This window comes from Anomaloglossus baeobatrachus, chromosome 5 (genome assembly GCF_048569485.1).
Source record: "Anomaloglossus baeobatrachus isolate aAnoBae1 chromosome 5, aAnoBae1.hap1, whole genome shotgun sequence".
Lineage (NCBI taxonomy): Eukaryota > Metazoa > Chordata > Amphibia > Anura > Aromobatidae > Anomaloglossus > Anomaloglossus baeobatrachus.
The window spans coordinates 595901856-595973944 of record NC_134357.1 but is presented as its reverse complement, the minus strand read 5'-3'; the positions used below and the strand labels follow the sequence as shown (position 1 = coordinate 595973944).

The 72089-nt window shown below is 50.8% G+C and overlaps 1 protein-coding gene across 1 annotated transcript; it reads left to right on the top strand.

Annotated features, from left to right (window-relative positions):
* Positions 1 to 26818: 26818 nt before the first annotated feature.
* On the top strand, positions 26819 to 71168 carry CACNG1 (calcium voltage-gated channel auxiliary subunit gamma 1). The gene is made up of 4 exons (XM_075348025.1): positions 26819 to 27161; positions 58920 to 58994; positions 68924 to 69061; positions 69911 to 71168. Exons 1-4 carry the CDS (start codon positions 26921 to 26923, stop codon positions 70135 to 70137), a joined length of 681 nt encoding a protein of 226 aa, XP_075204140.1. The 5' UTR covers positions 26819 to 26920; the 3' UTR covers positions 70138 to 71168.
* The last annotated feature ends 921 nt before the right edge of the window (positions 71169 to 72089 follow it).

The window sequence follows — 72089 nt, the reverse complement described above, 5'->3', positions numbered from 1 at the left end:
AACCTCAGACATCTCAGCCGCTGCAGAACCTCAGACATCTCAGCTGCTGCAGAACCTCAGACATCTCAGCTGCTACAGAACCTCAGACATCTCAGCTGCTACAGAACCTCAGACATCTCAGCTGCTGCAGAACCTCAGACATCTCAGCTGCTGCAGAACCTCAGACATCTCAGCTGCTGCAGAACCTCAGACATCTCAGCTGCTGCAGAACCTCAGACATCTCAGCTGCTGCAGAACCTCAGACATCTCAGCTGCTACAGAACCTCAGACATCTCAGCTCCTGCAGAACCTCAGACATCTCAGCTGCTGCAGAACCTCAGACATCTCAGCTGCAACAGAACCTCACACATCTCAGCTCCTGCAGAACCTCAGACATCTCAGCTGCTGCAGAACTTCACACATCTCAGCTGCTGCAGAACCTCACACATCTCAGGTGCTACAGAACCTCAGACATCTCAGCTGCTGCAGAACTTCACACATCTCAGCTGCTACAGAACCTCAGACATCTCAGGTGCTACAGAACCTCAGACATCTCAGGTGCTACAGAACCTCAGACATCTCAGCCGCTGCAGAACCTCAGACATCTCAGCTGCTGCAGAACCTCAGACATCTCAGCTGCTACAGAACCTCAGACATCTCAGCTGCTACAGAACCTCAGACATCTCAGCTGCTGCAGAACCTCAGACATCTCAGCTGCTGCAGAACCTCAGACATCTCAGCTGCTGCAGAACCTCACACATCTCAGCTGCTACAGAACCTCAGACATCTCAGCTGCTGCAGAACCTCAGACATCTCAGCTGCTACAGAACCTCAGACATCTCAGCTGCTACAGAACCTCAGACATCTCAGCTGCTGCAGAACCTCAGACATCTCAGCTGCTGCAGAACCTCACACATCTCAGCTGCTGCAGAACCTCACACATCTCAGCTGCTGCAGAACCTCACACATCTCAGCTGCTGCAGAACCTCAGACATCTCATCTGCTCCAGAACCTCAAACATCCCATCTGCTGCAGAACCTCAGACATCTCAGCTGCTGCAGAACCTCAGACATCTCAGCTGCTGCAGAACCTCAGACATCTCAGCTGCTGCAGAACCTCAGACATCTCAGCTGCTGCAGAACCTCAGACATCTCAGCTGCTGCAGAACCTCAGACATCTCATCTACTGCAGAACCTCAGACATCTCAGCTGCTGCAGAACCTCAGACATCTCAGCTGCTACAGAACCTCAGACATCTCAGCTGCTACAGAACCTCAGACATCTCAGCTGCTGCAGAACCTCAGACATCTCAGCTACTACAGAACCTCAGACATCTCAGCTGCTGCAGAACCTCAGACATCTCAGCTGCTGCAGAACCTCAGACATCTCAGCTGCTGCAGAACCTCAGACATCTCAGCTGCTGCAGAACCTCAGACATCTCAGCTGCTGCAGAACCTCAGACATCTCAGCTCCTGCAGAACCTCAGACATCTCAGCTGCTGCAGAACCTCAGACATCTCAGCTGCTGCAGAACCTCAGACATCTCAGCTGCAACAGAACCTCAGACATCTCAGCTGCTGCAGAACCTCAGACATCTCAGCTCCTGCAGAACCTCAGACATCTCAGCTGCTGCAGAACCTCAGACATCTCAGCTGCTGCAGAATCTCAGACATCTCAGCTGCTGCAGAACCTCAGACATCTCAGCTGCAACAGAACCTCAGACATCTCAGCTGCTGCAGAACCTCAGACATCTCAGCTGCTGCAGAACCTCAGACATCTCAGCTGCTGCAGAACCTCAGACATCTCAGCTGCTGCAGAACCTCAGACATTTCAGCTGCTGCAGAACCTCAGACATCTCAGCTGCTGCAGAACCTCAGACATCTCAGCTGCTGCAGAACCTCAGACATCTCAGCTGCTACAGAACCTCAGACATCTCAGCTCCTGCAGAACCTCAGACATCTCAGCTGCTGCAGAACCTCAGACATCTCAGCTGCAACAGAACCTCAGACATCTCAGCTGCAACAGAACCTCAGACATCTCAGCTGCTGCAGAACTTCACACATCTCAGCTGCTGCAGAACCTCACACATCTCAGGTGCTACAGAACCTCAGACATCTCAGGTGCTGCAGAACTTCACACATCTCAGCTGCTACAGAACCTCAGACATCTCAGCTGCTGCAGAACTTCACACATCTCAGCTGCTACAGAACCTCAGACATCTCAGGTGCTACAGAACCTCAGACATCTCAGGTGCTGCAGAACCTCAGACATCTCAGCTGCTGCAGAACCTCAGACATCTCAGCTGCTGCAGAACCTCAGACATCTCAGGTGCTACAGAACCTCAGACATCTCAGGTGCTACAGAACTTCACACATCTCAGCTGCTGCAGAACCTCAGACATCTCAGCCGCTGCAGAACCTCAGACATCTCAGCTGCTGCAGAACCTCAGACATCTCAGCTGCTACAGAACCTCAGACATCTCAGCTGCTACAGAACCTCAGACATCTCAGCTGCTGCAGAACCTCAGACATCTCAGCTGCTGCAGAACCTCAGACATCTCAGCTGCTGCAGAACCTCACACATCTCAGCTGCTACAGAACCTCAGACATCTCAGCTGCTGCAGAACCTCAGACATCTCAGCTGCTACAGAACCTCAGACATGTCAGCTGCTACAGAACCTCAGACATCTCAGCTGCTGCAGAACCTCAGACATCTCAGCTGCTGCAGAACCTCACACATCTCAGCTGCTGCAGAACCTCACACATCTCAGCTGCTGCAGAACCTCAGACATCTCAGCTGCTGCAGAACCTCAGACATTTCAGCTGCTGCAGAACCTCACACATCTCAGCTGCTGCAGAACCTCAGACATCTCAGCTGCTGCAGAACCTCAGACATCTCAGCTGCTGCAGAACCTCAGACATCTCAGCTGCTGCAGAACCTCAGACATTTCAGCTGCTGCAGAACCTCAGACATCTCAGCTGCTGCAGAACCTCAGACATCTCAGCTGCTGCAGAACCTCAGACATCTCATCTGCTGCAGAACTTCAGACATCTCAGCTGCTGCAGAACCTCACACATCTCAGCTGCAACAGAACCTCAGACATCTCAGCTGCTGCAGAACCTCAGACATCTCATCTGCTGCAGAACTTCAGACATCTCAGCTGCTGCAAAACCTCAGACATCTCAGCTGCAACAGAACCTCAGACATCTCAGCTCCTGCAGGGAACCTTGTAATACTCAGCTCCTGCAGAACCTCACACATCTCAGCTGCTGTAGGGAACCTTGTAATACTCAGCTCCTGCAGAACCTCACACATCTCAGCTGCTGCAGAACCTCAGACATCTCAGCTGCTGCAGGGAACCTTGTAATACTCAGCTGCTGCAGAACCTCAGACATCTCAGCTGCTGCAGAACCTCAGACATCTCAGCTGCTGTAGGGAACCTTGTAATACTCAGCTCCTGCCAGGAGCATACGTGGAAATCATATGGCCCCATAGAAAGAGTCTGTATTGTCCTCCTGTGGACCTGTCACGTAGGTGTATACCACCGATCTATAAACACATGAACAGGATCATGTATTGCAGCATGGATATAGAATCAGTGTCCCCCTACAGTGACCCCCTTCACAAAATTGCCTGCACAGTGACCCCCATAGAATATAATGCCCGCACAGTGACCCCCATAGAATATAATGCCCGCACAGTGAGCCCCTAGAGTATAATGCCCGCACAGTGAGCCCCTAGAGTATAATGTCCACACAGTGACCCCCTACAGTATAATGCCCACACAGTGACCCCCTACAGTTTAATACACACACAGTGACCCCCTACAGTATAATGCTAGCACAGTGACCCCATAGAGTATAATGCCCGCACAGTGACCCCTACAATATAATGCCTGCACATTGACCCCCTACAGTTTAATGCCCACACAGTGACCCCCTAGAGTATAATGCTCGCACAGTGACCCCCTAGAGTATAATGCCCGCACAGTGAGCCCCTAGAGTATAATGCCCGCACTGTGACCCCATAGAGTATAATGCACGCACAGTGAGCCCCTAGAGTATAATGTCCGCACAGTGACCCCCTACAGTTTAATGCCCACACAGTGACCCCCCTAGAGTATAATGCCCGCACAGTGACTCCATAGAGTATAATGCCCGCATAGTGAGCCCCTAGAGTATAGTGTCCGCACAGTGACCCCCTACAGTTTAATGCCCACACAGTGACCCCCTAGAGTATAATACCTGCACATTGACCCCCTACACTATAATGCCTGCACAGTGACCCCCTACAGTATAATACCTGCACAGTGACCCCCTACAGTATAATGCCCTACAGTATAATGCCCACACAGTGATCCCCTATAGTATAATGCCTGCACAGTGACCCCCTAGAGTATAATTGTCATGATGTATGTAGTTTTCTCCATCCCATATTTTTGTATAAGATGCCATGTGATGTATTTTACCTTCTCACTGTATTTGCTGTAATACTATGTCTTGGGATGTAAGTGACCATACCTTCCCCCCAGCCTGTATCATATTGCACTCAGGCTTCAGCAGTAGCTATTGTCATTGATTTGGTGGGGGTTGCATATATATATTGTTCTTCTCAGCATGGGACTTCTCCAATCTACAACTTGGTAAACAGAACAGAGCCAGCAGTCTAAAGTCCATTCATGCATCAAATGGCCAGGGGGAGGTGTGCCCACCTAAGGGGCTGATCCCAGGAGAGAAGAACATGTTAGTTCAGTTAGTTGGAGCTCGGCTGGAGAAGGACTAGGATCCATAGCTGAGGCTGGATCCTGGGGTCTGTGTGTGTGGACTGTTACAGACTGGAGATCCGCGGCCACGTGGGATTGTGTTTTGTTGTTCACCTGTTGGACTCAAGGAACTCATATAAGGACCATTGCCCTAATTCCCCTGGCATCGGAATACCAGGCGGTGCCCCTGGATCTTTTGTTTTTCTGTCGTGGACTCCTTGCAGATTTGAAGGATTTATATTTATGTTTGCTGCTTATTCTTTGTGGTTCCAATAAAGCCCTTTGGATTGTTCCTTGGCCTGGAGTCCCTCACTGCTCTGTTGCATACCCCGTCACAATAATGCCTGCACAGTGACCCCCTACAGCATAATGCCCGCACACTGAACCCCTACAGCATAATACCCGCACACTGACCCCCTAGAGTATAATGCCCACACAGTGACCCCCTACAGTATAATGCCCGTACATTGACCCCCTAGAGTATAACGCCCACACAGTGACCCCCTAGCGTACAATGCCCACACAGTGACCCCCCTACAGTATAATGCCCGCAAAGTGACCCCCTACAGAATAATGCCTGCACAGTGACCCCCTACAGTATAATACCCGCACAGTGACCCCCTAGAGTATAATACCTGAACAGTGACCCCCTAGAGTATAATGACTGCACAGTGACCCCCTAGAGTATAATACCTGAACAGTGACCCCCTAGAGTATAATGCCCACACCGTAACCCCCTACAGTATAATGCCTGCAGAGTGACCCCCCCACAGTATAATGCTCACATAGTAACCGCCTTAAACTCACAAAATGCGTTTTCAAACAGCACATCACACAAAGTATGATGCCCCTAAAACCCAACACATAGTATGAAGGCCCCCACAAACCCTCACTGACTGTATGTTTTCCCCACTATTACCTACACAGTATGATGCCCCTACAACTCCCCTACATAGTATGATGCACCTAAAACTCCCGTACACTATGATGCCCCCACAGTCACCACCTAGTTTGATGCCCCCACAACTCCGCTACACATTATGATTGCACCCACAGCTTCCACATGCAATACAAGCCCCCACAGTCCTCTCCACAGTGTGATGGCCCTCACAGTCCTCCCCACAGTATGATGGCCCACACAGTCTCTCACACAATATGATGGCTCACACAGATCCTCACATAGGCCTGCTGCCCAGGTGTTATCGTGGTGTCGTGGGAGATGTAAGATTTAGGGAGGTTAGTGGACAGTGAGAGCAAGAGAAGGTCAGTTTTGGAAATATAGACTTTCAGAGAGCGGACATGATGTTGGAAACTGCAGACAGTCACAGGTGTTCTGTAGTACAGTGGGGGTGAGGTCAGGGTATGAACTGTATAGTTGTATGTCATCAGCACAAAGATGGTACTGGAAGTCAAATCTACTAATGATCTATCTAATTGGAGCCACATAGAGAGAGCAGAGAAGAAGGCCAAGGACTGACCCCTGAGGGATCCCAATAGTGAGAGAAGAGGGCCAAGGACTGACCCCTGAGGAACCCCAATAGTGAGAGGAAGAGGAAAAGTGGAGCCAATAAATAATACACTGAAAGAGCGGACAGAAAGATAGGAGGAGAACCAGGAGAGAGTGATGTCTTTAGGCCAATTGAATGGAGCATAGCAAGAAGGAGATGGTGGTCAACAGCGTCGAAGGCTGCAGAGAGGTCAAGAAGAATCAGCAGACAGTAGTCACCATTGCATTTTGCTGTCAGAAGGTCAGTGGTCACTTTAATGAGAACAGTTTCTGTTGAGTGAAGGAGGTGGAAGCCAGACTGTAAAGGATCTAGAAGAGAGTGAGAGGAGAGGTAGCGGGTGAGGCGGGAATGGACCAGGCGCTCCAAGAGTTTAGAGATGAAGGGGAGATTGGAGACTGGTCTGTAGTTGTTTGTGCAAGATGGGTCAAGAGAACTTTTGTTTTAATTATGGAGTAATGATGGAGTGTTTGAGGGATGAAGGGAAGATACCAGAAGAGAGAGCGAGACTGAGGATTTCAGTTAGGTGAGTAGTGACGGGAGAGAGCGTCTGGAGTACAGGTGAGGGAAAGGGATCAGTAGTGTAGGACGAGAAGAAGAGAGGAGCCTGGAGACTTCTTCTTCTGTGACTGGGTCAAATTTGGAACGTGAACCGAACGGGATGTATGGAGGGATGGGAATCACGACGCTTGGTGGCTGGGAGCTGATTTCTTGATGGATATTTTCTATTTTCTCTGTAACGTAGGAGGCCAGGTCATCAGCATGAAGGTCTGTGATGGGGGTCTGTGCTTTGGGACTGAGGAAGGAGTGAAAGGTGTTGAAGAGCTTTTTTGGATTGTTAGAAAGTGAGGAGATCAGGGTGGTGAAAGAGGTCTGTTTGGTGAGATGAAGGGCAGAGTTGTAGGTTCTTAACAAAAATTGATGGTGTACAGGTTTTCTTCCATAGATGTTCGGCACTCCTAGAGCATCGCTGGAGAAATTGGGTTTGCAATATGAGCCAGGGTTGCTTTACTCTGCATTTGGAGGTTCTGAGTGTGAGGGGTGCTACTCGGTCCAGGGGGCTTCTGAGAGTGTCATTGTAGTGATTTACAGCCAGATCAGGACAGGATGTTGGGGAGATGGTTAGAGATAGAAGCTGGGGTGCAGATGGTAAGCAGGTTAGAGATAGAAGCTGGGGTGCAGATACTGAGGAGGTTAGAGATAGAAGCTGGGGTGCAGATGGTAAGCAGGTTAGAGATACAAGATGGGGTGCAGATACTGAGGAGGTTAGAGATAGAAGCTGGGGTGCAGATGGGGATGAGGTTAGAGATAGAAGCTGTGGTTCAGATGGTAAGCAGGTTAGAGATACAAGCTGGGGTGCAGATGGGGAGGAGGCTAGAGATAGAAACAGTTATGCAGATGGGGAGGAGGTTAGAGATAGAAGCTGGGGTGCAGATGGGGAGAAGGCTAGAGATAGAAGCTGGGGTGCAGATGGGGAGAAGGCTAGAGATAGAAGCTGGGGTTCAGATGGGGAGAAGGCTAGAGATAGAAGCTGGGGTGCAGATGGGGAGGTGATTAGAGATAGAAGCTTGGGAGGAGCTTGGAGATAGAAGCTAGCATGCAGATGGGGAGGAGGCTAGAGATAGACGTTGGGGTGGAGGTTAGAGATAGACGCTGGGGTGCAAATGGCGAGAAGGCTAGTGATAGAAGCTGGGGTGCAGATGGGGAGGAGGTTAAAGATAGAAGTTGGTGTGCAGATGGGGAGAAGGCTAGAGATAGAAGCTGGGGTGCAGATGGGGAGGAGGTTAGAGATAGAAGCTGGGGTTCAGATGGGGAGAAGGCTAGAGATAGAAGCTGGGGTGCAGATGGGGAGGAGGTTAAAGATAGAAGTTGGTGTGCAGATGGGGAGGAGGTTAGAGATAGAAGCTGTGGTTCAGATGGGGAGAAGGCAAAAGATAGAAGCTGGGATGCAGATGGGGAGGAGGCTAGAGATAGAAGTTGGGGTGCAGATGGGGAGGAGGTTAAAGATAGAAGTTGGTGTGCAGATAGGGAGGAGGTTAGAGATAGAAGCTGGGGTGCAGATGGGCGGAGGCTAGATATAGAAGCTGTTGTGCAGATGGGGAGGAGGTTAGAGATAGAAGCTGGGGTTCAGATGGGGAGAAGGCTAGAGATAGAAGCTGGGGTGCAGATGGGGAGAAGGCTAGAGATAGAAGCTGGGGTTCAGATGGGGAGGAGGCTAGAGATAGAAGCTGGGGTGCAGATGGGGAGGAGGTTAAAGATAGAAGTTGGTGTGCAGATGGGGAGGAGGTTAGAGATAGAAGCTGGGGTTCAGATGGGGAGAAGGCTAGAGATAGAAGTTGGTGTGCAGATGGGGAGGAGGTTAAAGATAGAAGTTGGTGTGCAGATAGGGAGGAGGTCAGAGATAGAAGCTTGGGTGCAGATGGGGAGGAGGCTAGATATAGAAGCTGTTGTGCAGATGGGGAGGAGGCTAGAGATAGAAGCTAGGGTGCAGATGGGGAGAAGGCTAGAGATAGAAGCTGGGGTGCAGATGGGGAGGAGGTTAAAGATAGAAGTTGGTGTGCAGATGGGGAGGAGGTTAGAGATAGAAGCTGGGGTTCAGATGGGGAGAAAGCTAGAGATCGAAGCTGGGATGCAGATGGGGAGAAGGCTAGAGATAGAAGCTGGGGTGCAGATGGGGAGGAGGTTAAAGATAGAAGTTGGTGTGCAGATAGGTAGGAGGTTAGAGATAGAAGCTGGGGTGCAGATGGGGAGAAGGCTAGAGATAGAAGCTGGGGTGCAGATGGGGAGGAGGTTAAAGATAGAAGTTGGTGTGCAGATAGGTAGGAGGTTAGAGATAGAAGCTGGGGTGCAGATGGGGAGGAGGCTAGATATAGAAGCTGTTGTGCAGATGGGGAGGAGTTTAGAGATATAAGCTGGGGTTCAGATGGGGAGAAGGCTAGAGATAGAAGCTGGGATGCAGATGGGGAGAAGGCTAGAGATAGAAGCTGGGGTGCAGATGGGGAGGAGGTTAGAGATAGAAGCTGTTGTGCAGATGGGGAGGAGGTTAGAGATAGAAGCTGTTGTGCAGATGGGGAGGAGGTTAGAGATAGAAGCTGGGGTTCAGATGGGGAGGAGGCTAGATATAGAAGCTGGGGTGCAGATGGGGAGGAGGCTAGAGATAGAAGCTGTTGTGCAGATGGGGAGGAGGCTAGAGATAGAAGCTAGGGTGCAGCTGGGGAGGTGATTAGAGATAGAAGCTTGGGAGGAGCTTGGAGATAGAAGCTAGCGTGCAGATGGGGAGGAGGCTAGAGATAGACGTTGGGGTGCAGATGGGGAGGAGGTTAAAGATAGAAGCTGGGGTGCAGATGGAGGGGGGGAAATCGGGCTGTTTATGAGAATGGTGACGTCTCCCCGGAGGAGAATGATAATCCTGAGAGACTTGAAGTGGGGCAGGCAGACAGAAAAATGGTGAAGGAATCTAATAAAAGAGCCCACCACTTATCATAGACCTCATAACCTAATATAAGAGCCCACCACTCATCATAGACTCCATAACCTAATATAAGAGCCCACCACACATCATGGACACCATATCCTAATATATGAGCCCACCACCCATCATAGACCCTGTCACAAACCACCGGGGGGGTCACTCAGAAATCCCCCGCGCTGGCTACCAGTACGTCACAATCGGGGGGTAACAAGTGGGGGTCACCCCTCCTTTATACCTCCCGACCGACAGACAGAGCACGTGACGCGCTCTCTAGCGCCCCTCTTATAGTCAGGCCAATTATGGAATTGCCCGACAATAAGCAAGGAGGCCGCTATACTACTTATGCCGATTATTGAAGGGTCCCCAGTGAGAGTAGGGTATATATTCCCCCGACCTCCGCGGGCGGAATATATAAAACCTCCCCGAATCTCACTGGCCTCCCCACAATAATCCTTGGCACAACTCGCTGCCACCAACCGCTTCACGGTAACTATTAGCCGAACACACAGACGTGGGATTCAAGATCGAGATAACAGAACAGCCCAAGATTAATTATATAATTTAATCAGCCTAAAGCACACTAGAAACTACAATATATACAATAGGGAATCTACGGAATATACATATGTCAGAGTACAGTTACAAGCAAAGCATGGGTTACAAACAGGCATACACAGTTCCAGCAGTTACCTTGTGCGTCTGGCCACAGGGGGGCGCTGTAGACCAGGTTTCCAGGAACTCCCACAGATGTTTCCTACACGTGACCCCCAGCGAAAGAACCCTGGAAAATGGCCGAAGTAGGGTTATCAACCTGGGCAAATCCAGGTCCCCTCCTACCTTCGTGACCTCAGAGGGAGCACTGCTCCACCCCTGGCTGGAGTTATGGACAAAATCCACAACATGGAATATGGCCATAACTTTGCCTGGGAGCGTCGTAGGCGGACGCCAACGCTCTCATTGTGACAGTTATGAATTTAGCTACAGAATGAGAGGACTCATGACTTGTCTACTAGTTCCCCATTGGCTGATATCACGCCTGGGGTATTTCCCAAGCTCCCGCTCCCATAAAAAGGGTGTGCCAGCATCATCCGCATGCGGAGACACCATTTTTATGGTTGCCATATTTATCGGAAATATGGCTTGCGAGATATGAACCATTTTTTACTGGAGTCGTTCTGTCTGGATACTTCCAAGCTTGCTAATTAGATAGCAGCTCCTACCACAGGGTCACGGCAGGGAGTCCTCCTGTGTCCATTGTTCCCACATCATCTCATCTCCATATCACAGGAGATGGCCATGGAGGTGTAACACCTTCACAGATGCTGGACATTGAGAACAAGAAGGGAGGGGGGCACTGCCAGGGAGTGATGAGCGATTATGACTGGAAGTCATAATTCATCTTCATATCCCGGGATTTGCCTCACACCTCCCCCCTTTTGAGGGCGCTAGGGGGCAGCACACTCCGGTGTTCCCCCGTGCGCCCGTCCGCGACCTCTCCTTGTCGGGACAGCCCGTCTGCATTACCGTGGTCACGGCCCCTTTTGTGGCGAATGGTGAAGTTGTATTGCTGGAGCGCAAGGCTCCATCGCAACAATCGCCCATTCGTCCCAGAGACAGTGTGCAACCAGCTGAGGGGATTGTGGTCCGTCTCCACGATGAAGTGGCGCCCGTATAGATAGGGTTGCAGACGCTGCAGGGCCCACACTATGGCCAGGCACTCCTTCTCCATCGTGGAATAGGCCACTTCCCTTGGTAACAGCTTCCTGCTCAGGTACAAGACTGGGTGCTCTTGGCTCGCAGAGTCCACCTGGCTGAGCACCGCACCGAGGCCGAAGTCACTGGCGTCGGTCTGTACTACAAACGGCCGCGTGAAGTCGGCTGCCTGTAGCACGGGCGGGCTGGACAGGGCGTCCTTTAGGGCCTGGAAGGCTGTCTCGCAGTCCATTGTCCAATCGACTGCAGAGGGCAGCTTCTTCTTGGTGAGGTCCGTCAAGGGCTTTGCCAGGCTACTATAGCGTGGAACAAACCTCCTATAGTACCCAGCGGTCCCCAAGAAGGACATCACCTGCTTCTTGGTCCTGGGGGTGGGCCAGGATGCGATGGCCTCCACTTTCTCAGGCTCGGGCTTCAGTGTTCTCCCGCCTACCCGGTGACCGAGGTACTGGACCTCGCTCATGGCCAGCTGACACTTTCCCGGCTTGATGGTCAAACCTGCCCGGTGGATCCGCCTGAGCACCTGTGCTAGATGCTCTAGGTGGTCCTCCCAGGTGGGACTGAAGACGGCAATGTCATCTAGGTACGCGGCCGCGTACCCTTCAAGTCCCTTGAGCAGGGTGTTGACCATCCGCTGGAAAGTGGCAGGGGCATTCCTCATCCCGAATGGCATCACCGTGGACTCGTATAGTCCAAATGGGGTAATAAAGGCAGAGCGTTCCCTGGCCTTGCGAGTCAGGGGGATCTGCCAATATCCCCGGCTCAGGTCCATGATGGTCAGGTACTGAGCCCCGGCCAACTGATCGAGCAGGTCATCGATGCGTGGCATTGGGTACGCATCGGCGACCGTGACAGCATTGAGCCCCCTGTAGTCCACGCAGAACCGAGTGGTTCGGTCCTTCTTAGGGACGAGGACTACAGGCGAGGCCCAAGCGCTGTTGGATGCCTGGATCACCCCCAGCTTCAGCATCTCGTCAATCTCCTGGCGCATGTGTTGCTGCACCTCCAGGGAGACCCGATATGCTGAACGCCGGATCGGGGGATGATCCCCAGTGTCCACGTGATGGACAGCCAAGTCAGTCCTTCCGGGCTGGTTGGTAAACAACCCCCGGAAGGGGAGGAGGGTGGCCCACAGCTGGGACCGTTGGTCCTCCAAGAGCTGGTGGCCAACCTCCACATCCTCAATGGATCCGCCTGCCCTAACCTGGGCTAGCATATCCAAGAGTGTGAGGCAAATCCCGGGATATGAGGATGAATTATGACTCCAGTCATAATCCCTCATCACTCCCTGGCAGTGCCCCCTCCCTTCTTGTTCTCAGTGTTCCACTTACACCTCCATGGCCATGTCCTGTGATATGGAAATGAGGTGGTGTGGGAACAATGGACACAGGATGACTCCCTGCCGTCACCCTGTAACAAGAGTTGTATCTCATTAGCAAGGCTATGGAAATAGCCAGACAGAACGACTCCAGTAAAAAATGGTTCATATCTCGCAAGCCATATTTCCGATAAATATGGCAACCATAAAAATGGTGTCTCCGCATGCGGACGATGCCGGCACACCCTTTTTATGGGAGCAGGACATTGGGAAATGCCCCAGGCGTGATATCAGCCAATGGGGAACTGGCAGACAGGTCATGAGTCCCCTCGTTCTGTAGCTAAATTCATAACTGTCACAATGAGAGCATTGGCGTCCGCCTACGACGCTCCCAGGCAAAGTTATGGCCCATATTCCATGTTGTGGATTGTCCATAACTCAAGCCAGGGGTGGAGCATTTCTTCTTCTGAGGTCACTAAGGTAGGAGGGGACCTGGATCTGCCCAGGTTGATAACCCTACTTCGGCCATTTTCCAGGGTTCTTTTCGCTGGGGGCACGTGTAGGAAACATCTGTGGGAAGGATCCTAGAAACCTGGCCTACAGCGCCCCCCTGTGGCCAGACGCAACAAGGTAACTGCTGGAACTGTGTATGCCTGTTTGTAACCCATGCTTTGATTGTAACTGTACTCTGACATATGTATATTCTGTAGATTCCCTATTGTATATATTGTAGTTCTAGTGTGCTTTAGGCTGATTAAATTATATAATTAATCTTGGGCTGTTCTGTTATCTCGATCTTGAATCCCACGTCTGTGTGTTCGGCTAATAGTTACCGTAAATCGGTTGGTGGCAGCGAATTGTGCCAAGGATTATTGTGGGGAGGCCAGTGAGATTCGGGGAGATTTTATATATTCCGCCCGCGGAGGTCGGGGGAATATATACCCTACTCTCACCGGGGACCCTTCAATAATCGGCATAAGTAGTATAGCGGCCTCCTTGCTTATTGTCGGGCAATTCCATAATTGTCCTGACTATAAGAGGGGCGCTAGAGAGCGCGTCACGTGCTCTGTCTGTCGGTCGGGAGGTATAAAGGAGGGGTGACCCCCACTTGTTACCCCCCCGATTGTGACGTACTGGTAGCCAGCCCGGGGGATTTCTGAGTGACCCCCCCGGTGGTTTGTGACATATTGGTGGCATAGCGGTGGGATCGAGATAATAGTGTGTGTGAGTGTGAGACCCATACTCCCAGACACTAAAGACTGCCTGCAGCAGCTGTGGCTGCTGGGGTCTTCAGACTAGCTCAACACTAGAGTGTCAGAGTGCAGATACTGTAAGGTGTGTGGAGGCATCAGGTGTCAGTTCTGTGTCAGTGACCAAAAGTCTGCAAGAATGGCTGATGGCACCAGGAGCAGAGCTATGCAACTGGCCAATGCTAAGGCAGGAGCCGAAGAGAGGGAGGACGGTGCTGTGGACAGCAATGAGGAGGTTGCCCACGAGTCCTCCAGGAGCTCGACGCCAGAAAACCGTTCTGCCGAGGACATTGCACAACCTGGCAATTATGGACAAGATGAGGAGCAGCTCACCCAAGGTTCCTCAACGAGCCAGATGCCAGCCCTCCGCTCTGAAAGGGACAGTGAATCGCCTAGCTCTGCAGCGTGCCGCAGATCACCACGTGCCATTCCACCGAGCCTGGGAGGCTCGGATAGCCTTCTTCAAATGGCTATGGCCCTTCTCCAGGCTGGAGACCAGAAGGGCTACAAGGAACTCCTGGCAGAGCGCAGGGCAGAGCGGCAGGCAGCGCGTGACGCTGAGGCTGCGGAGCGGCACGCAGAGCGTGAGGCTGCGGAGCGAGAGCGGCAGGCAGCGCGTGAAGAGCGAGAGCGACAGGCAGACCGTGACTACCAGCTGCAGCTAGCTCAGCTCCGGCCCTCATCAGCCACATGTGACCTTCGAGACACCAAACTTCCAAAGGTCCGTGTTGAGGACTTCCCAGTGCTGGAGAAGGATGGAGACTTGGACTCTTTCTTGACTGCTTTTGAACGGACTTGCTTGCAGCACCATCTGGACAAGGACCAGTGGGCCAAATACCTGACCCCCCGTTTAAGGGGTAAGGCCCTGGATATCCTTGGGGACTTGCCTGCTGAGGCAGATCAGGGCTACGACACCATCAAGCGGGCCCTGATCCAACAGTACAACCTCACTCCAGAGTCCTACCGCAAGAAGTTCCGGAGCCTACAGAAGGGACCAAAGGACTCCTGGGCTGACCACCGGCGGGCACTTGCCCGAGCTGCCGACCACTGGACCCAAGGCCTGCAGCTTTCCACCGGACCGGAGATCCTGGACTTGTTCATCACGGAGCAACTCTTGTGGAACTGCCCTGAGGATCTCCGCCAGTTCATCCGAGACCAGAAGCCAAAGGGGTCCACGGCTACAGCTGCCCTTGCCGATGACTACACCAACAACCGGGCCCCTGAGGCCAGGAGAGCGGCCACCAGCAGCACCTGGAGAGGGGGTAAGATGAATTCGGCGACTGCCCCACCTGCCCCTAGACTGCAGGGGGTGTCCCCCTCAACTCCCCTCTCCAGGCCCGTGGCGGAACCAAGACGGTGCCACCAGTGCAACCTACCTGGACACTTCAAGGCCATGTGCCCTCAGCGTCCCAAGGCCCCGGCTCCGTCCCCGTCCCAAGGGCCGCCCAAGGTGTATTGTGTGGGTGGGGGTGGTGGTAGGTCCCTGGACAGCTTCCAACCTGTCACCGTCGGCCGGTCTGTGACCATAGGACTGCGAGACAGCGCCTCGGAGGTGACTCTGGTGCGGCCTGAGATGGTGTCCCCCCAAGACTTGATCCCTGGAAAAACCCTCGCTGTCTCCGGGATTGGAGGCACTGACCCGGCGCTGCCTGTTGCTGACATTTATGTGGACTGGGGCGCAGGGCGAGGGGTGAGGGAGGTGGGGGTAACTGATCGGATCCCTGCAAACGTGCTACTTGGGACAGATTTGGGGCAGATAACCTCCCAGTTTGGGCCCCAACCAAGGGCTGAACCTTCAGCCAGTACTGACATGCCTCCGGACAATGTTAATGTGTCATCTATGAATGATGTAAGGGAGGAGGGAGTGAACTCTGATATTTCTGCTTGCATAGACACCATAGACACACACTCAGCTGCAGCTGTGACAGGGGAGGGGGTCAGAGAAAGGTGTGACAATGCCTCTACAAGTAATCAGCCTGTGAGCTGGGATCTGTTGCCCTCTGCAGGGATAAGCAGAGAGCAGGGTGCTGCAGGGGGAGGACCAGTGTGTGGGGTGGGGGCTACCACAGCAAATGTGGGGTCCCCAGAGATTTCACAGCGGGGTTCTGTTGCTGCAGGAGGGGAACAGGCAGGTGAGATTGGGGCCGGTCCAGGAGCGGAAGTGCTCCCAGGTAAGATCTCGGTGCATGGTTCCCCCACAACCGGGGTGTCAGGAAGCCAGGTAGGTCTGCCTGAACCGGCGACTTGGTCAGGAACGGAGGAGGAGCAGGCACGACCCACGGTCGCAGCGGCTGTGGCCGCTGTCACCCGCAGTGGGAGTGCTGGAAGCCAAGGGGCCTCCCGGAGGTCCGATAGCTCTTCCCCTTCTGACCAAGTGGCAGCCGAGTCAGGTGGAGGCCAGGACACAGGTCCCGGGGTACTGACCGAAGATGTGACAGTCTCGTCGATTCTGGCCACATCTAGTCAGGGGTTTCAGGCAGCGTTAGAAGCTGATGACAGCCTGAAAGCTCTTAAGGAGCAGGCGGCACAGCCTCCCTCGGACTCGGACCCGGAGCGAGTGGTCTGGGACCAAGGACGGCTGTACCGGGCCACGGTCCAGCAGGGTTCACCGGAGGCGTGGCCCAGGGACCGACAGTTGGTGGTACCCTATCCGTTCCGGACGGAGTTGTTGCGGATCGCACATGAGATTCCGATGGCCGGACACCTAGGGATCGCTAAGACCAAGGCCAGGTTAAACCAGCATTTCTACTGGCCAAAAATGGGGGCCGATGTGGCTGCCTACTGCCGTTCGTGTGAAACCTGTCAGAGAGTGGGGAAGGCGGGGCCACGCCCCAAAGCCCCACTGGTATCTCTGCCAATCATCGATGAGCCTTTCAGGAGGGTGGCTGTGGATCTGGTCGGCCCGCTGGCCATCCCCAGCAGCTCCGGGAAACGCTTCATACTGACGGTAGTGGACTATGCCACCCGGTACCCAGAAGCAGTGGCCTTGTCGTCCATTCGGGCTGACAAGGTGGCCACCGCATTGCTGGAGATTTTCTCCCGAGTGGGTTTTCCCCAGGAAATGCTCACTGACCGGGGGACCCAATTCATGTCCCAGCTGATGGAGGCCCTCTGTAAGCAAGTCCAGGTGCGACATCTGGTGGCCAGCCCGTACCATCCACAGACTAATGGCCTGTGCGAGCGGTTCAATGGCACCTTAAAGCAGATGCTTAAGATGTTGGTCGACTCCCATGGGCGTGACTGGGAGCGGTATCTCCCACACCTGCTATTTGCTTACCGGGAGGTTCCACAGGCCTCAACAGGATTCTCACCGTTTGAGCTCCTGTACGGGCGACGTGTGCGGGGCCCCCTGGCTCTGGTGAAAGAGGCTTGGGAAGGGGATTTGGCCACCCCTGGAGTGTCGGTTATCGAGTATGTCATGCGCTTCCGGGACAAAATGCAGGCCTTGACGCAACTGGTACACGACAATATGGCTCAAGCCCAGGCCGATCAGAAGCGTTGGTACGACCAGAACGCTTGTGAGAGGACCTACCAAGTGGGTCAAAAGGTGTGGGTACTGGTCCCCGTACCACAGGACAAGCTTCAGGCAGCCTGGGAAGGCCCATACCTCGTGTACCAGCAGCTCAACCCTGTAACGTACCTGGTCACCCTGGACCCTGCCCGTGGAAGGCGGAAGCCCTTCCATGTGAACATGATGAAGGCACATCATGAGCGGGAGGCATGTGCGCTCCCCGTGTGCAACCTGCCCGAGGAGGGAGAAGCGGAAACCCTCTTGGATATGCTAGCCCAGGTTAGGGCAGGCGGATCCATTGAGGATGTGGAGGTTGGCCACCAGCTCTTGGAAGACCAACGGTCCCAGCTGTGGGCCACCCTCCTCCCCTTCCGGGGGTTGTTTACCAACCAGCCCGGAAGGACTGACTTGGCTGTCCATCACGTGGACACTGGGGATCATCCCCCGATCCGGCGTTCAGCATATCGGGTCTCCCCGGAGGTGCAGCAACACATGCGCCAGGAGATTGACGAGATGCTGAAGCTGGGGGTGATCCAGGCATCCAACAGCGCTTGGGCCTCGCCTGTAGTCCTCGTCCCTAAGAAGGACCGAACCACTCGGTTCTGCGTGGACTACAGGGGGCTCAATGCTGTCACGGTCGCCGATGCGTACCCAATGCCACGCATCGATGACCTGCTCGATCAGTTGGCCGGGGCTCAGTACCTGACCATCATGGATCTGAGCCGGGGATATTGGCAGATCCCCCTGACTCGCAAGGCCAGGGAACGCTCTGCCTTTATTACCCCATTTGGACTGTACGAGTCCACGGTGATGCCATTCGGGATGAGGAATGCCCCTGCCACTTTCCAGCGGATGGTCAACACCCTGCTCAAGGGACTTGAAGGGTACGCGGCCGCGTACCTGGATGACATTGCCGTCTTCAGTCCCACCTGGGAGGACCACCTAGAGCATCTAGCACAGGTGCTCAGGCGGATCCACCGGGCAGGTTTGACCATCAAGCCGGGAAAGTGTCAGCTGGCCGTGAGCGAGGTCCAGTACCTCGGTCACCGGGTAGGTGGGAGAACACTGAAGCCCGAGCCTGAGAAAGTGGAAGCCATCGCATCCTGGCCCACCCCCAGGACCAAGAAGCAGGTGATGTCCTTCTTGGGGACCGCTGGGTACTATAGGAGGTTTGTTCCATGCTATAGTAGCCTGGCAAAGCCCTTGACGGACCTCACCAAGGAGAAGCTGCCCTCTGCAGTCGATTGGACAATGGACTGCGAGACAGCCTTCCGGGCCCTAAAGGACGCCCTGTCCAGCCCGCCCGTGCTGCAGGCAGCCGACTTCACGCGGCCGTTTGTAGTACAGACCGACGCCAGTGACTTCGGCCTCGGTGCGGTGCTCAGCCAGGTGGACTCTGCGAGCCAAGAGCACCCGGTCTTGTACCTGAGCAGGAAGCTGTTACCAAGGGAAGTTGCCTATTCCACGATGGAGAAGGAGTGCCTGGCCATAGTGTGGGCCCTGCAGCGTCTGCAACCCTATCTATACGGGCGCCACTTCATCGTGGAGACGGACCACAATCCACTCAGCTGGTTGCACACCGTCTCTGGGACGAATGGGCGATTGTTGCGATGGAGCCTTGCGCTCCAGCAATACAACTTCACCATTCGCCACAAAAGGGGCCGTGACCACGGTAACGCAGACGGGCTGTCCCGACAAGGAGAGGTCGCGGACGGGCGCACGGGGGAACACCGGAGTGTGCTGCCCCCTAGCGCCCTCAAAAGGGGGGAGGTGTGAGGCAAATCCCGGGATATGAGGATGAATTATGACTCCAGTCATAATCCCTCATCACTCCCTGGCAGTGCCCCCTCCCTTCTTGTTCTCAGTGTTCCACTTACACCTCCATGGCCATGTCCTGTGATATGGAAATGAGGTGGTGTGGGAACAATGGACACAGGATGACTCCCTGCCGTCACCCTGTAACAAGAGTTGTATCTCATTAGCAAGGCTATGGAAATAGCCAGACAGAACGACTCCAGTAAAAAATGGTTCATATCTCGCAAGCCATATTTCCGATAAATATGGCAACCATAAAAATGGTGTCTCCGCATGCGGACGATGCCGGCACACCCTTTTTATGGGAGCAGGACATTGGGAAATGCCCCAGGCGTGATATCAGCCAATGGGGAACTGGCAGACAGGTCATGAGTCCCCTCGTTCTGTAGCTAAATTCATAACTGTCACAATGAGAGCATTGGCGTCCGCCTACGACGCTCCCAGGCAAAGTTATGGCCCATATTCCATGTTGTGGATTGTCCATAACTCAAGCCAGGGGTGGAGCATTTCTTCTTCTGAGGTCACTAAGGTAGGAGGGGACCTGGATCTGCCCAGGTTGATAACCCTACTTCGGCCATTTTCCAGGGTTCTTTTCGCTGGGGGCACGTGTAGGAAACATCTGTGGGAAGGATCCTAGAAACCTGGCCTACAGCGCCCCCCTGTGGCCAGACGCAACAAGGTAACTGCTGGAACTGTGTATGCCTGTTTGTAACCCATGCTTTGATTGTAACTGTACTCTGACATATGTATATTCTGTAGATTCCCTATTGTATATATTGTAGTTTCTAGTGTGCTTTAGGCTGATTAAATTATATAATTAATCTTGGGCTGTTCTGTTATCTCGATCTTGAATCCCACGTCTGTGTGTTCGGCTAATAGTTACCGTAAATCGGTTGGTGGCAGCGAATTGTGCCAAGGATTATTGTGGGGAGGCCAGTGAGATTCGGGGAGATTTTATATATTCCGCCCGCGGAGGTCGGGGGAATATATACCCTACTCTCACCGGGGACCCTTCAATAATCGGCATAAGTAGTATAGCGGCCTCCTTGCTTATTGTCGGGCAATTCCATAATTGGCCTGACTATAAGAGGGGCGCTAGAGAGCGCGTCACGTGCTCTGTCTGTCGGTCGGGAGGTATAAAGGAGGGGTGACCCCCACTTGTTACCCCCCGATTGTGACGTACTGGTAGCCAGCGCGGGGGATTTCTGAGTGACCCCCCCGGTGGTTTGTGACAAAGAGGGTTTCCGCTTCTCCCTCCTCGGGCAGGTTGCACACGGGGAGCGCACATGCCTCCCGCTCATGATGTGCCTTCATCATGTTCACATGGAAGGGCTTCCGCCTTCCACGGGCAGGGTCCAGGGTGACCAGGTACGTCACAGGGTTGAGCTGCTGGTACACGAGGTATGGGCCTTCCCAGGCTGCCTGAAGCTTGTCCTGTGGTACGGGGACCAGTACCCACACCTTTTGACCCACTTGGTAGGTCCTCTCACAAGCGTTCTGGTCGTACCAACGCTTCTGATCGGCCTGGGCTTGAGCCATATTGTCGTGTACCAGTTGCGTCAAGGCCTGCATTTTGTCCCGGAAGCGCATGACATACTCGATAACCGACACTCCAGGGGTGGCCAAATCCCCTTCCCAAGCCTCTTTCACCAGAGCCAGGGGGCCCCGCACACGTCGCCCGTACAGGAGCTCAAACGGTGAGAATCCTGTTGAGGCCTGTGGAACCTCCCGGTAAGCAAATAACAGGTGTGGGAGATACCGCTCCCAGTCACGCCCATGGGAGTCGACCAACATCTTAAGCATCTGCTTTAAGGTGCCATTGAACCGCTCGCACAGGCCATTAGTCTGTGGATGGTACGGGCTGGCCACCAGATGTCGCACCTGGACTTGCTTACAGAGGGCCTCCATCAGCTGGGACATGAATTGGGTCCCCCGGTCAGTGAGCATTTCCTGGGGAAAACCCACTCGGGAGAAAATCTCCAGCAATGCGGTGGCCACCTTGTCAGCCCGAATGGACGACAAGGCCACTGCTTCTGGGTACCGGGTGGCATAGTCCACTACCGTCAGTATGAAGCGTTTCCCGGAGCTGCTGGGGATGGCCAGCGGGCCGACCAGATCCACAGCCACCCTCCTGAAAGGCTCATCGATGATGGGCAGAGATACCAGTGGGGCTTTGGGGCGTGGCCCCGCCTTCCCCACTCTCTGACAGGTTTCACACGAACGGCAGTAGGCAGCCACATCGGCCCCCATTTTTGGCCAGTAGAAATGCTGGTGTAACCTGGCCTTGGTCTTAGCGATCCCTAGGTGTCCGGCCATCGGAATCTCATGTGCGATCCGCAACAACTCCGTCCGGAACGGACAGGGTACCACCAACTGTCGGTCCCTGGGCCACGCCTCCGGTGAACCCTGCTGGACCGTGGCCCGGTACAGCCGTCCTTGGTCCCAGACCACTCGCTCCGGGTCCGAGTCCGAGGGAGGCTGTGCCGCCTGCTCCTTAAGAGCTTTCAGGCTGTCGTCAGCTTCTAACGCTGCCTGAAACCCCTGACTAGATGTGGCCAGAATCGACGAGACTGTCACATCTTCGGTCAGTACCCCGGGACCTGTGTCCTGGCCTCCACCTGACTCGGCTGCCACTTGGTCAGAAGGGGAAGAGCTATCGGACCTCCGGGAGGCCCCTTGGCTTCCAGCACTCCCACTGCGGGTGACAGCGGCCACAGCCGCTGCGACCGTGGGTCGTGCCTGCTCCTCCTCCGTTCCTGACCAAGTCGCCGGTTCAGGCAGACCGACCTGGCTTCCTGACACCCCGGTTGTGGGGGAACCATGCACCGAGATCTTACCTGGGAGCACTTCCGCTCCTGGACCGGCCCCAATCTCACCTGCCTGTTCCCCTCCTGCAGCAACAGAACCCCGCTGTGAAATCTCTGGGGACCCCACATTTGCTGTGGTAGCCCCCACCCCACACACTGGTCCTCCCCCTGCAGCACCCTGCTCTCTGCTTATCCCTGCAGAGGGCAACAGATCCCAGCTCACAGGCTGATTACTTGTAGAGGCATTGTCACACCTTTCTCTGACCCCCTCCCCTGTCACAGCTGCAGATGTGTGTGTGTCTATGGTGTCTATGCAAGCAGAAATATCAGAGTTCACTCCCTCCTCCCTTACATCATTCATAGATAACACATTAACATTGTCCGGAGGCATGTCAGTACTGGCTGAAGGTTCAGCCCTTGGTTGGGGCCCAAACTGGGAGGTTATCTGCCCCAAATCTGTCCCAAGTAGCACGTTTGCGGGGATCCGATCAGTTACCCCCACCTCCCTCACCCCTCGCCCTGCGCCCCAGTCCACATAAATGTCAGCAACAGGCAGCGCCGGGTCAATGCCTCCAATCCCGGAGACAGCGAGGGTTTTTCCAGGGATCAAGTCTTGGGGGGACACCATCTCAGGCCGCACCAGAGTCACCTCCGAGGCGCTGTCTCGCAGTCCCATGGTCACAGACCGGCCGACGGTGACAGGTTGGAAGCTGTCCAGGGACCTACCACCACCCCCACCCACACAATACACCTTGGGCGGCCCTTGGGACGGGGACGGAGCCGGGGCCTTGGGACGCTGAGGGCACATGGCCTTGAAGTGTCCAGGTAGGTTGCACTGGTGGCACCGTCTTGGTTCTGCCACGGGCCTGGAGAGGGGAGTTGAGGGGGACACCCCCTGCAGTCTAGGGGCAGGTGGGGCAGTCGCAGAGTTCATCTTACCCCCTCTCCAGGTGCTGCTGGTGGCTGCTCTCCTGGCCTCAGGAGCCCGATTGTTGGTGTAGTCATCGGCCAGGGCAGCTGTAGCCGTGGACCCCTTTGGCTTCTGGTCTCGGATGAACTGGCGGAGATCCTCAGGGCAGTTCCACAAGAGTTGCTCCGTGATGAACAAGTCCAGGATCTCCGGTCCGGTGGAAAGCTGCAGGCCTTGGGTCCAGTGGTCGGCAGCTCGGGCAAGTGCCCGCCTGTGGTCAGCCCAGGAGTCCTTTGGTCCCTTCTGTAGGCTCCGGAACTTCTTGCGGTAGGACTCTGGAGTGAGGTTGTACTGTTGGATCAGGGCCCGCTTGATGGTGTCGTAGCCCTGATCTGCCTCAGCAGGCAAGTCCCCAAGGATATCCAGGGCCTTACCCCTTAAACGGGGGGTCAGGTATTTGGCCCACTGGTCCTTGTCCAGATGGTGCTGCAGGCAAGTCCGTTCAAAAGCAGTCAAGAAAGAGTCCAAGTCTCCATCCTTCTCCAGCACTGGGAAGTCCTCAACACGGACCTTTGGAAGTTTGGTGTCTTGAAGGTCACGTGTGGCTGACGAGGGCCGGAGCTGAGCTAGCTGCAGCTGGTAGTCACGCTCTGCCTGGCGCTCTTCACGTGCTGCTTGCCGCTCCGCAGCCTCACGCACTGCTTGCCGCTCACGCTCGGCCATGAGTATCTCGTAGGTATCCCGGTCTCCAGCCTGGTGAAGGGCCATAGCCATTTGAAGAAGGCTATCCGAGCCTCCCAGGCTCGGTGGAATGGCACGTGGTGATCTGCGGCCCACTGCGGAGCCTGGTGCTTCACTGTCCATTGCAGAGCGGAGGGCTGGCATCTGGCTCGTTGAGGACCCTTGGGTGAGCTGCTCCTCATCTTGTCCAGCAGTGCCAGGTTGTGCAATGTCCTCTGCAGAGCTGTTTTCTGGCGTCGAGCTCCTGGAGGACTCGTGGGCAACCTCCTCATTACTGTCCACAGCACCGTCCTCCCTCTCTTCGGCTCCTGCTTTAGCATTGGCCAGTTGCCTAGCTCTGCTCCTGGTGCCATCAGCCATTCTTGCAGACTTTTGGTCACTGACACAGAACTGACACCTGATGCCTCCACACACCTTACAGTATCTGCACTCTGACACTCTAGTGTTGAGCTAGTCTGAAGACCCCAGCAGCCACAGCTGCTGCAGGCAGTCTTTAGTGTCTGGGAGTATGGGTCTCACACTCACACACACTATTATCTCGATCCCACCGCTATGCCACCAATATGTCACAAACCACCGGGGGGGTCACTCAGAAATCCCCCGCGCTGGCTACCAGTACGTCACAATCGGGGGGTAACAAGTGGGGGTCACCCCTCCTTTATACCTCCCGACCGACAGACAGAGCACGTGACGCGCTCTCTAGCGCCCCTCTTATAGTCAGGCCAATTATGGAATTGCCCGACAATAAGCAAGGAGGCCGCTATACTACTTATGCCGATTATTGAAGGGTCCCCAGTGAGAGTAGGGTATATATTCCCCCGACCTCCGCGGGCGGAATATATAAAACCTCCCCGAATCTCACTGGCCTCCCCACAATAATCCTTGGCACAACTCGCTGCCACCAACCGCTTCACGGTAACTATTAGCCGAACACACAGACGTGGGATTCAAGATCGAGATAACAGAACAGCCCAAGATTAATTATATAATTTAATCAGCCTAAAGCACACTAGAAACTACAATATATACAATAGGGAATCTACGGAATATACATATGTCAGAGTACAGTTACAAGCAAAGCATGGGTTACAAACAGGCATACACAGTTCCAGCAGTTACCTTGTGCGTCTGGCCACAGGGGGGCGCTGTAGACCAGGTTTCCAGGAACTCCCACAGATGTTTCCTACACGTGACCCCCAGCGAAAGAACCCTGGAAAATGGCCGAAGTAGGGTTATCAACCTGGGCAAATCCAGGTCCCCTCCTACCTTAGTGACCTCAGAGGGAGCACTGCTCCACCCCTGGCTGGAGTTATGGACAAAATCCACAACATGGAATATGGCCATAACTTTGCCTGGGAGCGTCGTAGGCGGACGCCAACGCTCTCATTGTGACAGTTATGAATTTAGCTACAGAATGAGAGGACTCATGACTTGTCTACTAGTTCCCCATTGGCTGATATCACGCCTGGGGTATTTCCCAAGCTCCCGCTCCCATAAAAAGGGTGTGCCAGCATCGTCCGCATGCGGAGACACCATTTTTATGGTTGCCATATTTATCGGAAATATGGCTTGCGAGATATGAACCATTTTTTACTGGAGTCGTTCTGTCTGGATACTTCCAAGCTTGCTAATTAGATAGCAGCTCCTACCACAGGGTCACGGCAGGGAGTCCTCCTGTGTCCATTGTTCCCACATCATCTCATCTCCATATCACAGGAGATGGCCATGGAGGTGTAACACCTTCACAGATGCTGGACATTGAGAACAAGAAGGGAGGGGGGCACTGCCAGGGAGTGATGAGCGATTATGACTGGAAGTCATAATTCATCTTCATATCCCGGGATTTGCCTCACAGACCCCATTTTACTCAGTCTCTGAACCTGGCTTAGAGTTCTGTCCTTCCCTATTTTCCTGTGCAAGACCTCTGCAGATAAGTTTGCAAGCTTTTGCTTTGCTTCCTGGTTTACACCTTAGGGTATTTGTTTTTCATTTGTTATGTTTGGAATCTGTTTTCTTGCAGGTGAAGATTTGCTTTCATAGTTTCGTGACAATGGGGGTTCCCCCTGTGCTAGCTCTTCTGAAAGAAAATGGAGATTTTCTATGTCAAACGTGATTATTTGCACTTTTGCATTTTTTGTGGTTTTTTTTTTGGTATTTTGTTTCTCTCATTATTTACAAGAGTACCTGATATAGTGGGGGTGAGTTCATTTGACCTCCATGGTCATTTTTACTATCAGGAGATTGGTATGTTTCTGCAGGGCTTTTGTAGTGACCACAATCAGCATCCTTTTCTTTCCTTTCTATCTAGGTAGTCAGGCCTCGCCTTTGCTAAATCTATTTTTCCTATCTGTGTATCGTGTTTTCCTACATCACCGTAATCTCTATATGTTGGGGGCTGGCTATTCATTTGGTGACTTCTCTGAGGCAAGTAAGATTTCCTCAGTTCTATCTGTGAGGTGTAGCTAGTTTCACCGGCTGTGACGTGGCATCTAGGTAATTAGGAACGCTCCACAGCTACTTCTAGTGTAGTCTGACAGTTAGGGGATTGCGATCAGCTCAGCTTCCAACTACTCTTGTTTTTCTTGGTGTTTTCCTACTTATGGGATTTTTTTGTAATCTTCCATGGTTACCGGATTATAACACATAACCCAATATAAGAGCCCATCACAGACCCCATAACCTAATATAAGAGCCCATTCTAGAAAGTGGCTGTCCGTGGACTCTTCTGGTGCCCCTCTGGCTCTGTTCTCACCGGATGATGGGACGTCGGCCATTGTTCTGCCCTTGGTAACGCTTTTACAGTGATGAGCCGAGGGGTAAAGATGTTTTTGAACGTTTCCTTTTTTGTTTTTTCTTGTTTTTGGCTACAAACAAATAATCATTGGCGTCAGGAAGCAAGAATGTAATTATTTACAGCAACTACTTCACTGCGGCCAAAGAGAAAACCAAAGGGTCCGGCATTAATAGCACTTCCCAGCATCCTCTGCTCTGTGTGTAACCTACACTGACAGATCCCAACAGCTGCGGGGTCCGGCCCGGCCCCCTCTCCAGACTCAGCCGCAGCCTCAGACACACCAGAGCCAAGGAGGCGACAAGACACTCACAAGACCCCCGAGACCCCAAACACACAGCCGCCACCATGATGGAACTAAAAGCTCTGAAGATTCGGGTCACCTTCTGCATCATCCTCATTGGGGTGTCGCTGATGTTGGCCGCCGTCATGAGTGATCATTGGGCCGTCATGAGCCCCAAAGTGGAAAACCACGAGGAGCTGTGTGAGATGGCGCACTTCGGCTTGTGGCGGTTGTGCACCAAGAAGATATTCGTGGAATGGAACGACGTGATCAGCAAACCGTGCGGCCCCCTCAGTCTTCCCGGAGGTAGGTAGTGGGACCGGTAATGAGGGGCGGTCATGTACCTCCAGATGCCCGGCTATATTGACCGCCACGTTCCTCATAGAAACCCCAAATCTGCAGAATTCTGTGTTCATACATTGAGTGTCAGCATGTAACAAGTGCCACCTGGTCTCCACGGCGATGCTTGATACATTGTATCACTGTCTTTACACTATCAGCTGGAATCTGAATGGTCGCATTGGAATCTTATTGTCGCAGCTTTTTAGAGTGCTTGCTCTTCAGACGAGGAATCAGTCGGCCAGGGAGGGAGATGATGGGAGTAACAATCTCACGGACGTGCGCTCCATGTGTGTAGGGTTAGATCCACCATGTTGGAGATAAGCGACCCACACCTCTAATCCTGACCTTACAATGTAGCAGCGTCCTGCCCTCTCCTGCTCTTCCTCTAATAATATTTTGTTACAATGTATCAGTGCAGATAATCACTTCCACTGGATTCAACAGTAACAAACCCTCAGCTGTGAGAAGGATTAAGATAGGATTGCTAAACATCCTCTGCATATAGATCACGATGTCTGCAGCCGACCACGCTCATAAAGATGGAGAATGTCACTGATGAGAGCTCAGGTATGGAAGACACTGGAGCCTTAATGGTGGAGGAGTCCATAACTCTGGAGTAATTCTGGAGCAAAAAACAAAGCAAAGAAGTAAACGTGGCCAGATCCCAAAACTGGGGACGAATCTCAGAACGTGGCCCCTACCAGCTGCCGAGACGTCTTATCATACAAGAGCACCTGCCAAGAGCATACCAGTAATACCAACAAGCCACACTGGTCAGACGGACAAGAGTCCGACAACCCCCGGACGGGCTGAAACAGCGGCCTGAGGGGTAATAAACCAAACCGAAAACTGGAGGCGAAAACCAGCAACACTCCACAAGAACACCACTCCTGTATACCGGGTGTAATCCTCACTACCTGTATTATTCTGTATATATACACTGCACAGTACCACTTCTCCTGTCCTGTATACTGGGTGTAATCCTCAGTATCTGTATTATTCTGTATATATACACTGCACAGTACCACTTCTCCTGTCCTGTATACTGGGTGTAATCCTCAGTATCTGTATTATTCTGTATATATACACTGCACAGTACCACTTCTCCTGTCCTGTATACCAGGTGTAATCCTCAGTGTCTGTATTATTCTGTATATATACACTGCACAGTACCACTTCTCCTGTCCTGTATACCAGGTGTAATCCTCACTACCTGTATTATTCTGTATATATACACTGCACAGTACCACTTCTCCTGTCCTGTATACTGGGTGTAATCCTCAGTATCTGTATTATTCTGTATATATACACTGCACAGTACCACTTCTCCTGTCCTGTATACTGGGTGTAATCCTCAGTATCTGTATTATTCTGTATATATACACTGCACAGTACCACTTCTCCTGTCCTGTATACCAGGTGTAATCCTCACTACCTGTATTATTCTGTATATATACACTGCACAGTACCACTTCTCCTGTCCTGTATACTGGGTGTAATCCTCAGTATCTGTATTATTCTGTATATATACACTGCACAGTACCACTGCTCCTGTCCTGTATACTGGGTGTAATCCTCAGTACCTGTATTATTCTGTATATATACACTGCACAGTACCACTTCTCCTGTCCTGTATACTGGGTGTAATCCTCAGTATCTGTATTATTCTGTGTATATATATATACACTGCACAGTACCACTTCTCCTGTCCTGTATACTGGGTGTAATCCTCAGTATCTGTATTATTCTGTATATATACACTGCACAGTACCACTTCTCCTGTCCTGTATACCGGGTGTAATCCTCAGTATCTGTATTATTCTGTATATATACACTGCACAGTACCACTTCTCCTGTCCTGTATACTGGGTGTAATCCTCAGTATCTGTATTATTCTGTATATATACACTGCACAGTACCACTTCTCCTGTCCTGTATACTGGGTGTAATCCTCAGTATCTGTATTATTCTGTATATATACACTGCACAGTACCACTTCTCCTGTCCTGTATACCGGGTGTAATCCTCAGTATCTGTATTATTCTGTATATATACACTGCACAGTACCACTTCTCCTGTCCTGTATACTGGGTGTAATCCTCAGTATCTGTATTATTCTGTATATATACACTGCACAGTACCACTTCTCCTGTCCTGTATACTGGGTGTAATCCTCAGTATCTGTATTATTCTGTATATATACACTGCACAGTACCACTTCTCCTGTCCTGTATACCGGGTGTAATCCTCAGTATCTGTATTATTCTGTATATATACACTGCACAGTACCACTTTTCCTGTCCTGTATACTGGGTGTAATCCTCAGTATCTGTATTATTCTGTATATATACACTGCACAGTACCACTCCTCCTGTCCTGTATACTGGGTGTAATCCTCAGTATCTGTATTATTCTGTATATATACACTGCACAGTACCACTTCTCCTGTCCTGTATACTGGGTGTAATCCTCAGTACCTGTATTATTCTGTATATACACTGCACAGTACCACTCCTCCTGTCCTGTATACTGGGTGTAATCCTCAGTACCTGTATTATTCTGTATATACACTGCACAGTACCACTCCTCCTGTCCTGTATACTGGGTGTAATCCTCAGTACCTGTATTATTCTGTATATACACTGCACAGTACCACTTCTCCTGTCCTGTATACTGGGTGTAATCCTCAGTATCTGTATTATTCTGTATATATACACTGCACAGTACCACTCCTCCTGTCCTGTATACTGGGTGTAATCCTCAGTACCTGTATTATTCTGTATATACACTGCACAGTACCACTTCTCCTGTCCTGTATACTGGGTGTAATCCTCAGTATCTGTATTATTCTGTATATATACACTGCACAGTACCACTTCTCCTGTCCTGTATACTGGGTGTAATCCTCAGTACCTGTATTATTCTGTATATATACACTGCACAGTACCACTTCTCCTGTCCTGTATACTGGGTGTAATCCTCAGTACCTGTATTATTCTGTATATATACACTGCACAGTACCACTTCTCCTGTCCTGTATACTGGGTGTAATCCTCAGTATCTGTATTATTCTGTATATATACACTGCACAGTACCACTTCTCCTGTCCTGTATACTGGGTGTAATCCTCAGTACCTGTATTATTCTGTATATATACACTGCACAGTACCACTTCTCCTGTCCTGTATACTGGGTGTAATCCTCAGTATCTGTATTATCCTGTATATATACACTGCACAGTACCACTTCTCCTGTCCTGTATACTGGGTGTAATCCTCAGTACCTGTATTATTCTGTATATATACACTGCACAGTACCACTTCTCCTGTCCTGTATACTGGGTGTAATCCTCAGTACCTGTATTATTCTGTATATATACACTGCACAGTACCACTTCTCCTGTCCTGTATACTGGGTGTAATCCTCAGTATCTGTGTTATTCTGTATATATACACTGCACAGTACCACTTCTCCTGTCCTGTATACCGGGTGTAATCCTCAGTATCTGTATTATTCTGTATATATACACTGCACAGTACCACTTTTCCTGTCCTGTATACTGGGTGTAATCCTCAGTACCTGTATTATTCTGTATATATACACTGCACAGTACCACTTCTCCTGTCCTGTATACTGGGTGTAATCCTCAGTACCTGTATTATTCTGTATATATACACTGCACAGTACCACTCCTCCTGTCCTGTATACTGGGTGTAATCCTCAGTATCTGTGTTATTCTGTATATATACACTGCACAGTACCACTTCTCCTGTCCTGTATACCGGGTGTAATCCTCAGTATCTGTATTATTCTGTATATATACACTGCACAGTACCACTTCTCCTGTCCTGTATACTGGGTGTAATCCTCAGTATCTGTATTATTCTGTATATATACACTGCACAGTACCACTTCTCCTGTCCTGTATACCGGGTGTAATCCTCAGTATCTGTATTATTCTGTATATATACACTGCACAGTACCACTTTTCCTGTCCTGTATACTGGGTGTAATCCTCAGTATCTGTAATATTCTGTATATATACACTGCACAGTACCACTTCTCCTGTATATACAGTGTGTCCACCCATATCCTGTATACACCGCACCTATATACAGTGTGTCCACCCATATCCTGTATACACCGCACCTCTATACAGTGTCCACCCATCTCCGCCATTAACTTGAGAACAGCGGCAGCTATAGGCATAGAAGTGGTGTCTAGGTATAGTAAAGTAGCCAGGCGCTATGCAGTGACACCACCTATAGCGCCACCTGGTGTAAAACAACGGAGTTAGCATTTTTATCTGGAAAACGGAACGAGATAGAGAAAAAAAGTGAATTACAAAGTTTTGGGCCTCATCAATTCAATACGAATCCACACCTTGCACAGAAATGCTATGATTAGAAGGTGTAAAACTCAAAAGGCTGCGGACGTGAAGCGACACCTCATGGAGACCTCCTACAAGTCACTGGGTGTGGAGGCTGTATGGAGTGGCCTCCGCTCACCTGACCTCACCCCACTGCACTTCTTTCTGTGAGGTCACATCAAACAGCAGGTGTATGCGACCCCTCCCCCAACATTGCAGGACCTAACACCACGGATCACAGATGTGTGCAAATGTGACACCTACCATATTACACAGCGTGCAGCCAGATACAGTATGCTGTGCAGAGGCCAGATGTGCATTGCAGCAAGATACAGTATGCTGTGCAGAGGCCAGATGTGCATTGCAGCCAGATACAGTATGCTGTGCAGAGTGCAGATGTGCATTGCAGCCAGATACAGTATGCTGTGCAGAGTGCAGATGTGCATTGCAGCCAGATACAGTATGCTGTGCAGAGGCCAGATGTGCATTGCAGCCAGATACAGTATGCTGTGCAGAGGCCAGATGTGCATTGCAGCAAGATACAGTATGCTGTGCAGAGGCCAGATGTGCATTGCAGCAAGATACAGTATGCTGTGCAGAGGCCAGATGTGCATTGCAGCCAGATACAGTATGCTGTGCAGAGTGCAGATGTGCATTGCAGCAAGATACAGTATGCTGTGCAGAGGCCAGATGTGCATTGCAGCAAGATACAGTATGCTGTGCAGAGGCCAGATGTGCATTGCAGCCAGATACAGTATGCTGTGCAGAGGCCAGATGTGCATTGCAGCAAGATACAGTATGCTGTGCAGAGGCCAGATGTGCATTGCAGCAAGATACAGTATGCTGTGCAGAGGCCAGATGTGCATTGCAGCCAGATACAGTATGCTGTGCAGAGGCCAGATGTGCATTGCAGCAAGATACAGTATGCTGTGCAGAGGCCAGATGTGCATTGCAGCCAGATACAGTATGCTGTGCAGAGGCCAGATGTGCATTGCAGCAAGATACAGTCTGCTGTGCAGAGGCCAGATGTGCATTGCAGCCAGATACAGTATGCTGTGCAGAGGCCAGATGTGCATTGCAGCCAGATACAGTATGCTGTGCAGAGGCCAGATGTGCATTGCAGCCAGATACAGTATGCTGTGCAGAGCCCAGATGTGCATTGCAGCAAGATACAGCATGCTGTGCAGAGGCCAGATGTGCATTGCAGCCAGATACAGTATGCTGTGCAGAGTGCAGATGTGCATTGCAGCAAGATACAGTATGCTGTGCAGAGGCCAGATGTGCATTGCAGCAAGATACAGTATGCTGTGCAGAGGCCAGATGTGCATTGCAGCAAGATACAGTATGCTGTGCAGAGGCCAGATGTGCATTGCAGCAAGATACAGTATGCTGTGCAGAGGCCAGATGTGCATTGCAGCCAGATACAGTATGCTGTGCAGAGGCCAGATGTGCATTGCAGCCAGATACAGTATGCTGTGCAGAGGCCAGATGTGCATTGCAGCAAGATACAGTATGCTGTGCAGAGGCCAGATGTGCATTGCAGCCAGATACAGTATGCTGTGCAGAGGCCAGATGTGCATTGCAGCAAGATACAGTATGCTGTGCAGAGGCCAGATGTGCATTGCAGCCAGATACAGTATGCTGTGCAGAGGCCAGATGTGCATTGCAGCAAGATACAGTATGCTGTGCAGAGGCCGGATGTGCATTGCAGCAAGATACAGTATGCTGTGCAGAGGCCAGATGTGCATTGCAGCCATATACAGTATGCTATGCAGAGGCCAGATGTGCATTGCAGCAAGATACAGTATGCTGTGCAGAGGCCAGATGTGCATTGCAGCCAGATACAGTATGCTGTGCAGAGGCCAGATGTGCATTGCAGCAAGATACAGTATGCTGTGCAGAGGCCAGATGTGCATTGCAGCAAGATACAGTATGCTGTGCAGAGGCCAGATGTGCATTGCAGCCAGATACAGTATGCTTTGCAGAGTACAGATGTGCATTGCAGCCAGATACAGTATGCTGTGCAGAGGCCAGATGTGCATTGCAGCCAGATACAGTATGCTGTGCAGAGGCCAGATGTGCATTGCAGCAAGATACAGTATGCTGTGCAGAGGCCAGATGTGCATTGCAGCCAGATACAGTATGCTTTGCAGAGTACAGATGTGCATTGCAGCCAGATACAGTATGCTGTGCAGAGGCCAGATGTGCATTGCAGCCAGATACAGTATGCTGTGCAGAGGCCAGATGTGTATTGCAGCAAGATACAGTATGCTGTGCAGAGCTCAGATGTGCATTGCAGAAAGATACAGTATGCTGTGCACAGGCCAGATGTGCATTGCAGCCATACAGTATGCTGTGCAGAGGCCAGATGTGCATTGCAGCAAGATACAGTGTGCTGTGCAGAGGCCAGATGTGCATTACAGCAAGATACAGTATGCTGTGCAGAGCCCAGATGTGCATTGCAGCAAGATACAGTATGCTGTGCAGAGCCCAGATGTGCATTGCAGAAAGATACAGTATGCCGTGCAGAGGCCAGATGTGCATTGTAGCAAGATACAGTATGCTGTGCAGAGCCCAGATGTGCATTGCAGCAAGATACAGTATGCTGTGCAGAGTCCAGATGTGCATTGCAGCAAGATACAGTATGCTGTGCAGAGCCCAGATGTGCACTGCAGCAAGATACAGTATGCTGTGCAGAGGCCAGATGTGCATTGCAGCAAGATACAGTATGCTGTGCAGAGCCCAGATGTGCACTGCAGCAAGATACAGTATGCTGTGCAGAGGCCAGATGTGCATTGCAGCAAGATACAGTATGCTGTGCAGAGGCCAGATGTGCATTGCAGCAAGATACAGTATGCTGTGCAGAGGCCAGATGTGCATTGCAGCAAGATACAGTATGCTGTGCAGAGGCCAGATGTGCATTGCAGTCAGATACAGTATGCTGTGCAGAGGCCAGATGTGCATTGCAGCAAGATACAGTATGCTGTGCAGAGGCCAGATGTGCATTGAAGCAAGATACAGTATGCTGTGCAGAGTCCAGATGTGCATTGCAGCAAGATACAGTATGCTGTGCAGAGTCCAGATGTGCATTGCAGCAAGATACAGTATGCTGTGCAGAGGCCAGATGTGCATTGCAGCAAGATACAGTATGCTGTGCAGAGGCCAGATGTGCATCGCAGCAAGATACAGTATGCTGTGCAGAGGCCAGATGTGCATTGCAGCTGACAGGGGCTACTTTGAGCATCAAAGGGTCATGGGTTTCATATCATAGCATTTCTGTGCAAGGTGTGGATTCGTATTGAATTGATGATGCCCTGCAACTTTGTAATTCACTTTTTTTCTCTATCTCGTTCTGTTTTCGAGATAAAAATGCTAACTCCGTTGTTTTCCACCAGGTGGCGCTATAGGTGGTTTCATTGCGTAGCGCATGGCTACTTTACTATACCTAGACACCACTTCTATGCCTATAGCTGCCGCCTTCTCAAGTTAATGGCGATGGACAGGATATGAGTGGACACGCTGTATATACTGCACAGTACCACTTCTTCTGTATATTGGGTGTAATCCTCAGTATCTGTGTATATACCCTGCATATTACCACTTCCCGCCTCACAATTGCATGCTCCCAGTACAGATCCTTGTTCAACCCCCCCTCTTTAAGTACAGATCCCTGCGGTCCCCACTGCTGACTATAGCCCATTTAGAGAATGTACCATTTATGACGACTCTTTGTTTTCTATCTTGTAGCCAATTCCTTACCCATCTGCTTATAGTTTCGCCCGGTCGCGGCTTCTGGAGCTTCAGTGAAAGGCTGTTATGTGGTATAGTATCAGATAACTCCATCAGCTGCATTACCAGTATCCACATTCACACTTACCTCCTCATAGAACCCCATGTTGGTTGTACGTGACTTTTCTTTCATGAATCCATGCTGTCTGTCAGTTATTATATTATTCTCGCATATATTCTTGCATGTCATCTTTTAATCTTACCTTTCCTAAATATCGGTAGCACATCAGCCTTTCTCCATTCCAAAGGCATCAACCCTGTTACAAGCGAGTCTAAGAAGATGAGATACAGCGGTCTGTCAATTACTGAGCTCCATTCCCTCAATATGCATGCATGAATGCCATCTGGCCCGGGGGATTTGTCAATGTTTAATTTACTCAGATGCAGCCGTACTTCTTCTTGTGTTAAATTAGTTATATCAGGGGGACTTTGATTTTTGCCTTGTTAAATGATCCCTGGATCAGTCAGTTCCTCTGTGAACACCGATGAAAAGTGCCTGTTTAATATCTCAGCCTTTGCTTTGTCCTGTATAATTACCTGTTCTAATCTTTTATAGGGCCGATACCATCCTTTCTTTCCTTTTGGCATTGATGTATTTATAAAATTTTGGGGTTTCTTTTAATGTTTTTTTGCAATTTTTCTTTTAGTAGCTAATTTTGTAGCTTGATTTCTTTTTTTACATTTTCTATTGAGATTTTTATACTCCTTAAATACTATTTCTGCATTCTCAGCCTTCAAGATTTCTCAGCCCTTTGTTTTTGTTTTATTATACTTTGTACTGTTTTATTTATCCATAGTGGTTTCTTTTTATTCCTGAACATTTTATTATCATAGGGTATAAGATGTTTACAGGACTCTAGTTGTCACGCATGTGTCACAGAGGTGTCACGGCCGGCTGACAATCCAGTGGCAGCGAGTGTTAGAAAATCCTAGATATTGGCAGCATGGGTTATATGACAGCTCCCTGTTTCTGCAGCAGCGGACTCTATAGGCCACTTTACACACAGAGATAAATCTGCGGCAGATCTGTGGTTGCAGTGAAATTGTGGACAATCAGTGCCAGGTTTGTGGCTGTGTACAAATGGAACAATATGTCCATGATTTCACTGCAACCACAGATCTGCCAAAGATTTACCTCTGCGTGTAAAGTGGCCTTATGACCCTGGGAAACTGATAGTTTTTGCTCTGTTGTCAGCTTCTGACTTCCTTTATAAACCTCACCCTGGGATGGTTTGGGTGCGCTTTACTCCTGACTGTGGTCTGCAGTGGTCATCTCTTCTTGTTGTTCCAGAGACTTCTATGGTTGCTGCTTCTCAGATAAGTGTTTATGTTTTGCTATCTACCTGGGCTCAGGTGGTAGCATTTGTTTCACCTATATTGTTTCCTTTTGTCTCTCTTAGTGTTAGTGGTGCTGACAAGTGCTAATACCTGCTATCCTTATTTAGGGTCCAGATTAGGGTTTGCCTAGAGCAGGGATGGCGAACCTCCGGCCCACGGGTCATATACCGCCTGTCATGCCTTTTTCTGCAGCCCCTGGGCAGATTACCGGGGGGCGGCAGTGCTCGAGCCGCCACCGCAGTCTTGCGGGCCGCCAGCCCTTTAAATCCGCACATGTGCTGCTTGTGCGTACCAATGTGTTCTGCCGCTGGCCACTGCCAGCGAGCTCAAGACTTACTTTGTGGGCGGGTTTAGCACTCTGCGCTTCCGTCCCACAGCAGCTTCACAGCCTAGCGGTGTGTGCCCAGCCTCTGCCCTCAGAGTTGAGTGAACGCTCTCTGCCCTCGGAGCTGCGTGTCTGGCACCTGCTCGCTGGTGCTGTGAGTCTGGCGCTGCTGTGTGTCCAGCGCCCGCCCTCTGCTGCTGTGTGCCCCGTCCAGTGCTTTGTGGCCCCTTCCCCTCAGAGTGTGCTGTCTGCCCCCCAATGCTGTATATCACCCCAGGTTTGTGTGTCCCTCCTCCCTTCCAGTGATGTCAATGCTCATCAAGTGCTGTGTGCAGCCCCCCAAATAATATCTGTGCCCCCCCAGTGGTGCCTGCGCCCCAGCCCCTCCTGTGTTGCTTATGCCCCCAGTGTCTCCTGTAATGTGCATGTCCACAGCATCTCCTGCAACTTATATATCACAGGAGGGGCGGGGGCCATATACATCACAGGAGGGGCTGGGGCATATACATCACGGGAGGGGCCGGGGGCATATACATCACAGGAGGGGCTGGGGGCATATACATCACAGGAGGGGCTGGGGGCATATACATCACAGGAGAGGCTGGGGGCATATACATCACAGGAGGGGCTGGGGGCATATACATGTCCCCAGCCCCTTGTGTGATATATGTGCCCCCAGTGTCTCCTGTGATGTATATACAGCAGTCTCAGCATCTCCTATGTGATGTATATGCAGCAGTACCAGTGTCTCCTAATTTATGTATATGCCCCCAGCCCCTCCAGTGATATATGTGCCACCAGTGTCTCCTGTGATGTTTATACAGCAGTCCCAGTGTCTCCTATGTGATATATGTGCCTCCAGTGTCTCCTGTGATGCATATACAGCATCTCTTATGTGATGTATATGATTTAACAATCTTATCACAAAGAGTTGATTGTGCTCCAGACCCAGACAAAATGAAAAAGCAGCTGTGAGAAGAAACATGATTAGTAGCACCAAACATCACAGCCGCACCAAAGAGAAGCAACTTCGGCCACCACAGTAGGGGTGAGTTTATTGTTTGACCAAATATAGCAAGGTAATTTTCACATTGATAATTTTGTGCGGCCCCCAAAGGTTGGTAGAAATTTTCAAATGGCCTCCGGCAGAAAAAAAGTTCCCCACCCCTGGCCTAGAGTGAGGTATCTGGTTGGTGAGGGCTCATTTATGATGACCCTGACCGAGTCTCGCTGGCTGAGGTTAAATTGTGTGGTCTTCAGCAGGGAGATCGGTCAGCAGAATCAAATTGCTTGGAGTTTCGTAGATGGGCCACGAATACCAGGTGGAATGATCCACTCCGTAGCAAATTCTGTCGCTTTGGTTGAGAAGGTTGAGGTCTTCGTTGATAGCAGAGCAGTGGTTAATCTAATTGATGCACAATTTGTGTGCATGCATGGCTTGACATGTAGTAATTTAGAGAAGCTGCTCCCCATTTATGCCATTGATTCTTCACCCCTTGCTCAGAAATGCCTCTCACAAATAGTACATAATATTACAATACATTTGTGGGGAATTTTCATCAGCAGTTGATCTCAGATTATGTTCTGGAGGGTCTGTCAGCCCCCATGGTCTTGGGTCTGCTGTGGTTGGTTAGACATAATCCGGTGATAGACTGGCAATCAAGAAACATACTGGAGTGGGGAGAGTAGTGTATTGATAACTGCCTTAGTACATCTCTCTCTGGGGTGACACTGTTCTGTTGTCTTCCCTTAAGGTTTTTAAATCTCAAGATTCCAAGTAGGGTCTTTTGCCTGTAGTGCCAGGGTTTTGGAGCAAAAGGCCTATGCATGTCACGTATGCGTCTCTTGATTTTTAAAATGTAAATGGCAGGCCACATCCTGTTTGTTGCATGGACCATACCTCCCTGCTGTGCAAAGACACTATGGGGAAATGGGGGGGGCAATTGATGCCACTCTCCCCCTGTCCTGTTCTCTGCCTGAAAGGTTTGGGAGCAAGAGTCCTAATCCTATCACTCATCCCTTTTGATTTTTAAAATTTAAATGCCAGGCCACATCCTGTGTGTAAATGCAATCAGGCAGTGCTTAAATTAATATGCTTTGGAGAAGGCAGTCACACAGCAGCTGCATAGTTGATGACCACTATCCAGGCCGAGTTTGATTAATGGCTGTCTCCACATAACCTGGACCAGGGAAGGCCATGTGCGATAATGGTGCAAACCTGGTGGCAGAATTATCCTTGGGCAGCATCACATTTGCATTGCAATGCTAACATCCTCAATCTGGTTGTACAGAAATTTTGATTCTGTCCTGAATGCGCTGCTGCAGAAGGCACAGTTTCTGAGTGCTCACTTTTTAAAATGGAAATGCCAGGCCACATCCTGTGTGTTGCATGGACCATACCTCCCTGCTGTGTAAAGACACTATGGAGAAATAGGGAAAGGGGGGCAATTGATGCCGCTGTCCTGCTATCTGCCTGAAAGATTTTTAAATCTCAAGACTTCAAGATGAGTCTCCAAATTGTGTCTTGTTTGTAGTGCCAGAGTTCTGGGAGCAAGAGGCCTACGCCTGTCTGTCATCTTGCAGTTTCTGGTGAAGGTAGAAATGTTGGTTCAGGCCTTGTTACAGGGTCATTCTCATGCATCCATGTTGCGGCATTCCACTGTTTTTAGTCTGTGACAATTGTTATCACTTTTCCTGTTGTCTGACTTTAATTTTTGGAAATGTGGAGACTCCAAGTAGGATCTCTAAATTGTCTTTTGTCTGTAGTGCCAGGGTTCTGAGAGCAAGAGGCCTACACCTGTACCTCATGCATATGTTGATTTTTAAAAATTAAAATGCCAGCCCACATCCTGTGTGTTGCATGGACCATACCTCCCTGCTGTGCAAAGACAATATGGGGAAATGAAAGGGGGCAATTGATGCCATTGTCCTGCTGTCTGCCTGAAAGGTTTTTAAATCTCAAGACTCCAAGATCGGTCTCAAAGTTGTATCTTGTCTGTACTGGCAGGGGTATGGGAGCACCATCCCTACACCTGTCTCATGCGCCTCTTTATTTCTTATGTCAATAGTCTAGGAAGCTAATGGCTAAGCTAAAATGGTGGTGCTGCACTGTAAAATGTATTTTTGGTGTTTTGGAAGCTTTTCAACCCACCCCTAAAGGTGTTTTCTTTGCATTACGTTTGGCCTGCCATTGAATCAAATGGGATTCAAAAGATTCGTAGTTCGGTTCGACGAATGTAGCGTTTGTTCAGTAAGGTTCGCGAACCAAACTTTGAAAGATTTGCTCATCCCTACTCTTGATCCTTTTCTCTTAAAGAAGGTTGCAGAACTTCTCTGTGAAGCAGCCAGCAGTCATCTTCCATCATGTTCACATTCCATCTACCTTGATATCCTCGTTCCATCTCCTTGATATCCTGGTGAAATATTTTCTCCTTGCTCTTTGCTAACAACACCGAGGTTTTCAGAAAAGAAGTCCAAATGGGAATATAAAAAATGCAACTTCAAATTCATAAGCTCACCTAAGGATTGGAAACGTTTCCGCATGTTCTCCACGATGGGCTTAAATTTTGGATCTATGTTGTTACCTAGAAATTTCTTCATGACTTCTTTAAAAGAATCCCAAGCCCTTTTCTCAACAACTTTGATTTTTGTTTCGAACACGTCGTCCTTCAGAAGTTACCGAATATCCGGACCCACAAAATGTCTTCCTTCATTTTTTTGCTTCAGACATTCCCTGAAACTTGGTATACAGGTACTTATAAATCTTCATCAGTCCAATCGTAACGTAGAGTGGTGGACGGAGAACTTCACTAGGATCAACTAAACGTTCCTCAACTATGTTCTTGAGTCCAGATTGCAAAGATATTCTCGTTGGCCAACTTTCTTGGCTCTACTGATGAGCCCTATCCCGGCTTTCCCATTTGCACACAACATGGGTACATTGTGTGTCCTCCTCCCTGCCCATGGAGCAAGCACAGAACTTTCAGATCAACACATATTGACCATCCTTGATCCTCGTAGTTAAGTTTCTTAAGAATTAAGTCTAAATTCTCGTAGCTTTCCTTCAAGTGCACAGAATTTCCTCCAGGCACTGATGCATACTCACTGACATTGTGCAGTAGAGGCTTTCAGACTTTGGATGAATAAATAAAGAGTCTCCACTCGCTCACATTGTACTTAATGTTACATTTTTCCATACTGCAGGAACATCGCTGCAATACTCTAGAGCACGGTCTGGAGAAAAGTAGGGAAGGAATTCATTTTCTCTGAAAAGCAGGTCCCAGGAGCTGGTAGGTTCTTTTACTTTAGTCTGGAACCTAAAAGTTCTACAGAATGTTTAGGAAAATCCAAGTACCTGACCAAATGTTTTACATCGTTACATAGGTTGAAAAAAGCCCTCGGTCCATCTAGTTCCCCTTCCTCCACAAGTTCTACATTTTGTCACTAAGTCACTTATAACCAACAATGCTGTGTAGTGAGGAATCCTCCGCCCTGATAAAAAGCTGTTATAGTATCTGCCATTACTACCTCTTGTGGTCGGTATTCCACAGTCTGCTCTAACTGTAAAGAACCCTTTCCTATTTAGCTGCTGGAATCGCTTTTCTTCCCCCGCAGTGACTGCCCCCTGGTCCTTAGTACTGTCTTTGGAAGGAATAAGTCATGTGCCAGTCCTTTATATTGACCACACATGTATTATACATATAAATGAGATCTCCTCTGAGACGTTTTTTTTCTAAACTAAACATATCTAACCTTTTCTACGTCTCATGATACGGGCGGGCTCCATTACTCATCATACGGGCGGCCTCCATTACTCATCATACGGGCGGCCTCCATTACTCATCATACGGGCGGCCTCCATTATTCATCATACGGGCGAACTCCATTACTCATCATACGGGCGACCTCCATTACTCATCATACGGGCGGTCTCCATTACTCATCATACGGGCGGCCTCCATTATTCATCATACGGGCGAACTCCATTACTCATCATACGGGCGGCCTCCATTACTCATCATACGGGCGGCCTCCATTCCTCATCATACGGGCGGCCTCCATTACTCATCATACGGGCGGCCTCCATTACTCATCATACGGGCGAACTCCATTATTCATCATACGGGCGGCCTCCATTCCTCATCATACGGGCGAACTCCATTATTCATCATACAGGCGAACTCCATTATTCATCATACAGGCAAACTCCATTACTCATCATACGGGCGGCCTCCATTACTCATCATACGGGCGGCCTCCATTCCTCATCATACGGGCGGCCTCCATTACTCATCATACGGGCGGCCTCCATTACTCATCATACGGGCGAACTCCATTATTCATCATACGGGCGAACTCCATTATTCATCATACGGGCGGCCTCCATTACTCGTCATACGGGCGGCCTCCATTACTCCTCATACCGGCGAACTCCATTACTCATCATACGGGCGGCCTCCATTACTCATCATACGGGCGGCCTCAATTACTCCTCATACAGGCGGCCTCCATTACTCCTCATACGGGTGGCCTCCATTACTCCTCATACGGGCGGCCTCCATTACTCATCATACGGGCGGCCTCCATTACTCATCATACGGGCGGCCTCCGTTACTCACCATACGGGCGGCCTCCGTTACTCATCATACGGGCGGCCTCCATTACTCCTCATACGGGCGGCCTCCATTACTCCTCATACGGGCGGCCTCCATTACTCATCATACGGGCGGCCTCCATTACTCACCATACGGGCGGCCTCCATTCCTTGTAATAATCTAGTTAGCACCCTTTGAAGTGACTGTAACTTCTGAATTTCCTTTTTAAAATGTGGAGCCCAAAACTGGATCCCATATTCCAGATGTGGCCTTACAAGTGATTTATAGAGGGGGAACAATACGTTGGGATCACGGGATCTAATCTCTCTTTTTATACACCCTAGAATCTTGTTTGCTTTAGCAGCTGCTGCCTGACATTGATGCTGCTGCTCAGCTTATTTGTAATGAGAATACCCAAGTCCTTCTCCTGTTCTGTAGTCCCGAGTTTACTTCCATTTAATGTATACACAGCTATAGGATTACTCCGTCCTAGGGGCATTACTTTACATTTATCACCATTACATCTCCTCTGTCCAGTATCTGCCCATTCCCACATCTTATCCAGATCCTTCTGTAGTATTATATCAAGATCAGTTTTTAATATCCTACATAGTTTGGTGACGGCAGCAAAGACTGACAGTTTACTATCAATCCCATCCACAAGGTCATTAATAAAGAGATTAGAAAGAATTGGTCCTAGCACAGATCCCTGCGGCACCCCACTGCTCCCAGTACGGATCCCTGCGGTCCCCACTGCTCCCAGTACAGATCCCTGCGGTCCCCACTGCTCCCAGTACAGATCCCTGCGGTCCCCACTGCTCCCAGTACAGATCCCTGCGGTCCCCACTGCTCCCAGTACCGATCCCTGCGGTCCCCACTGCTCCCAGAACAGATCCCTGCGGTCCCCACTGCTCCCAGTACAGATCCCTGCGGTCCCCACTGCTCCCAGTACAGATCCCTGCGGTCCCCACTGCTCCCAGTACAGATCCCTGCGGTCCCCACTGCTCCCAGTACAGATCCCTGCGGTCCCCACTGCTCCCAGTACAGATCCCTGCGGTCCCCACTGCTCCCAGTACAGATCCCTGCGGTCCCCACTGCTGACTATAGCCCATTTAGAGAATGTACCATTTATGACTACTCTTTGTTTCCTATCTTTTAGCCAATTCTTTACCCAGTTGCATACACCGTATTTTCCGGATTATAAGATGCACATTTGCTGCCAAAAATTTGGTAGATAAATGAGGGGTGTGTCTTAAAATCCGAATATAGCTTACCGGGGAGGTTATCTGTGCGACGACATGGTAAGGTCGGGCGGCTGGGTGCCTGTGGCTGCATGCGGGTGGCCGGGGGCCTGTGGCTGCGTGCGGGCAGCCGGGTGCTTGTCAGTGCCGGCTGCCTCTCTGTGCGGGTGGACGGCCTGCTGGTTGCCACTCTGTGCGTGCAGGCGGGTGGCTGTGCGGACTGCAGTGGCTATGCGGCAGGTGCCCCAGTGTGTCTGCGGTCCCATATTTAAATGATGGCTCCAGAAGTCAGCGCATGCGCAGATGGAGCCCTTCGATAAGAGCTCCATCTGCGCATGTGCCGCTCCATGTGCCATCATTTGAACTGGGACCACGGACAGAATGGGACACTCACCGCACCGGCCTGCTCCACCACTGACCCGCCGCTGCTACTGCCACTACTGACCCGCCGCCGCTGCCAACACGGACCCACCGTGGCTACCAGCACAACCTCTGCCTCCTGTGACCCCGCTTCACCATCACTGCTGCCCCCCCTCTGGTAAGACAACACTGGAGTATAAGACGGACCCCATTTTTATTTTATTTACCTTTTTTATCTCTAAATTTGGGGTGCGTCTTAGAATCCGGTGCGTGTTATAAAATGAAAAGTACGGTAGTACAAAACAATCATAACTGTAGAAAAAGTTGTGGAGAGAATTACGACTCCTGTGAAAAAGTGTTTGCCAGGTCACCAACCCAGTCACATCCCCCAGTGTGCGCAGACGCCCGTGCTGATCAAACGAAAGCAATCCAAATGAAGAAAAAATGGCTCCAGCTCCAGGAAGAGGTAAGTAAAAAATCAATTGTCTTTGTGACTGGGTCCTACTCCGATATCACACAATCAACAGAGCGAGAAACGATGGAACAATCCAAAGAACATTTATTCCAAGCAAATCAAACGGTCTATAACATAATCCACAAAACAGAGGGTAAAATAGTCCAGAACCACGAATATAGTCCAATAAGCGATAAAAAGCCGCAGCTTCTCCCAGAGGATCAATCCTTCTCTCTTCAAGTTCTCAAACAGACTGCCCAATTCTTCAAGTAACTAGAGAGTTTAGGTGGATCCCAGGCCCCCTCCTCCACACCTAGGGACAGAAGTGCTTCAAGGAGTTATAACCGTGCAAACAGGATAAACAATACATCAAATAGACAGCCCACGACGTCCAAAACATGAACCCACACAAAGTGGTACATGACCCACAATATCTCACAATCACAGTCTTTATTCCATTTACAAATATAAAACTTGAATACAAGCGTGGGGGAATAAGGGAAACCGGCGATGCGTTTTGAACTCAGCTGTGTTCTTTCACAAAGCTTTCCTGGATCAGAAGAGTTTCCCGCATGCTTAAGTAGAAACCATCAACCAATAAGACAGTTTCAAAAAGAAAGAAAAAAAAACAAACGTGAACAATTAATACTAATTAAGGAAAGTCCATCAGTAAAAAAGAAGAACCCATATAGCATATGTCGCGGGCGGGGAGGGCGCTGCGCTCACCCACTGCTCGGGTCCGGCTGTTGCTGCTGCTCACTCGGTCGGTGGCTCGAGCGGTGGGCCGGATCCCGGGGACTCGAGCGGCGCTCCTCGCCCGTGAGTGAAAGGGGTGGTTTGGTTTAGGGATATTTTCCGTGACGCCACCCACGGTTTGTGGTGAGGTTGGGACACCACCGCTGCTCTGTACGGGGATCCCGGGAGCGTTGACAGGGAGCAGCTGAGATGTTTTCTCCCCTCCGTGGGTAGGGGGGGGTTTGGTGGTCCCGGGGCCCGGTGGTGGAGGTCGGAAGGTGGGTTGCGGGGCCTGGCCGGGTGCAGGGTCGCGGGGCAGCGCAGTGCCAGACAGCACGGTGGTACTTACTCAGCCAGTAACGCACACGGAGTCTCTGGTAAAACAAATGGCTGGATGGACGAGTCCCACAGACTGCTGCGGCAGTCACTCCCGGTAGGTTGGCGGTAACTGTCTCTCCCTGCCCGGTGTTCTGTTCTCGGCTCCAATGGCTTCCCACTGATAGCCCGCTCCCCACGGGAAGGTTGGCTAAGGGAGCCCTTCCTTTGCCCCAAGGCTCTGGCCCTGGGAGCTCTAGCTCTGGCGGTAGCTTTATCTCCCTCACGGTTTGGACGGTTGCCTTTAGTCGGGTCTTTACTGCTGGGAAACCCTGGAGGTTCCAGTCGCTGACGGATTTGACCGGTTTAACGGCGACTCCAAGCCTGGTCGGGGTCTGTAGGCCCTGCCGAATGGTGCTGGCCTCTCTTCACTCCCCGGTTCGGTACCGGCGGGCCACCGCCCTACCCCGGTCCTACGGTTCCGCGTCGACCGGCCTCGCCTGCAGACGGTCACCACCGTCTGCCAACCTTGCTCTCAGGTGCCCGGGCCACGTACCCGGACATGGTCAGTCTGCTCCAGCTCCTCAACTACTACTTCCCCTCCTTCACTTTCCCTCACGGAACTCCAACTAACTCCTTTTTCCCGCCTCCAGGGCTGTGAACTCCTCAGTGGGAGGAGCCAACCGCCTGGCTCCACCCCACCTGGTGTGGACATCAGCCCCTGGAGGGAGGCAACAAGGATTTGTGTCTGACCTTGATGTTCCTAACCGGGGTGTGGGGTGTGTTGTTGCAGTACCTGTGACGTCCTGGCTTGTCCAGGGCGCCACACATACATACTGTATGCCATACAATCAGTAATGAAGCAGTAATCAAGCATGGATTCTTTGCGGAAATTTAAGCCATTAAGAAATCTAGAGTCCAAATCAATAATGCTCTTTTGATGTCACCACTTCTTGGTGGATTATTCACTTTTTCCATGCCGATCACTTGAATAAAGTGGGCTTTACACGCTGCAATCTCGCTAGCGAGATCACAAGGGATTGTACCCGCCCCCGTTGGTTGTGCGACACGGGCATATCGCTGCCCGACGTGCACAACTAGGCTTACCCCCGTCACACGGACTTACCTGCCCTGCGACGTCGCTCTGGCTGGCGACCTGCCTCCTTCCTAAGGGGGCGGGTCGTGCGGCATCACAGAGACGTTACACGGCAGGTGGCCAATAGAAGCGGAGGGGCGGAGATGAGCGGGACGTAAACATCCCGCCCACCTCCTTCCTTCAGCATTGCCAATGGAGGCAGGTAAGGAGATGTTCCTCGCTCCTGCGGTGTCACACACAGCGATGTGTGCTGCCACAGGAACGAAGAACAACATCGCTAATGAGAGGCAAACTATTTTTTGTTTTAGGACGACCTCTCCGCGGCAAACGATTTTGGTCGCTTTTGCGACCGTTTAAGGTCGCACATAAGTGTTACACGCTGCGATATTGTTAATGACGCCGGATGTGCGTCACAAACAACGTAACCCCGACGATAATTCATTAAAGGGAACCTGTCATCAGAAATTTAGCTTGAAACCTAAAAGCTTCCCCTTCTGCAGCTCCTGGGCTGCATTCCAGGAGGTTCCTGTACTTTTTGTGGCCCCTTTTAAACCAAATTAAATACTTTATAAACTTGTACCTTTTGCTATGTAAATTTTGTAAATCGTCCATGGGGGCGGGCTCTCTGGTGATCGTTGCTGTTCCTCCTGCAGATTTACGCCGCCCCCCCAACGCTGAATTTCATATCTCAGGACGCCGCCCCTGGGCGCCCGTGGTCCTGCGCATGCGCTGTGCGACTGTAGCGGTACTGTGCATTGTGTGCACGTGTGACAGCTGGTGACGTTTTGCGCAGGCACGAGGTTATGGGCGGCGCTGTGAGTGTCATCAGCAAGTGCCGCCCATAACCTCGTGACCGCACTTTCCCCTCTTCCTCCAGCGTTCTGCGCAAGCGCTTGCAGGCCAGATGACCCGACGTTACCTCTTTCCCATCTTGCCCTGCTGCATGGTAATATGGGAAGGAGGTGACATCGGGTCATTTGGTCAGCGCAGAACGCTGGAGGCAGTGGGGGAAAGCGCGTCCACAAGATTATGGGCGGGCACTTGCGATGCAATCACAGCGCCGCCCATAATCTCGTGCTTGTGACACACGTCACCAGCGATCCTGGCATGGGCGGCGTCCTGATGGATGAAATGGAGCGTGGGGGGACGGCGTAAATCTGCTGGAGGAACAGCAATGGTCAGCAGAGAGCCCGCCCCCATGGACGATTTACAAAATTTACATAGCAAAAGGTACAAGTTTATAAAGTATTTAATTTGGTTTAAAAGGGGCCACAAAAAGTACAGGAACCTTGCTAGAATGCAGCCCAGGAGCTGCAGAGGGGGAAAGTTTTAGGTTTCAAGCTAAATTTCTGATGACAGGTTCCCTTTAACGATATCGTAGCGCGTAAAGCCCGCTCTAGAGTTATCTGGCAATCATGCGGTGCAATGAAGAGTTTTGCCGCAGCAGAGCTGTTACGTCCAGAGTTCTTAATATTTGATATATCATTTAAATGTTCCTTTATTCTAACTTTCAAGTTCCTTGTAGTACAACCTACGTAAAGTTTGGAACAAAGAACATCTGATTATATACACCACATTCTGCGAGTTACAGTGTATATATTGTTGAATTATATGTTTTTTTTGAATTTGTGCTGTCAAAAAAACTCTCCAATTACACACAACCCTGGTAACTTCCCCCACCGGAATTGATTTAATGACATGTTTGGGGTGAAAACTGGTTGCGTGTAACAATGTATTCCCAGACAGTTGTTTACGATATAGTCTGGTCTGGATCGGTTTGTTAGGGATACCAATTAGAATCAAATCCAGAAAATTAATTTGAGATGCATGACTTTCATATGTCACGGCAGAGTGGGCACACAGCCATGGATCATTTCTCCAGGATTCTCTATACCTCCCCGGCCTCCTGAGGAACCTTACGTTAAAGGGGAAACGCGTCGAGGCAGGACGTTTTTGGTATCTTTTAAAGGGAAGTAGTTCATCCTTAACTTCCTACAACCCCTGGCAAAAATGATGGCCTCACCTGGCTCTGAGGATGTGTTTTCAGTTTTTTATTTTTCTGCCGTCTGTGACCTGCTTTTTTTAAACAAAAGTAAAGTCATTTCAAATGGCAACTTTCTGGCTTTAAGAAACACTAAAAAAAACCATAATGAAAACATAACGTGCAGCGGGGGAAAAATTATGGAATCACTCAATTATGAGGAAAAAATTATGGAATCACCCTGTAAATTTTCATTCCTAAAACTAACATCTGCATCAAATAAGATCTGCTCGTTAGTCTGCATCCAAAAAGGAGTGATCACACCTTGGAGAGCTGCTGCACCAAGTGGACTGACATGAATCATGGCTCCAACACCAGAGATCTCAATCGAAACAAAGGAGAGGATTATCAAACTCTTAAAAGAGGGTAAATCATCACGCAATGTTGCAGAAGATGTTGGTTGTTCACAGTAAGCTGTCTAAAATCTGCACCAAATACAAACAACATGGGAAGTTTATTAAAGGCAAACATAGTGGTAGACCAAGGAAGACATCAAAGCGTCAAGACAGGAAACTTAAAGCAATATGTCTCTAAAACAGGAAATGCACAACAAAACAAATGAGGAACAAATGGGAGGAAACTTGAGTCAATGTCTGTGACCGAACTATAAGAAACCGCCTAAAGGAAATGGGATTTAATTACAGAAAAGCTAAACAATAAAAAGATGACTGCCTGAAGAGAAAATGTAAATATCCACAGTCATTGATGATATGGGGATGCATGTCAGATAAAGGCACTGGGGAGATGGCTGTCATTACATCTTCAATAAATGCCCAAGTTTACATTGACATTTTGGACACTTCCTATCCCATCAATTGAAAGGATGTTTGGGGCAGATGAAATCATTTATCAAGATTATAATGCATTCTGCCATAGAGCAAAAACTGTGAAAACATTCCTTGAAAGAAAACACATAAGGTTAATGACATGGCCTGCAAATAGTCCAGATCGCAATCCAATTGAAAATCTTTGGTGGAAGTTGAAGAAAATGGTCCATGACAAGATCCAACCTGCAAAGCTGATCTGCAACAGCAATCAGAGAAAGTTGGAGCTTGATTGATGAAGAATACTGTTTGTCACTCATTAAGTCCATGCCTCAGAGACTGCAAGCTGTTATAAAAGCCAGAGGTGGCGCCACAAAATACTAGTGATGTATTGGAGGGTTCTTTTGTTTGTTTTTCACGATTCCATAATTTTTTTCCTCATAATTGAGTGATTCCATAATTTTTCCCCTGTTTGGTCTTGAAAATTAACAGTTACTGGCTGCACATTATGTTTTCATGATTTTTTTAGTGTTTCTTAAAGCCAGAAGGATAGTTTCGGATGATTGGAGAAAAGCAGGTTAAATACCGCGCCAAACCACAGGAATCAAGATGAAGAAGTAATTCTCTTTTCTTTATTTTCACAGGTCTACGCGTTTCAAGGACATATCCGTCCTCTTCCTCAGGACAAATGCAGAGTGTTCTCTGCATTTGTCCTGAGGAAGAGGACGGATATGTCCTTGAAACGCGTAGACCTGTGAAAATAAAGAAAAGAGAATTACTTCTTCATCTTGATTCCTGTGGTTTGGCGCGGTATTTAACCTGCTTTTCTCCAATCATCCGAAACTACTCTACTATTGCAGGACTGCTGCCTTCCACGTTTGTTTTATGCGATTAAGGGTGTTGTGACTCACACAACCCCACCAGGTGAGTGCTTCCATTGCACATTCCTTATTCCATTTGTTATACCGGATAAGACCCTATTTTGCGCCTTTTTTCCCACAGTTTATTTCAAAGCCAGAAGGATGACATTTGAAATTACTTTAGTTTTTTGCCGTCTGTGATCTGTTTTTTTAAAACAAAAGTAAACAACTGAATGAACATTCTCAGAGCCAGGTGAGGCCAGAATTTTTGCCAGGGGTTGTTTAGTAGATGGGGATGTGGGTTATTATACCCAATTTGTATATGAGTATTCAGCTGCTTTTTGTTAGGTGTATATCCTGTGTTCGTCTTTGACACATTTTTAATCTTAGACCTTGTAATTTTTCATGGTGTTTGTTATTGCTGCCTATTTTGTTACAGGGATCTTATTTATATTGACTTATGCTATTATTTGCACTTATAGTGTTCTTTAGACATATAATGGTTAGAACCCCTTTGGACTCTTTATGAGCAGCTGAATTGATCCTATTATTGGCAGGAGAAAGAGAGGGTCAGCCGACGTGGACAGGGGCGGCCAAAAATGTATGGGGTCATACCCGCCGTTGTTCTCTAGGGCTTCCTAGGGACTCCATAGATTTAGTCCCGCTCTCTTACCCTGCAAACTACTGTGTTGGTTAAAAACTCGATGCTATATTATTTTAATGTATACTAATAAAGATAATTGGTTTTATTAGATTTTTGAGGTTTTTGTGAATTACATATTATTACTCAGGCAGTTTGTATTGTTAATTGGAATAATTTTGATTTGGTCTCTAGATTTCCTAATGGCTTAAATTGATAGAGAATCCATGCTCCATTCCTGCTTGATAAAGAACGCAGGTAGCATTCGAAACGCGTTGCCGCACCTGGGCTCCTTGACCTTATCCACTTTTCATAATTTTTATATTGACCTTTGAAATAAAGCTTGAAGATTTTATTATATTCCGGAAGCTGGATCCTCCTTCCTTGTCCCTCCATTCCTGCTCACTTTTGTATGGCATATGTATGTTATGTGGGTTCCATTTTACTAATAGACTTTGCTTAATAGGCCATAATTGTTCACGTGTTTTGTTTTGTTTTTTTTCTTTCTTTTTGAAAGTGTCTTATTGGTTGATGATTTGTACTTAAGCATGCCGGGAAACTCTTCTGATCCAGGAAGGCTTTGAGAAAGAACGCAGCTTAGTTCGAAACGAGTCGCCAGTTTCCCTTATTCCCCCAAGGTTGTATTCAAAATGTATTATTATTATTATTATTATTATTATAGGGCCATTTATTCCATGTCACTTTACAAGTGAAAAGGGGTATACATAGTAGGGACACGTACATAAATCAAACAAAGCAAGGCACAGACTGGTACAGGAGAAGAGAGGACCCTGCCCGTGAGAGATCACTGTCTACAAGGGATGGGTGAGGGTACAGGAGGAAAGAGGACCCTGCCCGTGAGAGATCACTGTCTACAAGGGATGAGTGAGGGTACAGGAGGAGTGAGGACCCTGCCTGCAAGAGATCACTGTCTACAAGGGATGAGTGAGGGTACAGGAGGAAAGAGGACCCTGCCCGTGAGGGATCACAGTCTACAAGGGATGAGTGAGGGTACAGGAGGAGTGAGGACCCTGCCCGTGAGAGATCACTGTCTACAAGGGATGGGTGAGGGTACAGGAGGAAAGAGGACCCTGCCCGTGAGAGATCACTGTCTACAAGGGATGAGTGAGGGTACAGGAGGAGGGAGGACCCTGCCCGCTAGAGATCACTGTCTACAAGGGATGGGTGAGGGTACAGGAGGAGTGAGGACCCTGCCTGCAAGAGATCACTGTCTACAAGGGATGAGTGAGGGTACAGGAGGAAAGAGGACCCTGCCCGTGAGGGATCACAGTCTACAAGGGATGAGTGAGGGTACAGGAGGAGTGAGGACCCTGCCCGTGAGAGATCACTGTCTACAAGGGATGAGTGAGGGTACAGGAGGAGTGAGGACCCTGCCCGCTAGAGATCACTGTCTACAAGGGATGGGTGAGGGTACAGGAGGAGTGAGGACCCTGCCTGCAAGAGATCACTGTCTACAAGGGATGAGTGAGGGTACAGGAGGAAAGAGGACCCTGCCCGTGAGGGATCACATTCTACAAGGGATGAGTGAGGGTACAGGAGGAGTGAGGACCCTGCCCGTGAGAGATCACTGTCTACAAGGGATGAGTGAGGGTACAGGAGGAGTGAGGACCCTGCCCGCTAGAGATCACTGTCTACAAGGGATGGGTGAGGGTACAGGAGGAGTGAGGACCCTGCCCGTGAGAGATCACTGTCTACAAGGGATGAGTGAGGGTACAGGAGGAGTGAGGACCCTGCCCGTGAGAGATCACTGTCTACAAGGGATGAGTGAGGGTACAGGAGGAAAGAGGACCCTGCCTGCGAGAGATCACAGTCTACAAGGGATGAGTGAGTGTACAGGAGGAAAGAGGACCCTGCCTGCGAGAGATCACTGTCTACAAGGGATGGGTGAGTGTACAGGAGGAAAGAGGACCCTGCCTGCGAGAGATCACTGTCTACAAGGGATGAGTGAGGGTCCTGCCCGCTAGAGATCACTGTCTACAAGGGATGGGTGAGGGTACAGGAGGAGTGAGGACCCTGCCCGTGAGAGATCACTGTCTACAAGGGATGAGTGAGGGTACAGGAGGACAGAGGACCCTGCCCGCTAGAGATCACTGTCTACAAGGGATGAGAGAGGGTACAGGAGGAGTGAGGACCCTGCCCGTGAGAGATCACTGTCTACAAGGGATGAGTGAGGGTACAGGAGGAAAGAGGACCCTGCCTGCGAGAGATCACTGTCTACAAGGGATGAGTGAGGGTACAGGAGGACAGAGGACCCTGCCCGCTAGAGATCACTGTCTACAAGGGATGAGAGAGGGTACAGGAGGAGTGAGGATCCTGCCCGCTAGAGATCACTGTCTACAAGGGATGAGAGAGGGTACAGGAGGAGTGAGGACCCTGCCCGTGAGAGATCACTGTCTACAAGGGATGAGTGAGGGTACAGGAGGAAAGAGGACCCTGCCTGCGAGAGATCACTGTCTACAAGGGATGAGTGAGGGTACAGGAGGAGGGAGGACCCTGCCCGCTAGAGATCACTGTCTACAAGGGATGAGAGAGGGTACAGGAGGAGTGAGGACCCTGCCCGTGAGAGATCACTGTCTACAAGGGATGAGTGAGGGTACAGGAGGAAAGAGGACCCTGCCTGCGAGAGATCACTGTCTACAAGGGATGAGTGAGGGTACAGGAGGAGGGAGGACCCTGCCCGCTAGAGATCACTGTCTACAAGGGATGAGAGAGGGTACAGGAGGAGTGAGGACCCTGCCCGTGAGAGATCACTGTCTACAAGGGATGAGTGAGGGTACAGGAGGAAAGAGGACCCTGCCTGCGAGAGATCACTGTCTACAAGGGATGAGTGAGGGTACAGGAGGACAGAGGACCCTGCCCGCTAGAGATCACTGTCTACAAGGGATGAGTGAGGGTACAGGAGGAGTGAGGATCCTGCCCGCTAGAGATCACTGTCTACAAGGGATGAGAGAGGGTACAGGAGGAGTGAGGACCCTGCCCGTGAGAGATCACAGTCTACAAGGGATGGGTGAGGGTACAGGAGGAGTGAGGACCCTGCCCGTGAGAGATCACTGTCTACAAGGGATGAGTGAGGGTACAGGAGGACAGAGGACCCTGCCCGCTAGAGATCACTGTCTACAAGGGATGAGAGAGGGTACAGGAGGAGTGAGGATCCTGCCCGCTAGAGATCACTGTCTACAAGGGATGAGAGAGGGTACAGGAGGAGTGAGGACCCTGCCCGTGAGAGATCACAGTCTACAAGGGATGGGTGAGGGTACAGGAGGAGTGAGGACCCTGCCCACAAGAGATCACTGTCTACAGGTGTATGGGTGAAAAAAGACAAAGAATTTTTTACTTACCTCTTCTTGGAGCTGGAGCCATTTTTTCTTCTTTTTAATTCCGACTCTCCCTTGTAGCCATTTCGATCATGTTGTTAGGAACAGAAGCTTCATCCACCACAACCACTGAATACTGCACGGAATGGTGGTGAGCAGAGTACACAGTCCGATGGACTCTGTCCCAAAGAAACTCTGCCACTACTGCCCATAGCAACCAATCACAGTGCAGCCTTCAGTACTCACACTGCTGAGGTAAAGTGAAAGCTAAGCTCTGATTGGTTGCTATGGACAACACCACACTTATCGCCTGTGACAAAGAAAATCTGCCTTTACTCCTCATAGCAACCAATCACAGTGCAGCCTTTAGTCCTTAGCTGCTGAGGTAAAGTGAAAGCTGTGCTCTGATTGGTTGCTATTCACACCACACTACTCCTATAAACTGTGGCAAAAAAAAAGGGTAGCCTTCAGTACTTACACTGCTGCCTGAGGTAAAATGAAAGCTGTGCTCTGATTGGTTGCTACCACCACATTCATTTGGAAGCTGGTCAAGAGAATCTTCGCTGCTCACAGCAGCCAATCGCAAAACAGCGTCCATCAATATCTAATGACCCCAAAATCACCCACCAAAGGTCACGCAACAAGTCCAAGTATGAAGAAGCCGCTGGAGTCAGTGTTTGTGGGAAAAAACTGTACGTGACGGAATATTTTTGACATTTTTACTGAGTTCAGTGATCAATCGATCTAAAAATCCTGTGACTGTTCATTCCGTTTTCCCCTCGCAGACCTCTTATAATTACACGATTTGTTATTCACAGGTTTATTTCCTTTGTGTTTATTGGAACAACACAAAAAAAACTGAGAAAAACAGAAGATTTGGCCAAAATTTCACACAAAATTTTGAAAATGGACGGACAGAATTGTTGTCCCCTCCTGTTAATATTTGGCTGCGTCCTTTACCCTCTGGAATAAATCCATTTCATCAGTCGCCTCCTTTACCCGTCCCCAAGGTTCTTCCTCCTCTCACCTGGAATCTCTTCTTTATAAACGTCTCCAGGTCTCTCATATCTGAAGGCGTCTTCTCTTCTCTTATCCCAATCTTCAGATCTCTCCAATGTGTCAATGGGGTTTAGATCTGGATTTATTGCGGCCTCTTCAGAACCCTCCAGCGCTTTGTTTCCGTCCATTTCCACGGCTTCTTAAAGTGTTTGGGGTCATTGTCCTGCTGGAGACCCCTGACCTAGGACGCACCCGGCTTTCTGACACTGGACACTACATTGCCACATAGAATACTTTGGTAATCATCACATTTCATGCTTCCTTGCACACAGTCAACGTACCCAGTATCAGAGGCAGCAATACAGAGCAGAAAGGCTCTTATCATGTATCTCTGTATACAGGGAGCTCCCCCTAGTGGTGACTGCAGACAGGATCTTATCATGTATCTCTGTATACAGGGAGCTCCCCCTAGTGGTGGCTGCAGACAGGATCTTATCATGTATCTCTGTATACAGGGAGCTCCCTCTAGTGGTGGCTGCAGACAGGATCTTATCATGTATCTCTGTATACAGGGAGCTCCCCCTAGTGGTGGCTGCAGACAGGATCTTATCATGTATCTCTGTATACAGGGAGCTCCCCCTAGTGGTGGCTGCAGACAGGATCTTATCATGTATCTCTGTATACAGGGAGCTCCCTCTACTAGAGTATCTCTGTATACAGGGAGCTCCCCCTAGTGGTGGCTGCAGACAGGATCTTATCATGTATCTCTGTATACAGGGAGCTCCCCCTAGTGGTGACTGCAGACAGGATCTTATCATGTATCTCTATATACAGGGAGCTCCCCCTAGTGGTGGCTGCAGACAGGATCTTATCATGTATCTCTGTATACAGGGAGCTCCCCCTAGTGGTGGCTGCAGACAGGATCTTATCATGTATCTCTGTATACAGGGAGCTCCCTCTACTAGAGTATCTCTGTATACAGGGAGCTCCCCCTAGTGGTGGCTGCAGACAGGATCTTATCATGTATCTCTGTATACAGGGAGCTCCCCCTAGTGGTGACTGCAGACAGGATCTTATCATGTATCTCTGTATACAGGGAGCTCCCCCTAGTGGTGGCTGCAGACAGGATCTTATGTATCTGTGTATACAGGGAGCTCCCCCTAGTGGTGGCTGCAGACAGGCTCTTTTATCGTTAGGTATATGCTTGGGCCACATAGAGTGAGTGTATTTAGAGCCATGAAAATTCTTCTTTGCTCTTTCTCTTGAGGAATGCTTCGCTTATTGACCCTGTAACAGAAGACGCGGTGCCCATTCCTGCCACTTCACCCTGACTCTGGACGGCACCTGTCAGTCTGTGGGATTGCTTACACTGCCCAGCCCCGTGCGGGTGACTCAGGGCCGGTGTGGGGGGACATGAAGTCCATTCTTGTGCCGCTACGTATTCTGGGGGCTTCTGGGGAGCTGCCCTCAGAGATGGGGGAACCGGCGTAATGCAGTAATGTAGGGGCGGCAGCTGCCGTGTGGCCCCCAGATTGGAGCGGACCCCCTCCGCCCTCGTCACAATGCTGCCCTGTGTCTTGCTGACCCGCAGCTGCCGGACATTCATGTGGAGCAGAATTTATTGCAGCAAATGGCGCTCGCTCTAAGAATAATCCGCTCACATAAAACAGTGGATGGTCCCGCAGCACGCGATGGCCGCTCATAAACAGCCAGCTGTCTACGGCTCTCCTCCCTCCATGACTGACAGCGGCAGACGGGGGGCATAGAACAGGACCACCCCATCCCCCGCACTCGTTACACATCAGATATAAATACCCCGTGTGTGCCGCCCGGTAATGCACGAAATGTCGCAATATGTCGGTTAGTAACACTCGTGACATAATCTCGCAGGTATGGCAGATGTAACCCGGAGCGTTTCAGCCACAATAGTCAATCGTTATGATAAATGTGGCGCAGATCCGACATCATGGTCCTGAACTCAGGAGTCACAAATCACGGTGTAATACAGCCAGTTGGCCACCAGGGGCGCAGCTTCATTGCCCTCGGAGTCCAGAAGCCTCAATCCACCCCTCTAATGGTGGAAGTGTTAATGCCAATACCTCCAGGCAGTCTATGGAGGCGATCGCAATCATCCTGCCCCCCCCCCACCCCCGCAGCTGCCATTCCCCTCCGCACAGCGGCCAAGTGTAAGATGATATTTTGCTAATGAATGTGGATTTTATCTGATATCATAATGGGACTAAGGAGAAATGTGAGGGGTCAGCGAATGCTGCAATGGGGGTCTGAGGGCGGAAAATGTTACAGGGTGGAGGAATGAACAAGACGATATTGGGTATTATAATAAGACATCACCGGAGAGCGCTGACAACGAGGAATTATTGGCCCCGAGGACTATAATAAGTGGCTGGGAGGCAGCTTCCTGCAGCAGAAACCTCCCCCTCCGCCGGAGTCCCTGGGACCATTCTATGGTTTCCATTGTAGGTGGACGGGGTCGTCTCCCGCTTGCTTTTCTCTGCCCCTTTAACCTTCTCTAGTTTTGCTCTGCTCTTTATGGAAGTTATAAATACAGCAAGGAAGCGGCGCTGTCAGCGCGGGGGGCCGCGGCGACATAATGCAATGCGACAGCTCGTGTTTTCTGCGCCCACAGTCCGGGAATCGCAGTAATGAAGCAGAAAACCTGCAGGAAATGTGTTGGGATGTGGCAGCTGCTGGGAGCGGTGAGAGTGACGGTCTGCGCTGCCGCCCCGCTGCCCCCCAGTAATGCGCAGCCTTTACCCGGGTGGCGGCCATAGTGCTAGATATCATCAGGGCTCAGCTGTGGTAAAATAAATAGAAAGTCTGTAAAATTATATAAAATATCCAGGCAAAGTGTAACAGGAAAAATATTCACCTGGGGAGGGCGCTGTCCAGGCTGCAGTACCTGCCTGTCACCTCTAGGCGGTGCGGTGCGGGCAGTGGGCGCTGTGTGGGCTACAGTACCTGCCCATCCCCTCAAAGGGGCGTTGTGCAGGCTGCAGTACCTGTCTGTCACCTCTAGTTTGCGCCGTGCGGACTGCAGTACCTACCAGTCACCTCCAGGGGGTGCTGTGCGAGCCGCAGTACCTACCAGTCACCTCCAGGGGGTGCTGTGCGAGCCGCAGTACCTACCAGTCACCTCTAGGGGGCGCTGTGCTGGATGCAGTACCTGCCTGTCAGCTCTAGAGGGCACTGTGCATGCTGAAGTACCAGCCTGTCACCTCTAGGGGGCGCTGTGAGGGCTGCAGTACCTGCCTGTTACCTCTAGGGGGCGCTGTGTAGGCTGCAGAACTTGCCTGTTACCTCTTGGGGGAGCTGTGTGGGCTGCAGCTCCTGCCTGTTACACCTAGGGGTGCTGTGCAGGCTGCAGCACTTGCTTGTCACCTCTAGGGGGTGCTGTGCTGGAGGGGACATACTTTGTCTATGATAATCACCCCTGACTTCTCTTCCAGATGTTAACTGCTCGTACTTCAAGCACTTCACCTCCGGAGAAAACGCCGAGATCCTGCAAGTCACCACCCAGAAAGGCAAGTGTGCAGGTCTGGGGCACCATACAGAGGGCAGCAGGGGCAGATATAGTGGGTGCAGAGACAGTTACAAGTGGTAGAAGGGGCAGAGACAGGTACAGGTGGTAGAAGGGGCAGATACAGGTGGATGTAGAGACAGGTACAGGTGGTAGAAGGGGCAGGTACAGGTGGATGTAGAGACAGGTACAGGTGGTAGAAGGGGCAGATACAGGTGGAAGTAGAGACAGGTACAGGTGGTAGAAGGGGCAGATACAGGTGGATGTAGAGACAGGTACAGGTGGTAGAAGGGGCAGATACAGGTGGATGTAGAGACAGGTACAGGTGGTAGAAGGGGCAGATACAGGTGGAAGTAGAGACAGGTACAGGTGGTAGAAGGGGCAGATACAGGTGGATGTAGAGACAGGTACAGGTGGTAGAAGGGGCAGATACAGGTGGAAGTAGAGACAGGTACAGGTGGTAGAAGGGGCAGATACAGGTGGATGTAGAGACAGGTACAGGTGGTAGAAGGGGCAGATACAGGTGGATGTAGAGACAGGTACAGGTGGTAGAAGGGGCAGATACAGGTGGATGTAGAGACAGGTACAGGTGGTAGAAGGGGCAGATACAGGTGGATGTAGAGACAGGTACAGGTGGATGTAGAGACAGGTACAGGTGGATGTAGAGACAGGTACAGGTGGTAGAAGGGGCAGGTACAGGTGGATGTAGAGACAGGTACAGGTGGTAGAAGGGGCAGATACAGGTACAGGTGGTAGAAGGGGCAGGTACAGGTGGATGTAGAGACAGGTACAGGTGGTAGAAGGGGCAGATACAGGTACAGGTGGTAGAAGGGGCAGGTACAGGTGGATGTAGAGACAGGTACAGGTGGATGTAGAGACAGGTACAGGTGGATGTAGAGACAGGTACAGGTGGATGTAGAGACAGGTACAGGTGGTAGAAGGGGCAGATACAGGTGGATGTAGAGACAGGTACAGGTGGTAGAAGGGGCAGATACAGGTGGATGTAGAGACAGGTACAGGTGGTAGAAGGGGCAGATACAGGTGGATGTAGAGACAGGTACAGGTGGTAGAAGGGGCAGATACAGGTGGATGTAGAGACAGGTACAGGTGGATGTAGAGACAGGTACAGGTGGATGTAGAGACAGGTACAGGTGGTAGAAGGGGCAGGTACAGGTGGATGTAGAGACAGGTACAGGTGGTAGAAGGGGCAGATACAGGTGGATGTAGAGACAGGTACAGGTGGTAGAAGGGGCAGGTACAGGTGGATGTAGAGACAGGTACAGGTGGTAGAAGGGGCAGATACAGGTGGATGTAGAGACAGGTACAGGTGGTAGAAGGGGCAGATACAGGTGGATGTAGAGACAGGTACAGGTGGATGTAGAGACAGGTACAGGTGGATGTAGAGACAGGTACAGGTGGTAGAAGGGGCAGGTACAGGTGGATGTAGAGACAGGTACAGGTGGTAGAAGGGGCAGATACAGGTGGAAGTAGAGACAGGTACAGGTGGTAGAAGGGGCAGATACAGGTGGATGTAGAGACAGGTACAGGTGGTAGAAGGGGCAGATACAGGTGGATGTAGAGACAGGTACAGGTGGTAGAAGGGGCAGATACAGGTGGATGTAGAGACAGGTACAGGTGGTAGAAGGGGCAGATACAGGTGGATGTAGAGACAGGTACAGGTGGTAGAAGGGGCAGATACAGGTGGAAGTAGAGACAGGTACAGGTGGTAGAAGGGGCAGATACAGGTGGATGTAGAGACAGGTACAGGTGGTAGAAGGGGCAGATACAGGTGGAAGTAGAGACAGGTACAGGTGGTAGAAGGGGCAGATACAGGTGGATGTAGAGACAGGTACAGGTGGTAGAAGGGGCAGATACAGGTGGATGTAGAGACAGGTACAGGTGGTAGAAGGGGCAGATACAGGTGGATGTAGAGACAGGTACAGGTGGTAGAAGGGGCAGATACAGGTGGATGTAGAGACAGGTACAGGTGGATGTAGAGACAGGTACAGGTGGATGTAGAGACAGGTACAGGTGGTAGAAGGGGCAGGTACAGGTGGATGTAGAGACAGGTACAGGTGGTAGAAGGGGCAGATACAGGTACAGGTGGTAGAAGGGGCAGGTACAGGTGGATGTAGAGACAGGTACAGGTGGTAGAAGGGGCAGATACAGGTACAGGTGGTAGAAGGGGCAGGTACAGGTGGATGTAGAGACAGGTACAGGTGGATGTAGAGACAGGTACAGGTGGATGTAGAGACAGGTACAGGTGGATGTAGAGACAGGTACAGGTGGATGTAGAGACAGGTACAGGTGGTAGAAGGGGCAGATACAGGTGGATGTAGAGACAGGTACAGGTGGTAGAAGGGGCAGATACAGGTGGATGTAGAGACAGGTACAGGTGGTAGAAGGGGCAGATACAGGTGGATGTAGAGACAGGTACAGGTGGTAGAAGGGGCAGATACAGGTGGATGTAGAGACAGGTACAGGTGGATGTAGAGACAGGTACAGGTGGATGTAGAGACAGGTACAGGTGGTAGAAGGGGCAGGTACAGGTGGATGTAGAGACAGGTACAGGTGGTAGAAGGGGCAGGTACAGGTGGATGTAGAGACAGGTACAGGTGGTAGAAGGGGCAGGTACAGGTGGATGTAGAGACAGGTACAGGTGGTAGAAGGGGCAGGTACAGGTGGGTGCAGCATAGAGATGTAATGGGTTCAGGAGCAGGGGCAGATACAGATAGTAGCATTGACAGGTACAAGTGGGTGTAGGGAGAGATATAGCAGGTGGAGGGGCAGATACAGATGACAGCAGGACATACAGGTTGGTGCAGGTGGAGGGGCAGATACAGATGACAGCAGGGGCAGATACAGATGACAGCAGGACATACAGGTGGGTGCAGGGGCAGACACAGATAATGGCTATGACCTTGGGGGCAGGAATGTGGCGCTGAGTGATGGCATTATCTGCGCTGATGGGTGAGGACAGGACAGTAATCCCCGCCAGACACTGAGGGATTATCACCCGCTGGACCCTGGATTGTCCCCATGACTCCCATGCAGCTTCTCCTCCTCCGCCAACGTCTAATATTCATTTCTCGGCCTCCTGTCAGTGAATGGAAACCTTCACTGGGACTCTGTCGACAAGTTATTGCTTCCTCATCGGAGAGCGATCGTTTACAATACAGAACACTCCCTGCATTCCGGACCGGATATCCACACACAAAGCCAATCCAGCGGTGTATCACGCAGATGACCGAATCCAGCGGTGTATCACGCAGATGACTGAATCCAGCGGTGTATCACGCAGAATATGACTGAATCCAGCAGTGTATCACCCAGAATATGACTGAATCCAGGAGGTGTATCACGCAGATGACTGAATCCAGCGGTGTATCACCCAGATGACCGAATCCAGCGGTGTATCACGCAGATGACTGAATCCAGCAGTGTATCACCCAGAATATGACTGAATCCAGCAGTGTATCACGCAGATGACCGAATCCAGCGGTGTATCACGCAGATGACCGAATCCAGCGGTGTATCACGCAGATGACCGAATCCAGCGGTGTATCACGCAGATGACCGAATCCAGCGGTGTATCACGCAGATGACCGAATCCAGCGGTGTATCACGCAGATGACCGAATCCAGCGGTGTATCACGCAGATGACCGAATCCAGCGGTGTATCACCCAGATGACCGAATCCAGCGGTGTATCACCCAGATGACCGAATCCAGCGGTGTATCACCCAGATGACCGAATCCAGCGGTGTATCACCCAGATGACCGAATCCAGCGGTGTATCACGCAGATGACCGAATCCAGCGGTGTATCACGCAGATGACCGAATCCAGCGGTGTATCACGCAGATGACCGAATCCAGCGGTGTATCACGCAGATGACCGAATCCAGCGGTGTATCACGCAGATGACCGAATCCAGCGGTGTATCACGCAGATGACCGAATCCAGCGGTGTATCACCCAGATGACCGAATCCAGCGGTGTATCACCCAGATGACCGAATCCAGCGGTGTATCACCCAGATGACCGAATCCAGCGGTGTATCACCCAGATGACCGAATCCAGCGGTGTATCACGCAGATGACCGAATCCAGCGGTGTATCACGCAGATGACCGAATCCAGCGGTGTATCACGCAGATGACCGAATCCAGCGGTGTATCACGCAGATGACCGAATCCAGCGGTGTATCACGCAGATGACCGAATCCAGCGGTGTATCACGCAGATGACCGAATCCAGCGGTGTATCACGCAGATGACCGAATCCAGCGGTGTATCACGCAGATGACCGAATCCAGCGGTGTATCACGCAGATGACCGAATCCAGCGGTGTATCACGCAGATGACCGAATCCAGCGGTGTATCACCCAGATGACCGAATCCAGCGGTGTATCACCCAGATGACCGAATCCAGCGGTGTATCACCCAGATGACCGAATCCAGCGGTGTATCACCCAGATGACCGAATCCAGCGGTGTATCACGCAGATGACCGAATCCAGCGGTGTATCACGCAGATGACCGAATCCAGCGGTGTATCACGCAGATGACCGAATCCAGCGGTGTATCACGCAGATGACCGAATCCAGCGGTGTATCACGCAGATGACCGAATCCAGCGGTGTATCACGCAGATGACCGAATCCAGCGGTGTATCACGCAGATGACCGAATCCAGCGGTGTATCACCCAGATGACCGAATCCAGCGGTGTATCACCCAGATGACCGAATCCAGCGGTGTATCACACTGATGACCGAATCCAGCGGTGTATCACGCAGATGACCGAATCCAGCAGTGTATCACGCAGATGACCGAATCCAGCAGTGTATCACCCAGATGACCGAATCCAGCGGTGTATCACCCAGATGACCGAATCCAGCGGTGTATCACCCAGATGACCGAATCCAGCGGTGTATCACCCAGATGACCGAATCCAGCGGTGTATCACGCAGATGACCGAATCCAGCGGTGTATCACCCAGATGACCGAATCCAGCGGTGTATCACCCAGATGACCGAATCCAGCGGTGTATCACCCAGATGACCGAATCCAGCGGTGTATCACCCAGATGACCGAATCCAGCGGTGTATCACCCAGATGACCGAATCCAGCGGTGTATCACCCAGATGACCGAATCCAGCGGTGTATCACCCAGATGACCGAATCCAGCGGTGTATCACCCAGATGACCGAATCCAGCGGTGTATCACCCAGATGACCGAATCCAGCGGTGTATCACGCAGATGACCGAATCCAGCAGTGTATCACACTGATGACCGAATCCAGCGGTGTATCATGCAGATGACCGAATCCAACGGTGTATCACCCAGAATATGACTGAATCCAGCGGTGTATCACCCAGAATATGACTGAATCCAGCGGTGTATCACGCAGATGACTGAATCCAGCGGTGTATCACCCAGAATATGACTGAATCCAGCAGTGTATCACCCAGAATATGACTGAATCCAGCGGTGTATCACCCAGAATATGACTGAATCCAGCGGTGTATCACGCAGATGACCGAATCCAGCGGTGTATCACCCAGAATATGACTGAATCCAGCGGTGTATCACCCAGATGACTGAATCCAGCGGTGTATCACCCAGAATATGACTGAATCCAGCAGTGTATCACGCAGATGACTGAATCCAGCGGTGTATCACACAGATGACCGAATCCAGCAGTGTATCACCCAGATGACTGAATCCAGCGGTGTATTACCCAGATGACTGAATCCAGCGGTGTATTACCCAGATGACTGAATCCAGCAGTGTATCACACAGATGACCGAATCCAGCGGTGTATCACCCAGATGACCGAATCCAGAGGTGTATCACGCAGATGACTGAATCCAGCGGTGTATTACCCAGATGACTGAATCCAGCAGTGTATCATGCAGATGACCGAATCCAACGGTGTATCACGCAGATGACTGAATCCAGCGGTGTATCACGCAGATGACTGAATCCAGCAGTGTATCATGCAGATGACCGAATCCAACGGTGTATCACCCAGAATATGACCGAATCCAGCGGTGTATCACCCAGATGACCGAATCCAGAGGTGTATCACGCAGATGACTGAATCCAGCGGTGTATCACGCAGATGACTGAATCCAGCAGTGTATCATGCAGATGACCGAATCCAACGGTGTATCACGCAGATGACTGAATCCAGCGGTGTATCACGCAGATGACTGAATCCAGCAGTGTATCATGCAGATGACCGAATCCAACGGTGTATCACCCAGAATATGACTGAATCCAGCGGTGTATCACCCAGAATATGACTGAATCCAGCGGTGTATCACGCAGATGACTGAATCCAGCGGTGTATCACCCAGAATATGACTGAATCCAGCAGTGTATCACCCAGAATATGACTGAATCCAGCGGTGTATCACCCAGAGTATGACTGAATCCAGCGGTGTATCACGCAGATGACCGAATCCAACGGTGTATCACCCAGAATATGACTGAATCCAGCGGTGTATCACGCAGATGACTGAATCCAGCGGTGTATCACCCAGAATATGACTGAATCCAGCGGTGTATCACCCAGATGACTGAATCCAGCGGTGTATCACCCAGAATATGACTGAATCCAGCGGTGTATCACCCAGAATATGACTGAATCCAGCGGTGTATCACACAGATGACCGAATCCAGCGGTGTATCACCCAGATGACCGAATCCAGCGGTGTATCACCCAGATGACCGAATCCAGCGGTGTATCACCCAGATGACCGAATCCAGCGGTGTATCACCCAGATGACCGAATCCAGCGGTGTATCACGCAGATGACCGAATCCAGCGGTGTATCACCCAGATGACCGAATCCAGCGGTGTATCACGCAGATGACCGAATCCAGCAGTGTATCACGCAGATGACTGAATCCAGCGGTGTATCACGCAGATGACTGAATCCAGCGGTGTATCACGCAGATGACTGAATCCAGCAGTGTATCACGCAGATGACTGAATCCAGCAGTGTATCACACTGATGACCGAATCTAGCGGTGTATCATGCAGATGACCGAATCCAACGGTGTATCACCCAGAATATGACTGAATCCAGCGGTGTATCACGCAGATGACTGAATCCAGCGGTGTATCACCCAGAATATGACTGAATCCAGCAGTGTATCACCCAGAATATGACTGAATCCAGCGGTGTATCACCCAGAATATGACTGAATCCAGCGGTGTATCACCCAGAGTATGACTGAATCCAGCGGTGTATCACGCAGATGACTGAATCCAACGGTGTATCACCCAGAATATGACTGAATCCAGCAGTGTATCACCCAGAATATGACTGAATCCAGCGGTGTATCACCCAGAATATGACTGAATCCAGCGGTGTATCACCCAGAGTATGACTGAATCCAGCGGTGTATCACCCAGAATATGACTGAATCCAGCAGTGTATCACCCAGAATATGACTGAATCCAGCAGTGTATCACCCAGAATATGACTGAATCCAGAGGTGTATTACCCAGATGACTGAATCCAGCGGTGTATCACCCAGAATATGACTGAATCCAACGGTGTATTACCCAGATGACTGAATCCAGCGGTGTATCACCCAGAATATGACTGAATCCAGCGGTGTATCACCCAGAATATGACTGAATCCAGAGGTGTATTACCCAGATGACTGAATCCAGCGGTGTATTACCCAGAATATGACTGAATCCAGCGGTGTATCACCCAGAATATGACTGAATCCAGCAGTGTATTACCCAGATGACTGAATCCAGCAGTGTATCACCCAGAATATGACTGAATCCAGCGGTGTATCACCCAGATGACTGAATCCAGTGGTGTATCACCCAGATGACTGAATCCAGCGGTGTATCACCCAGATGACTGAATCCAGCAGTGTATCACGCAGATGACTGAATCCAGCAGTGTATCACGCAGATGACTGAATCCAGCGGTGTATCACGCAGATGACTGAATCCAGCGGTGTATCACGCAGATGACTGAATCCAGCGGTGTATCACGCAGATGACTGAATCCAGCAGTGTATTACCCAGATGACTGAATCCAGCGGTGTATCACGCAGATGACTGAATCCAGCAGTGTATTACCCAGATGACTGAATCCAGCGGTGTATCACGCAGATGACTGAATCCAGCAGTGTATCACCCAGATGACTGAATCCAGCAGTGTATCACGCAGATGACTGAATCCAGCAGTGTATCACGCAGATGACTGAATCCAGCAGTGTATCACACAGATGACTGAATCCAGTGGTGTATCACGCAGATGACTGAATCCAGCAGTGTATCACCCAGATGACTGAATCCAGCAGTGTATCACGCAGATGACTGAATCCAGCAGTGTATCACGCAGAATATGACTGAATCCAGCAGTGTATTACCCAGATGACTGAATCCAGCGGTGTATCACGCAGATGACTGAATCCAGTGGTGTATTACCCAGATGACTGAATCCAGCAGTGTATCACGCAGATGACTGAATCCAGCAGTGTATCACGCAGATGACTGAATCCAGCAGTGTATCACACAGATGACTGAATCCAGTGGTGTATCACGCAGATGACCGAATCCAGCGGTGTATCACGCAGATGACCGAATCCAGCGGTGTATCACCCAGATGACCGAATCCAGCGGTGTATCACGCAGATGACTGAATCCAGCGGTGTATCACGCAGATGACTGAATCCAGCAGTGTATCACCCAGATGACTGAATCCAGCAGTGTATCACGCAGATGACTGAATCCAGCAGTGTATCACGCAGATGACTGAATCCAGCGGTGTATCACGCAGATGACTGAATCCAGCGGTGTATCACGCAGAATATGACTGAATCCAGCGGTGTATCACGCAGATGACTGAATCCAGCAGTGTATCATGCAGATGACTGAATCCAGCGGTGTATTACCCAGATGACTGAATCCAGCGGTGTATCATGCAGATGACTGAATCCAGCGGTGTATCACCCAGAATATGACTGAATCCAGCGGTGTATCACCCAGATGACCGAATCCAGCAGTGTATCACGCAGATGACTGAATCCAGCAGTGTATCACACAGATGACTGAATCCAGTGGTGTATCACGCAGATGACCGAATCCAGCGGTGTATCACGCAGATGACCGAATCCAGCGGTGTATCACCCAGATGACCGAATCCAGCGGTGTATCACGCAGATGACTGAATCCAGCGGTGTATCACGCAGATGACTGAATCCAGCAGTGTATCACCCAGATGACTGAATCCAGCAGTGTATCACGCAGATGACTGAATCCAGCAGTGTATCACGCAGATGACTGAATCCAGCGGTGTATCACGCAGATGACTGAATCCAGCGGTGTATCACGCAGAATATGACTGAATCCAGCGGTGTATCACGCAGATGACTGAATCCAGCAGTGTATCATGCAGATGACTGAATCCAGCGGTGTATTACCCAGATGACTGAATCCAGCGGTGTATCATGCAGATGACTGAATCCAGCGGTGTATCACCCCCCCCACCTCAGGCTCTCAATATTGACAGCTCACAGTCCTTGCACAATCACAGCAGGGGGATGTGCTGGACTACTCACCAGCTAGTCCTGCCATCTTACATGTAAACATTAGCTCACACACAGATAAGAGGGGCCCAGCTGCTTTTCGCTTTTTAACCCTTGCAGCATGCTGTCCTCACATAGCAAAAACCTGCTGACAAATTCCCTTTAACATCCAGAGCTTGAAAAAAAAAGAAACACTATCCTGACCGTGTCCTGCTCCCACAGCTGAGCGATGTTACAGTGTATCAGTGCAGACAAACATCAGCAGCACAGCGCTCTCCTCTTCTACAGCCACTGATACATTGTAACAACCCAGCAGCTGTGCGCAGGACCATGATGAGCTGCTCTGCTGACACGTGCGGGTTTCTCTTGCAGAGTACAGCATCTCGGCAGCCGCCATCGCCATCATCGGGGTGGGCTTCATGACCATGGGCACGGTCTGCACGCTGCTGTCCTTCAAGCAGAAGCTGGACTACCTCCTGAAGCCGGCCGGACTCTTCTATGTCTTCTCAGGTGAGTCCACAAGGCTCCGCCCACCAGACACCTCGACTGAAGGAAGCAGTCAGGAAGGCGGGGCTGGACAGGCTGAGTCCCTACAAGGTGGCATGAGGGGACAGCAACCTTCTGAGAGGGCAGTGACTGGCTGAGGGGGCGGAGACCCGCTGAGGGGGCAGAATGTCGCTCGGCCCCCTGTGGTGACCCCTGCAGACTATTACTTTGTACCCAGTGATGACCCCTGCAGACTGTTGCTTGGCCCCCCGTGGTGACCCTGCAGGCTGTCACTCTTCCCTCTCTAGAGACCTTTGCAGACTGTAGCTCAGCCCCTCATGGTGACCCCTGCAAACTGTCACTCTTACCCCTATGGTGACCACTGCAGACTATCGCTTTGCACCCCTATAATGACCCCTGCAAACTATTGCTCGCCCCCCCTCCCCCCGTGGTGACCATTGCAGATTTTTACTATGCCCCCATGACCCCTGCAGACTGTCGCTCTTACCTTTATGGTGACCTCTGTGACTCAGCCCCCCGTGGTGACCCCTGCAGACTGTCCTTCAGGCCCCCCATAGTGACCCCTGCAGACTGTTGCCCCTACCCCTCTGGTGACCTTTGCAAACTTTCGCTCTGCCCCCCACACCCTCCCCCCCCCCCCCCTGTGGTGACACCTGCAGACTGTTGCTCCCACCCCTCTGGTGACACCTGCAGACTGTTGCTCCCACCCCTCTGGTGACACCTGCAGACTGTTGCATTGCCCCCCTTGGTGACACCTGCAGACTGGCCTTCAGACCACCTTGGTGACCCTTGCAGATTGTCGCTCTGACCGCGTGTTGACCCCTGCAGACCATCTCTCCCTGTCTCTTGCAGGCCTGTGTATCATCATCTCGGCGGAGGTGATCCGTCAGTCCGTGCACCGGATGATTGACAGTAAGGAGACGGTGTGGATCGAGTACTACTACTCCTGGTCCTTCGCCTGCGCCTGCTCGGCCTTCGCGCTGCTCTTCGTCTGCGGGATCGCCCTCGTGCTCATCTCTCTGCCCCGGATGCCCCGGAATCCATGGGAGACGTGTATGGACGCGGAGCCTGAGATGTGAGAAGACCCCACATTCCCCCAGGACGACGGGGGAGATAAAGGGGCGGAAACTATGAAAGTCCGGGGGTGAGAGACGCTCTGAACCCCGAGACCCCGAGGACTGCGCCTTCGCCTTCCCCTCCCCCGCTTCTATGTTTTTTACTGTATATAAAGGTTTTATGTGATGGACACATCATGTCACCCGGGAGGACCCCCAGTGACCCCTCCACGGGGCCCGAAAACTATTGTCACCTCCGGAAGAATCCTCCAGTCACTTAAAGAGCCCACGTGCCAAAATGTCATTGGTTAATGGACAGCGCCAGGGCGACACTGAGCCATTACTTCACCTAACCCCGCCCACATGCCGAGAAAAAGATGAAAGACCCCGCCCACCTCCAGTTATACACCAGGCCCCGCCCACCTCCAGGTATACACCAGGCCCCGCCCACCTCAAGTTATACACCAGGCCCCACCCACCTCAAGTTATACACCAGGCCCTGCCCACATCCTTTTATACACCAGGCCCCACCCACCTCCAGTTATACACCAGGCCCCGCCCACATCCTTTTATACACCAGGCCCCACCCACCTCCAGTTATACACCAGGCCCCGCCCACCTTGTTATACACCAGGCCCTGCCCACATCCTTTTATACACAAAGGCCCCACCGACCTAGCAACAAAGTCCCCCAAACTTAGTGACACACACACAAAGGCCCCCGGAACCCAAAGACACAATATACCCTGCCCACATACAGCTATACATAGCAGGCCCCTCCCATCTATAGGCAGGCAGCGCTCAGTGCCACACCCCTGGACATGCTGAGCAAGCCCCTCCCATTTATAGGCAGGCAGCTCACAGTGCCACACCCCTTAATATGCTCAGCAAGCCCCTCCCACTTTCTGCTGGAATTTTTGAACCGGCCAATAAGAATCCTTGTCACTTATGAACGCCGTAGTGAACAGGTGACTTGTGGGGTCCGCACTGCCCCCTGCTGGTGTGATATCAGCTCCCGCTATGAATATCAGTAAACGTGACGTCTTTGGAGCTTCATTAATTTATTTTCACCTCACACCGCGACCTGCACCCCATCAGGAGGATGCAGAGAATGGGGGTGATAGTCCTGCACTGGGCGGAGGAGAGGATCCAGTAAACACTCTGCCCGCCTGACGCACTCCGCCAAGTACATTTACCTCTGCCGCACAGCGCTCTGCCCCTCCACAATACACAGGATTACATTTACCTGCCGCACAGGGCTCTGCTCCTCCACAATACACAGGATTGCATTTACCTGCCGCACAGGGCTCTGCTCCTCCACAATACACAGGATTACATTTACCTGCCGCACAGCGCTCTGCCCCTCCACAATACACAGGATTACATTTACCTGCCGCACAGCGCTCTGCTCCTCCACAATACACAGGATTGCATTTACCTGCCGCACAGGGCTCTGCTCCTCCACAATACACAGGATTACATTTACCTGCCGCACAGCGCTCTGCCCCTCCACATTACACAGGATTACATTTACCTGCCGCACAGCGCTCTGCCCCTCCACAATACACAGGATTACATTTACCTGCCGCACAGCGCTCTGCTCCTCCACAATACACAGGATTACATTTACCTGCCGCACAGCGCTCTGCCCCTCCACAATACACAGGATTACATTTACCTGCGGCACAGCGCTCTGCCTCTCCACAATACACAGGATTACATTTACCTGCGGCACAGCGCTCTGCTCCTCCACAATACACAGGATTACATTCACCTGCCGCACAGCGCTCTGCCTCTCCACAATACACAGGAATACATTTATCTGCCGCACAGCGCTCTGCCTCTCCACAATACACAGGATTACATTTACCTGCCGCACAGCGCTCTGCTCCTCCACAATACACAGGATTACATTTACCTGCCGCACAGCGCTCTGCTCCTCCACAATACACAGGATTACATTTACCTGCCGCACAG

Coding starts and splice junctions, on each gene's coding strand:
- CACNG1 (XM_075348025.1), top strand. CDS start 26,921: ATGATGGAACTAAAAGCTCTGAAGATTCGGGTCACCTTCTGCATCATC. Junction 27,162..58,919: donor CCCCCTCAGTCTTCCCGGAG/GTAGGTAGTGGG, acceptor CTTCTCTTCCAG/ATGTTAACTGCTCGTACTTC. Junction 58,995..68,923: donor GCAAGTCACCACCCAGAAAG/GCAAGTGTGCAG, acceptor TTTCTCTTGCAG/AGTACAGCATCTCGGCAGCC.